The 72,089-nt window shown below is 32.7% G+C and overlaps 2 protein-coding genes and 1 pseudogene across 2 annotated transcripts; 2 read left to right on the forward strand and 1 right to left on the reverse strand.

Moving 5' to 3' along the window:
* Positions 1-10,003: 10,003 nt before the first annotated feature.
* Positions 10,004-27,480, forward strand: LOC112033165 (uncharacterized). The gene is made up of 11 exons (XM_065775833.1): positions 10,004-10,135; positions 12,155-12,403; positions 17,776-17,841; positions 18,963-19,092; positions 20,763-20,986; positions 21,082-21,174; positions 21,250-21,321; positions 23,005-23,037; positions 25,060-25,587; positions 27,011-27,106; positions 27,190-27,480. The coding sequence occupies exons 1-9, from the start codon at positions 10,004-10,006 to the stop codon at positions 25,210-25,212; spliced, it is 1,152 nt and encodes a 383-aa protein (XP_065631905.1). The 3' UTR covers positions 25,213-25,587; positions 27,011-27,106; positions 27,190-27,480.
* A 7,631-nt stretch (positions 27,481-35,111) lies between these two features.
* LOC112033159 (spermidine hydroxycinnamoyl transferase) lies at positions 35,112-36,461 on the reverse strand. The gene has a single exon (XM_024065940.2). It carries the CDS (start codon positions 36,459-36,461, stop codon positions 35,112-35,114), a length of 1,350 nt encoding a protein of 449 aa, XP_023921708.2.
* A 28,729-nt stretch (positions 36,462-65,190) lies between these two features.
* On the forward strand, positions 65,191-66,385 carry LOC112033164 (hydroxycinnamoyl-CoA:piscidic acid hydroxycinnamoyltransferase-like; annotated as a pseudogene).
* Positions 66,386-72,089: the final 5,704 nt, after the last annotated feature.

Consider the following 72,089-nt stretch of genomic DNA (forward strand, 5'->3'; position numbering starts at 1 on the left):
TTAAACTCAAAATAACGTTTTTTTTACATAAAAATACCAAAAACAATAAATTACAATAATTAAATAGTAAACTGTGTCTTACATCACCAAATCAGACCAGCATCAACAAAGAAAAGCAATAATAATATTTCACTTAACAAATACTACTTGATTAGAGATCTTTTAGAGCACTTGTAGCAGCAGAGCTAAAAAAGTATATAGATATTTTAACTCCACCAAAATACAAAAAAAACTATACAACAATAGAGCTAAACCTATTTTTTTTAGTTTCATTGCTACAGTGCACATCTATGAATGTGCACTATAGTTTAGAAATAAAAAAAAATCATTTTTTATTCTCTATTCGATTATATTTGTGGCGGTGATGGTTGTGTGTAGTGGATATATTATTTTATTATAGTAAATATTTTATTTTATTATAATATTTATATTATTTTATTATATTAAATATTAAAATAAATTTATTACCGTAATATATATATAAGTAAAATAAATAAAATAACTTTTTATGCTACCAAATCACTAAAATTTTGACTCGTAAATGCTCTAACGGAGCAGTCATTCCTTCCGCTTTATGTTCACGTGGGTAACCACTCGAAAGACAAAAGTTACGATACTGCCACGGGGTAAAGAGAAAGTGATATGACAGCGTCACTGTCACTGACCCCAGAGTAATTGATTATGCTTTTCCAAATTTGACTCTTCCGCGCAAATCAAATGGATGGATCCAATGTGACAGAGATGGTGGAGCAGTTGATTGACCCTTCAGAGAAATTATTGGGATATAAAGTAACGAAGGAGCAATCAAATGAGCAGGAGTAGATGTGGAATCCACTAATGGATGGTTTTAGTCAAAACCGTGTGGAGCCAGATTTGAAAATCCCTAATTAATGCTCGCTGAAGTGACAAGGGAAGATAGATGGAAAAATACGTAAGTTGTTTCTGTTTATTTATTTTATCTTTATTCAATTTATATTTTGTTCACACAAAAAAAAAAAAAAAAGAAATACTCTCTCTCTATATATATATATATATATATATATTCTTTCATCGGATAGATATTTAATTCTTTAAATTGATAAATATTTATGTTTATGTTTAACTTTACTTTAGGTTGATTTGATTTGATTATATTTTAATTTTTTATATTTTTAATTTTATTTTATTTGTATGTTGCATGTTATTCCATGAAATTATGTTTTTATTCAAAAGACTGAAGAAATTAACCTAAAGCCTAACTGAACTCAAAAATCAACCCATACAAGCACTATTGCCCAACCACCCCAGAGCCACCAAATCACCACTATGCATGCCAGCCTAACCACAAACTTAACGGCAAACCCAGGCAAAATCGCTACAACCACCCTATAATAATGTCATATTTGAGTGGATTAATAGCCAAAATAAGACAAACCAAGATGGAAGGGGAACATTGACATTGATTTCATATTTAAGGGTGTAAATTAAAAATTCTCAATGTCGATGGACAACCCCAAACTTACAGTGTAGATGGTATTTTAGATGTGATTGTATGTCCCCCACCATAAAGTAAACATCCTTTTTCAAGGGAAAAAAAAATGCATACTTCAATTGGCAATACATCATCCTAAAACATACTTAAATTTTCAATATTCTAGAAATTTATTAAGATCTAGCTATCTAGTATGAAATGAATCAAATACTTCAATTTTCAATATTCCAAAAATGTATTAAAATCTAGCTATCTAGTATGAAATGAACCAAATGACACTAGAGATATGAACTTGTAACTGGTAAGAGACAAAAATTAAACATTCAAAATCATAAATGATTGAGTTGGAAACTTGGAATTAACGCAAGATTTCTGTTTTTTTTTTTTTTCTTTTTTTCCTAGAGAGAGTAAAGCAAAGCAACATAGTAGGGGTTCAAGTGTTCAACAATTTTTGTAATTGTAAAAAATTTGAATGAGATAATGTTTGGTTTTATGGGTGAAGCAAATTTCCTTGACATGAATTTTTTGTAAAGGCAGAATTGTCATCCCTCCATGGGCATTTTCATCAGCTCAATACGTTGAGCTTCTCCGTGACCACCCCCCCCCCCCCCAAAATCCTAGGTGGGAGAAAACGTCTAGGTCCACCACCATTTTTTTTCTCTACCCCTCCCAATCAAACATCCACTAAAACTACTTTCTCTCCACTTTTCCGTTCTCAATTTTCTATTCTCCTGTTTTTCAAAAAAAAATTCTATTCTCCTTAAAATCCCTTCAAACAAACATGCCCTAAGGGAGAAACCAACTAAAGGTAGTCTTATATGTGATTATTTTTGGGTCTTATATCATCTCAAACATCTTGTTTCTATCTTTGGTCTCTTTGGATTTTTTTTTTTTTTTTTTTTTTGAGAGGATCTTTGGATTTTTCATTGTGAGCTACCCATTCGTTCCCATATAAAAATTAATTGTGACATTAGTCTAGGTCAACCAAGGTTGACTCAATCCCCACAATATTAATTTTAAAAATATTTTTTTTAAACTTTAGTACATGTTTATATTCTCAATATAAAAAAATAAAAATAAAAATAATGTAATACTGTCATATCCTTATAGTATTGTTATTTATACAATTTGTCACAGCTCTCTTTTTATTCCGTCTGAATTGCTTGGCTCTAAGATATGAGAAACAGAAACTTGATTCATCTAGCTGCGGAACTGCACTGCTGGTCTTGTCATGTACGTGTGTGTAGCATCGAACAGATGGAACTTGATCCTTAGATATATAAAGAGAGGGATAAGTAGCACTGATACGAACACTAGTCTTTAATTGTTAATAAAGGGGAATCTGTCAATACTTCTTTTATTAAAATATTTGTTACATGAGTATTTAAGATGACTACAAAGGGTACATGGATACTATCTATTAAATTTTATTTGGTACATCTGTCAAGCTATCTGTTTGTTTAGTCCAATCATATTGACTTATAAGCATAGTTCTATCTTTTATCTTGGATTCTTTTCCAGAAAGTAGTTGGACTATTTTTTGAATTATATGTTGGTGTCTATGTAGAATAGCAATAGGGAAATAAGAACAAATCTCTGCCTCTGGAAGAATCTCTGTCTCTATGTCTTGTTTATTTTGATTTTGTATTGTGCTTTATGCAATGATTATGGAGTGCCCCATGAGCATGAGCAGTATGAGGATAACACTGATCCGATAGATTATGATAACTATGCAGATACAGATTGAGAAGATAGACAGAAGAGTTTTCCCAGACAGACAAATATGACAAATCACTATTCACCAGAAACACAAGACAGATCACTATTCACTAGCATGCTTCCTGACAGATAGACAAATTTTACTATGCTCAAAAGTAGTTTAGAAAAAGACAAGGCAGATATTTTAAGTTACTGTTCAAGATTCTACCGACAGATTAACTTGAGTTCACTTTACTTAACTCAGGTTACTTTTGGAAACTTACCATGGTTCACTTCATCTATAAAAGGACAGACTCCGAAGACAGAAGACAGGTCTAGTTCTAAGGTCCAATTCCAAGGTCCAAGTTTTTAGAAAACCTTTTAGAAAGCCTTTGTAATAGCCATCCCTCTCAGAAAGACTTTTGTAACTTCCCTTTTTGTAATCTTGTAACCTTTCTCCTCAGATAGTTTTACTTTGTAATCTTGTTACTCTTCAGACAGTGTTTTATTTTCAAGCTTGTATCAAAGACAGTTTGTTTTCAAGTTTAATCAAAGACAGAAGTATTTTCAAGTAAGAGTTTATCAGTTTCAGTTTTTATATTCCATACTCTGTTTTAACTTATTTTTGAATATATCTGTTTTGCTATTTTCTTCTTTATCATCTATTTTATCATTGTTTATGCTTCTATATTACTGTTGTGCTCTCTCCTGGGTAGTTAATGCTCTGATACCATTAACTACCCAGGAGAGAGCACAACAGTAATATAGAAGCATAAACAATAATAAAATAGATGATAAAGAAGAAAATATCAAAACAGATATATTCAAAAATAAGTTAAAACAGAGTATGGAATATGAAAACTGAAACTGATAAAATCTTACTTGAAAATACTCCTGTCTTTGATTAAACTTGAAAACAAACTGTCTTTGATACAAGCTTGAAAATAAAACACTGTCTGAAGAGTTACAAGATTACAAAGTAAAACTATCTAAGGAGAAAGGTTACAAGATTACAAAAAGGAAAGTTACAAAAGTCTTTCTGAGAAGGATGGCTATTACAAAGGCTTTCTAAAAGGTTTTCTAAAAACTTGGACCTTGGAATTGGACCTTAGAACTGGACCTGTCTTCTGTCTTCGGAGTCTGTCCTTTTATAGATGAAGTGAACCATGGTAAGTTTCCAAAAGTAACCTGAGTTAAGTAAAATGAACAACTTGAAAGAATTTCCTAGACCCATGATAAAAACCTCTTTAATAGAAAAAGATAACTGCAATAGACAGAATTTCTTTAGTTTGATTAACAGAATAATCTTTCAAAACTGGCATACAGAAATCACTTTAGTAATTAATAAAGAATTTTCTTTGACAGAAATTGCTTTAATAGACTCAGGCTCTAACATGAATTGTACACAGAAAAAATTATTTCAGGACGCTACTAGATTAAGTAATCATAAATTACCCAATGAGATATGTGATCTTTCTACTTTAGTGTATGTCGTAGATCTTTCATCATTTTCTATAGATTCTAATTTTTTGTTAATCATGTCTAAGAAACTATTATTGTGTCTATTAGTCTGTCGGTTAATTTTATCTCCTGTTAATATACTCCAATTATTACTATAATTATAGTTATCCATATCACTGTCAGAATCAGAATCTGTTTCATAATCCATATTACTGTTTGACCAATTATTGTCTATATCTCTCATGCTATAACCTTCATCATAATCTATATCATCATAGTCCATGTTTCAAATTAGTGTGTGCCTACCCTAAGTGTGAACAAGCAAACAGATTATCAGCTGATAAATGTATTTATTCTCTTTCTAAGCAATTAATAATTACTGGCGGAACTTTATTACTAACCACTGATATCCTTGCTATCGGGACCACCTTCTCGGGAAACTCCATTGCGGGACCACCCAAACAACGCCAGTTCGTTGGCTAACAAAAACGGGCTGACCAACGCGAATGCTATGGTTTGCCAACGAGTGTAAGGCTGACCAACGCTATCAAGGAGCAAGTAGTGGCTATACTGTAATATGAGTTCCTAGTAACTTCTTAATTGCAAAGAAATAAAACTCATACACCTACCATCCATGGCTCTGATATCATTAACTACCCAGGAGAGAGCACAGCAGTAATATAGAAGCATAAACAATGATAAAATAGATGATAAAGAAGAAAATAGCAAAACAAATATATTCAAAATAAGTTAAAACAGAGTATGGAATATGAAAACTGAAACTGATAAAATCTTACTTGAAAATACTTCTGTCTTTGATTAAACTTGAAAACAAACTGTCTTTAATACAAGCTTGAAAATAAAACACTGTCTGAAGAGTTACAAGATTACAAAGTAAAACTATCTGAGGAGAAGGTTACAAGATTACAAAAAGGGAAGTTACAAAAGTCTTTCTGAGAGGGATGGCTATTACAAAGGCTTTCTAAAAGGTTTTCTAAAAACTTTGGACCTTGGAATTAGAACTTAGAACTGGACCTGTCTTCTGTCTTCGGAGTCTGTCCTTTTATAGATGAAGTGAACCATGGTAAGTTTCCAAAAGTAACCTGAGTTAAGTAAAGTGAACTCAAGTTAATCTGTCGGTAGAATCTTGAACAGTAACTTAAAATATCTGCCTTGTCTTTTTCTAAGCTACTTTTGAGCATAGTAAAATTTGTCTATCTGTCAGGAAGCATGCTGAGTTTGTTTTCAAGTTTAATCAAAAGACAGAAGTATTTTCAAGTAAGATTTTATCAGTTTCAGTTTACATATTCCATACTCTGTTTTAACTTATTTTTGAATATATTTGTTTTGCTATTTTCTTCTTTATCATCTATTTTATCATTGTTTATGCTTCTATATTTACTGCTGTGCTCTCTCCTAGGTAGTTAATGGTATCAGAGCCATGGATGGTAGGTGTATGAGTTTTATTTCTTTGCAATTAAGAAGTTACTAGGAACTCATATTACAGTATAGCCACTATTTGCTCCTTGATAGCGTTGGTCAGCCTTACACTCGTTGGCAAACCATAGCATTCGCGTTGGTCAGCCCGTTTTTGTTAGCCGACGAACTGGCGTTGTTTGGGTGGTCCCGCAATAGAGTTTCCCGAGAAAGTGGTCCCGATAGCAAGGATATCAGTGGTTAGAATATATATATATATATATATATATAGAGAGAGAGTATTTCTTTTTTTTTTTTTTTTGTGTGAACAAAATATAAATTGAATAAAGATAAAATAAATAAACAGAAACAACTTACGTATTTTTCCATCTATCTTCCCTTGTCACTTCAGCGAGCATTAATTAGGGATTTTCAAATCTGGCTCCACACGGTTTTGACTAAAACCATCCATTAGTGGATTCCACATCTACTCCTGCTCATTTGATTGCTCCTTCGTTACTTTATATCCCAATAATTTCTCTGAAGGGTCAATCAACTGCTCCACCATCTCTGTCACATTGGATCCATCCATTTGATTTGCGCGGAAGAGTCAAATTTGGAAAAGCATAATCAATTACTCTGGGGTCAGTGACAGTGACGCTGTCATATCACTTTCTCTTTACCCCGTGGCAGTATCGTAACTTTTGTCTTTCGAGTGGTTACCCACGTGAACATAAAGCGGAAGGAATGACTGCTCCGTTAGAGCATTTACGAGTCAAAATTTTAGTGATTTGGTAGCATAAAAAGTTATTTTATTTATTTTACTTATATATATATTACGGTAATAAATTTATTTTAATATTTAATATAATAAAATAATATAAATATTATAATAAAATAAAATATTTACTATAATAAAATAATATATCCACTACACACAACCATCACCGCCACAAATATAATCGAATAGAGAATAAAAAATGATTTTTTTTTATTTCTAAACTATAGTGCACATTCATAGATGTGCACTGTAGCAATGAAACTAAAAAAAATAGGTTTAGCTCTATTGTTGTATAGTTTTTTTTGTATTTTGGTGGAGTTAAAATATCTATATACTTTTTTAGCTCTGCTGCTACAAGTGCTCTAAAAGATCTCTAATCAAGTAGTATTTGTTAAGTGAAATATTATTATTGCTTTTCTTTGTTGATGCTGGTCTGATTTGGTGATGTAAGACACAGTTTACTATTTAATTATTGTAATTTATTGTTTTTGGTATTTTTATGTAAAAAAAACGTTATTTTGAGTTTAAGTGATTTATTTCCTTATTTTTAGATACATTTAATGCTTTTTAGGTCAAATTTGGTTCCTGTTATGGTTAAGTATTAATTATGAGTTATTTTAGATTTTATTTTCTTGTCTGTCAAGTTTTAAGGAGCCCTTAAATAGGCCCCTAAGTTTGTAATCGTTTTTCATAGTTTATTATCAATAAAAATTTAGACTTGTGTTTATTGTGTTTTCTGGTGGATTCCAGACTTATCACCTTGTGGATTCAAGGAACCCCTCGTGGATTCGAGGTTTACAACCTAGGAACTAACAGTTTAGTTTCTATTTCATCAAGAAAGCATCGTGTGTGCTTTTCTTTAAACTTCCGCGACATCAGTTGGTATTAGAGTCTTGACTTACCCTGGTCTGATTGCTAACCGGCAAGACGATAACCACCACTACAACAACGACAAATAACTTAGCAAGTATTACGTGACGTACAACAAGCACTCATAAATATCTATGCTAGGATGGCGCCGTTGAAGAATAGAACCAATAGAGATAACTGCAGTGGAGGCATAACTCACGGGCAACCTATTGGTAAACAAATTTCATATAGACCTTATAAGAGAATTGCAAGTTTTAATGGTTATTTTTTAAAAGAAGATTTTCTTGATTGGTTACTTGATCTAGAGGATTTGTTTGACTATGAGAATATTTGTTATGAGAGAAAAGTTGGACTTGCTTTGTATAAACTTAGTAAGTATGCCTTATGTTGGTGGGAACAAGTACAATCTGATAGAATCCAATAAGGTAAAGACAAAATTCGATCATGGCCAGAGATGAAAAAGATGCTCGCTATCAAATTTTATCCTTTGGATTGTGAAAAAATCTTGTCGTATACAATACAAGATTATTATTGGCCAAGAAGTTCATACTTAAATTATTTTGAAAAGCCAAATATTTCACCGTTAAAGGAAGAATTACATGTTGAAGAAAATATTGTTCTTGAAGATTATGGAGAAGTCAAAGAAGAAAATGTAGAGATTTCTAAGGAAATTAATGAAGGCCTTGTTATAGAAGAAGAACTTGAAATCAAGATTGTGGAGGAGATTAATGAGAACCCCATAATAGAGAAAGATCTTGAGGTTGAGATAGTAGAGACCATTAAAGAAGAAATTATAGACGAAGTTATCAACGATCTCGATGAAATCAAATTAGATGATTGCAACATTCAAACTCCTATTATTTTATTGGGAGACACCGAAACAAAGTTTATTGATTTTATTGGGGTGGAAAGATTTGATTTGATCATTGACTCTTATTTGGTGAATATTGTCAATTACATGAAGATCAAGGGAGAAGAAGTCCAAGTTGCCCAATTAATGACTTTCAAGTTTGACAAGAAGACAAAGAAGATGAAGTATTCAAAGTATTTGTTCTCTTGGCATGAGAGATTTCAGATTTCAAAGATGAACTCGAGGACGAGTTTGTTTCAAGTGGAGGTGTCTGATGTAGGACACAATTTATTATTTAATTATTGTAATTTATTATTTTTGGTATTTTTATGTAAAAAAAAAAAAAGTTATTTTGGGTTTAAGTGATTTATTTCCTTGTTTTTAGGTGCATTTGAGTCTCCTCTCCAATTGAGTTATGACTTGAAACAGCTTTGCTTCAAGCTTCTTGGTATTCTCAGCTAAAAAGTTGTTCTCAAACTTCAGTGCTCCAATAGTTTGATTCGCCTCATCAAACTTTGTGGACAACTCTTCACGATCAAGTTCTACTCCATTGAGCTTCTTGGTGGCCAGCCTATACAATTTCTCATGCTTCTTAGAAAGCTTGTAAAACTTCTCATAGGCTGAATGGATATCATCTTAATTATCCATCTTCTCGAATTTTGACTCCACCAGTTCTTCTTCTTCATCCACTTCTTTAACAATTCTTTCAGTAGGATTGACTGTGGCAGTGAAGGCATTTAAGATTCTGTCATCCTCATTGTCGAAATCATCTTCAGGCTCAGTGTTACTTAAGGTTGCCGCAAGTGCCTTACTCTTCCCAATACTCTTGAGATACGTAGGGCATTTATGCTTCATGTGACCAAAACCATGACATCTAAAACATTTTGGTCCTACCGAAACAGTGTACTGACCGCCATCCTTAGTATCCTTCTTCCCTTTGTCTTGACTCTTAAACTGAGAAGAATTGGACTGCCTGCAGTCCTTGTCGAAGTTCCTCCTATTGGCATTCTTCATAAACTTCTTGAACTGCTTTGTAATGTAGGACTTCATCTTGGAATTTTCATCATCGGAAGACTCATCTGTATCATTGTTCTTTGCCTTCAAGGCCATGCTCTTGCTTTTACCCGTTTTGCCAATTCTAGATAGTCCTAGCTCATAGGTCTGCAAGTTTCCAACCAGCTCAGTCAAAGAAATTTTGTCAATATTCTTTGATTCTTCTATTACCGTAATCTTGGCATGGAATTTCTCAGGTAGAGATTTGAGCACCTTCCTTACAACCTTGGGTTCAGGGATGGTTTTCCCAAAATTGAAGGCTGAGTTCACTATGTCCTTGAGCTTGGCATAGAACTCATCAAACGACTCATCCTCCTCCATTCTAGTCTCTTCAAAGCTTGTAGTGAGCCTCCGAAATTTTGAATCTTTGACAGCCTTCGTTCCTTCATAAGTTATCTAGAGGATGGTCCACGCCTCCTTAGCAGTTTTAGTTGAGGATATCTTCTTAAACTCCTCATTGGTGACCGCGCTAAATAAAGCATTTAACGCTCTGTTGTTGAAGTTTGCCGCCTTGATCTTGGCGTCATCCAAATCGGTCTGTTCTTCTTTTGGCTTGGTCCAACCAATCTTTACAGCTTGCCACACCTTATCGTCTAAAGACTGCAAAAAAGCTCTCATGCGTACTTTCCAGTATGCATAGTTAGTGCCATCAAATAAATGAGGTATGATTAATGACGGTCCTCTATCCATGACAAACAGGGGTCAATGAATCAACACAGCAAAGATTAAACCTAATCAGAATATGCCTGCTCTGATACCACTTGATAGGCCATAAACTGAATGACCCCTTGTGATTTTAACCAATTAATTAATTAGTCAAGTTGTTAATTAATCAATTAATCATGAAAACGTGTGGAAGCACAAAGAAATCACCAATAAACTAAATAAGTAGCGGAAAATAAATAACACGGTAATTTGTTTACGAGTGGGGAAAACCCTTACGGCAAAAACCCCAACGGGTGATTTTCAGGTCACCACTCCCGAAACTCCACTATTATCAAATCAAGCGGTTACAAGTAAAGAAATCTCAAGTACCTTACCAACTTACAGTTGAACCCTTACCCCAATACCCAATTGGATTTAATCTGTAGTGACAATTTCCACCTTTAATGCACGGCTCCCAAGTACGTGGCTAACCAATGCGCGGATCCTAGTATGCGACTTCAAACACCAACTTAGAAGGAGAGGTTGGCTGCAAAGTTCTTCAGTTCGTCCTACACGATGAAGATCAGGAAAATGCTTGGTCACAAAACCCTTTGGTGCAAAATACACAGCAACTTCTTCAGAGAAGATGAACTAGGTCAAGAACTTCGTCTTTGATCACAATTTGCTTGAACAGAGATTGCTCAATACTTTTGCAACTTGTATACAATTTGACGGTTCTTAAAACAATCCTTTTATATGTTTAGGGTTTGGAGAAAAGAATGCCCAAAAGCATATTCACATATCCCAAGAAATCAGATCAGAAAATCTGATTTAATAATTCTCGACAAATAGTAGGTGTCGAGGAGCTATCGAGCAAGTGTCGAGATTTAATGATTTTGCACTTCAGCTTGTTTTTCTTGGACAAACTTGATGACTTCAACACTTGATATTGAAACCTTATTTCTTGAAGTATTAAAAACACCTAGAACTACCCAATTACAAGTAGAATGTGTTTTGTCAAAAGATTAGCCAATTTACATAAATACGTGACATATGTTCTTAACAAGTGAAAACACATATGTCCTAACAAATACTCATATGTCCATTTGTTACCTATATAGAAAACTAATTTACTAGGTTTTAATCTTCTAGACCTAAAAAGTCAAATGTGAGTAAAGTAAAAAAAAAAAAAAAAACACTTAATGAGAGGGGAAAAAAAAAAGATAAACGTTTCATAGGTGAGTAGAGTAATGACAAAAAATGAGTTTAGAAATAACAAAATATTTGTTTTTACATTCTAGCCGAAAATTGTAATAACACTCAGAATTTAGTGGAATGGATCTGAGTGGGCTGAAATTTAGACCGAAGTGACGACGGTGGGTGATTCATATTGGTTATCTAAGAGTAATGGAACTTTCTAGCTGGAACGAAACAAAATTGACAATAATGTGAGGAATGAATAAATTCTCCTCCAACACTTGCTTATTTCATTCCCATGTTCTCTAGTATGTCATATTTACTTTTGATTGACGTTAGGTACACTACAAATTTTATTACATAAACTTTACAAACTTATATGTTACAATTACAAATTATTAAAAAAAAATTAATTCAAATATTCATTTATGGGTAAAACTTACCTTACGTGTAGTATATTAGATTCTCAAATTCCTCAATCAAATAATAATTACTTTATTAATTTTTAAATTAATAATTTTTTTGTATGGATAATTCGATAGTTAGATACCAACCAATTAAATTATAAGATTTTTGGCAATTTTAATATTAATCTAACACAATAAAAAGAGGGAATTTGAACCCTTAATGTCTTAGGCACGTTAAGAGATGCCAACAAATTGAGCAAAAAAGCTTTTGACGATTTCTCATACTAGTATTGACATTTTGTTAGGATCTACTTGCTGGAGGCGTAGATACCTCCGTAACAATTATGGAATGGGCAATGACCAAATTGTTAAAACAACCACCCCTCATCAAAAAGGCCACTAAAGAGCTGGATAGAGTAATTGGGAGAGAAAGATGGGTGGAAGAGAAGGACATTCCACAACTTCCTTATATTGAAGCAATTGTGAAAGAGACAATGAGGAAGCACCCTGTGGCTGGATTCCTTGTACCACGTTTAGCTCTTGAAGATTGTGATGTAAGTCTTCATAAACACATGGAGTATAGGGAGAGATCCTTCACTATGGGATGCACCTGAAGAGTTCTGCCCAGATAGGTTTTTAGGGAAGGCTATTGATGTGAAGGGGCAAAATTTTGAGCTTCTGCCATTTGGTTCAGGGAGGAGAATGTGCCCTGGCTACAACCATGGACTAAAGGTGGTTAGCACTACCTTGGCTAATATGTAGCATGGATTTTACTGTAAATTACCAGATAACATGAACTGTGAAGATTTAAGCATGGATGAAGTTTATGGATTTGCAACATCTCTCAAATTCCCACTTATTGCAATGATGGAGCCTCGGCTTCCGCTTCATCTTTATTAGTTGTGAATTTGACATGTAATACCTTCTCTTTGATGTACCTTTTTGTTATTATGACACATTGCTACCAAATAATTGTGTCTTAGTCGTGTATGATGTACCAAGTCTCTAGTTTCGTTGAAAATAAACTTTCGAAAAAGAAAAGTTTGGTTTGGGCTACATTTTGAAATATGGTGAACAAGATTGACAAATGTGTTTTAATAAACCAAATGTTTTACTTTTTTATTTTTTTTAAGTAAAATACAATTAACACCCTTGTGATTTTGGCTAATGTCAGTAAGGTTCAAAACTTTTCAAAACTGGCTAGCTTGGTTCTTGAACTAGTAAAGCCAACTTGGACCCTAAACAATTACTCTCTCTCTCTCTCTCTCTCTCTCTCTCTAAGTCTCTAGTTTCGTTGAAAATAAACTTTCGAAAAAGAAAAGTTTGGTTTGGGCTACATTTTGAAATATGGTGAACAAGATTGACAAATGTGTTTTAATAAACCAAATGTTTTACTTTTTTATTTTTTTTAAGTAAAATACAATTAACACCCTTGTGATTTTGGCTAATGTCAGTAAGGTTCAAAACTTTTCAAAACTGGCTAGCTTGGTTCTTGAACTAGTAAAGCCAACTTGGACCCTAAACAATTACTCTCTCTCTCTCTCTCTCTCTCTCTCTCATGGTGATTAGGGACCAAGTTGGTCACTTTTTAAAATTTTTGGACTTAGCTGACATTAACACAAATCTTATTGGCATTAACTGTATTTTACCCTTATTTTTATATTTTAATTATTTTTTTTTGAGTGTAAAGTATAACCCAAATGTTTTATGTGGTCACTCAAAACTGTTTAAACCAAAGTATTTGGGTCACAATTTATTTATAAGCGGGTTAAGACTCAATCTTACGGATTAGGCCCCAAACTTCCCTTGGTTCCTCTCAATTTCCTTGTGTTTCCCTGTTTTTCTCCTCTCTCTTGCTCTCTCCCTCCCTAGAATTTTCGAACCCCCTGCCTCTACCTTCTTCTCCTTTTTATAGTCTCTTATTAGTGGGGTCATAATCATTATCTTCCAACTTTCACACACATTCCTATGTTCATCAGAATCTCAAGGGATCCTCACGACTTTAGAAAATTCCCTTGGAACTTATTCCAGACGTCAAATAGTGTTCGGGGGTGGTTCCCTAATGGTACTATCAATTCTCAGCTACTAATCTTACTAGGTTCGTGTGTCACCCCGACTACCTTTGTTATCAGTCAGCGATTAGCCAACCACTTAAGAGCCTCTCAAGTTGTCGTCCCCTCGGCCACAGTCCCGATCTCAGGGTTGGGCCCATTGCGATAAGGCCCAAGGCCAATTCTCTCCTTGCGTACTAAGTTTAATTCATTTGATGGGCCTCGGGCTATATGTTGGGTTTTGATCAAGTGGGCAGACATGGATACTCGGGCCCAACTCACCCACATTTTACTAATTCAACTACTTTTAGAATTCTTGGACAACTTATCTTCTTTCAAATATAGATTCCAATAAAAAAAAATCAAGTTATTTATTTATTTATTTATAAAATTTATTGTGTGATTAGATACATATTCCAACGAAAACCTAGTATTTAATTTGAAGTTATTTGCATGTTAACTAAAAATAGTTAACATGTGATGTTGAACTTGACCATAAAAATAGAAACTTGACCTGTAAAAATAGAAACTTTCGTAAAGACCTTTTTTCATACGTGATGCTGAGCCCCCACCAGTTGTACAAATGTACAATAACCATGACAGCTTTTTAAAGTTTGAAAGTTATAGTTTTTAAAGTTTAAACCCCATTGGAAACCAAATGTACAATAACCATAAAGACCTCTTAATCTTTTTTTTTTTTTTTTTGATGAGAAAGACCTCTTAATCTTTGTTGAACTTGATCATATTAGGGTACCACCGAATGTTATGTTGGTATTATCTAATGTGACAATAGAATCATTAAATGTGTGAAAAAAAAAGGGAACTATTAAATGTGACAAAAATACAGTCACATGTGATGTTGGTACTACACAATGTGAGAATGAAACTGTCAAATTTGGATATTTTAGTTTTTTTTTTTTTTTTTGATAATAGGATATTTTGGTAACCTAGTATAGCAAGTTGCTTACTTATGGGTATAGTACCCTCCAATAAAAGGAGTATCGTAGAATTACCAAATATATATATATATGGGTTTTGAGATAATCACAATATATTGGTTTTGTTAAATATTTGCTATGATATATTTCATGTTGAATATGCTTGAATATATGTGAAAGAAAGAAGCATAAAATAGGAACACAAGAACACAAAACTTACGTGGTTCAGCCTTACGGCCTATGTCCACGGAGGAAACCCTTAAGTAAGCAAAGATTAAGATTACATCTTTATTATATACGAGTGTAGTACAAAACATGTATTACAATGAACCATAACATGGGTATATATAGTAGACTAAATCCTAAACTAATAGACTTCTAATACAAATAGGAGACTTGACTTACACACAAAGTAGAATTAGACTTGAGCCTATGCTAATGAGCTAATATGTCTTTAACACCCCCTCTCAAACTCAAGATAGAAGCTTAATGAAACCTTAAGATTTGACAAGAGTAAGAAGATCCCTTGAATGAATTTTGACTTTGTGACAGTGGTTTGAGGAAGACAATGGTCTTGTAGTGTTGATGCGACTTCTAATGGTGGCAAGATTATAAAAGAGTTTTAATGGTGGCTTAGGCCTATACTAATGGTCTAATATATCTCTAACAGTTTTAATATGCCAAACTAATACTTTAGCAAGTAGAGGGTAATGACCTGCCCATTGTGAGTACTTAAAATTCAAGCCCCTGGTTGCCTTTAACCAAATAAATTACACAATAATAAATCCATACCATTAATAATAAGATGCACTAAAATGACTCAATTTAACAATTTATGGTGATTAGTGATTACTATTCACTTTGGGTCTAACAAATGCTCACTAAAATAAACTTCAACTAATTCATGTTTTATTAAATACTTAAGACAATGACTATGTTAGCCCACAACATTAAAAAAAAGAAAAAAAAATTCACAATACAACACATCCACAACAAATGGTATTGACACTAACACCGAAAGTCACATGCTGGCATTTCGCCCAACTATAGGAGGTGGGATTCTCTTCTAAGTACAGTGGAAGTCAAGATGTTTTGCCAGCTTCTATACGCACAAAAACAAAGTTCTTGGCTTTTTTTTCTAATTGATTTGATGCTTGTCATCCTAATGATCTGGTGACCTCTAGGAAAAAATTAAGTGGCTCACTTTTTTCTAATTAATTTTACTTTATATACAATTATAACAATAAAATTATTAACTTTAAGCTAGCCATCCTTTAAAAAAAAAAAAAAATTATGCTAGCATTCAACCTACTGCAACCTTCATCATTTTCTCGAGTTGAGGATCAACTATGAACAAAATATTCGAAATGAGAAAACCTGCTCAAAGAAAGTGGTGGTTCTTATTGATGAAAAAAATTAAGAGAGAGCTGTTTGAGATGATTATTTTTAGAAGAAGGCAACTAATACACAAATAAGAAAATGTGAGTTGATATAAGTTGAGGGAACAAAATGAGGTAGAGGAAGACTAAAAATAATATTAGTGGAGTAGTAAAAAATGACATGTCATTTAAAAAAGTAACAGAGTGTATGATTTTGAATAAATTAGAATAAAGAAAAAAAAATACACATGATTGACCTTGATGAATTTGTTGAGGATCTATAATAGACCCCAAAAAAATTGGAAACTAAGGTTACATAATTGATGTGAAAAAATCGACTATTAAATTTTGTTTTTAAGTGAATATGTTTTTTACTTATGAAAATTAAGACTATTGGGTAATTCTATTGTTAGATTTTTTTTTATTAATAGGAAATAAAATTCAAATAAAAATTTGGAATAAAAAAAATCTCATTATTACCTTAAGCCTAAAATAGTAAAATTGCATCAAGCCCGTCCTTTCCATTAACGATTTTGTCTTTTAGCTTATTTCAGTTTGTGTTATTACAAAGTTGTGACTGTGGTTCCAAATGGTCTCATGATAAGTAAGTATATAACACAGTAGCACCAAAGGCCTATTAGTGTAGTTGGCACTTGGCACCTTTGGCCACTTCCTAAAAAAATGAATTGATCCACCAGCTTTTCATAATGTATGGGCTTTTTTTTTTAGTAAAATAGTGTATGCATTTCACATACCGGGAGGGAGGTGATGCATATAACATATTTGATATCTCCTCCACATGTGAGTAAACTTGAATTCTTCGGCCTAAAAAAAAGAAAAAGAAAAACTTCCTACAATACAATATGGTGAATCTTGCTTAAACAACTGAACCTACTTATTTCTAGAGCTAATTTGATTGTTTGAAAAAACAACATTTTTTTGCCTTCTTTTTAGCATACAAAAGTGATTCCCTTAATTTGAGATTTAAGATGAGTTTGGGATGAGCTTATTTTCTTCTGCTTATTTAGTTTTTAACCTACTATTTATGGGTCTCATTATACTATTCAGCTAATTTTTAACTTTTTTTTTTACACTTTTAGTAAAAAAATTTTAGTTTCAGTTAAATAAATTGTTCTTAAATAGACCCATAAAGTGTGTTTGGGATTTGCTTATTTGCTTTAACTTATTTAAGTTTTTAGCTTCTTTTTTTTTTTACTATTTACGGGTCCTATTACACTTTTTGGTATTATTTATGAGTTCTATTATACTATTTAATTAATTTTTAATTTTTTTTCTTCTATATTTTCAGCAAAATTTTTTTCAATTTTACCTAATTAAGTTGTTGCAAAATAGACCCTGCTCCGGTAATAAAACTATAAGATTTTTTTTTTATTCTCCCTTTTTGTTATATATATAAACCACTAAAATGAACCTAAAATTTAGCCCCTTTTTTTTTTGGTCTAGATTTGTGAAGAGTGTGAAGTTAATTAACAATAAGTTATTTTCAAAAGAGCTGGAAGATTGGCACCAGGAATGATCTTTCTCATGTAAATGGCAGCAACAGGTAATTGTTCGTAGGTGGGATCAACTACAGGAAAGATTGGTCAAAGTATTGGAAGAAGAGGTTTGTAACCATTTTAGTTGCACTTACCATTTTATTTATTTCTTTTGGTATGTGATGCATATAGCTACTAATATGGGAATAGAGTCAGACTTGTGGCCTCAAGTCTTGACATTAGTTTGGGAACTTGTGCCCTTTTAGGTTTTGGCAAAACAGAACTTGCTAACCTGCTGCATTTTGGAAGCGCTACCAAGCAAGAAAAATCAATCAAGCATCCATTTTAGGAAAACGTGATTCTTTTCCCCTCTTTGCAATCAAATACTTATAAAGCTTTGGAATCATGTAAGGAAATCAAAAGATGGTTTTATTTAAAAACATTTGAGCATTTGACCAAGTATGTCAGATGAATTATAAAGTTGACTTAAGAGTTAGTTGTCAACTAATTTTCCAATAGGGGTAGAGACAGGATGGTTACATCTGAAAACCAGACTAACCTGATGTCAATTGATTGCTTAATGCAATTGCACTATTGGTTTTCTTCTTGTCTTATTTCCTTAAATTGGGTTTTAATATGTTTTCTAAATCAGAGTTAACTTGAGAATTGACTGCCCAAAAACATATTATAGCAAGTGTACAGTTAACAATGCGAGTTACATTTGGTGGTGTTTCTGACATTTCTGCATCATGTCATTTTATTGGAACGTATTAGGTTATATATCTTAATATGAATTCGAATATTTTTCTGACCTACTCTAACCATACAAAAGTTGTGGAGTGCCAAGAGCCTTGTAACTCAACTAGCTCTTCTTGGTGATTCCAACAGAGACATTTAGAGTTCAAATCCCCCCTTCCCCATTGTAACTGTCGAAAATGCAAAAATTGTGTAGTATAGTGAGAATTCCAACTTGACGTATACTTTCACATGGTTATGTTCCCCTACTTAGTAGATCCTATTGTTCAAATTTATACAAGTGGATGTTCAACCCTCGTAATATATTCTGCTAGGAGATCACTTACAAGATTTATAGCTATTATGCCACTCAGTTTCACCAAGCTACATGCTTTGAAGCTTGAAACTTTGCTTTTGTGAAGAATGCTGCTAAGTCTCTAAGGTCTAAATTTGAAAATCTTATTGATCTGTAACTGTGTTTGTTTTTTCTCTCTCTCACTTTTCCTATTTTAAGGAAGAGAGATATTGTCAAGCAGTTAAAAGTTTGGAGTTTGACAGACAACTTGGTCCTTACAATCTAAGCCAGTATGGAGATTGGAAGCATTTGTCAAATTACATTACAAAGAGCATTATTGAATGGATTGGTAAATTCCATCTAACTACACCTGAGGCTCTTAATACTGCAATCTATTATGAGTTTCTTTACAATTGTCGCTTGTGTTTGATTTATTATCTATTTTCCATCTGCATATATGTTTCTTTTTCAATCAATTTTAGTTTTTTTTCTCTTTTCATGCTGTGCGATATTTAGATGCTTCTTGCTCACTGATTTTCTGTTCTAGTTATGTTTCTTATGAAAAATAGATTAAACAGATTTGAGACTAGACTTTGAAGTTGGAAAATGGTAGGACTTTGAGATGGACTAGCACTAGGCAAATGGTGGAAATTAAGCTCATAATTATCTAACTAAAATTGGGAAACCATGTAATAGTAGAAAGCTTCAACAATTCAAAGTAGTGTCATGCTATGGGATACATGTTATATGTCTATAGATGTGTGCAATTTTCTCATCGATTTCATATTGTGTGGGGGAATTATCATCTAAGAAGAGATAATTAACCATTTCTTAGAAGGATTTCTGTTTTCCAATACGGTTTATTGTAGATACCCTAGAGAGTGAGAGATAAAGGTATTCTGTCTTTGTGTTCAAGATCAGGGTGGAGGATGAGATTGGTTCCAAACTCACTAGGTGTGTGTGCAAGAATGAAGAAATATGAGGTTGTGGTCATTTTTGGTGAGTTGATATCTTGGTGGTTTCACAATTGAGAGGCACATGTAGTAGTTAAAGTTGAATGGAAACTTTTGGTCTATTGCCGGGAAAAAATATACTGGGGCTATGGTCCCCGAGCTCCTCAAAGATTACATTTAAGCAGTACAATTTGGTTCTATTCTAATTTTGCCCTTTAAAAATAATATCCTGGCTTACTAAGCTTTATGCAATTTATCTATACCATCATATGTTTAAACATTTCTACTCCTTCTGTAGGTCCCCTCGAAAGGTTTCCATTGTCATCCCTCTGATTGTATCTAAGGTACAAATGTGTCTAGAATTTGTCATTTAACCATTATTCTAGTATGCATAAACTTTCAACTTTGTCCAATGTAACTCTTACGTGATATGAACTTTGACACTGATCACTCAAAATATACATTGATTCTTTTTACAGCCTAGGATTTGGTGCTGTGGGAAAAAATTTATTGTGTGTTGGTGTTACATGGGTTTGAGGGATGGAGAAGTATTCTTGAACTGCCCACTTAAAAAGTGATTTGATCCTTTGATTTTTCCTTATTTGGTATTTATTGGTTTTTGCCTAAATTTTTGGGTAGAACTTACTGTGGCTTGTTGGGAATGAAGGCTTGGGGGGGGAAGGTTTATTATGGCTTGGACACCAGCTTCTTGTTTGATATATTACATTTGCAAGACGTGTAAAGAAAGGGCATTTGATTAGGTGGAGTGTTGCTTTAGTAAGATAAATGGTTTGTGCCACTCAGAAACTTCAATAATGTTATCTATTGTTTATACTGCACCTAATGTCTACCATTATATCATTGTTTTAATTGGTTTAGATCATGAATTCTATTTTATTTTTTATACCAGTTATCTTCAGTTATCTTGATTCTTTGTTTACTGTGAATCTTTGGTTTAAATTATGAGACTAAGGCTTAGTTTTTGTTGTTTGAATTTATGGTTTGTGTCTTCTGATTGTCAATTCTGCATAAACTTTTAAATTTAAATGATTCATTCAATATGCAGAACCCATTGGAGGAGAGATCACTGTTGCATGTGAATCAGGGATAGTTACAAACACTCCTAAAACAGCAATGGAGAAAGCACTAGATGAGCAGATGAAGTCTAGTAAGTTCTTAACATCATTGGACTATTCTCAAAGCAGAAGATGTTACTATACATCAATTCCCCATGTTATCAAACAAAAAGGAATACATGGGCAAGAACTTATTTCCTTGAATATTGACAAGGTAAGAGATCTTAGAGCCTTAGACATGACCTCGGCAGATTTTTCTACCATCTAGCATTTGCTGATTTAGGTTTTAAATTCCACTGATCTGTTCAGACACAATTGTTAGAAAGTTTGCTGATAAAGGATTATGGAGGTTCTGAAGATGTACTTCTTGGAGAGCTGCAATTTGCATTTATTGCATTTTTGGTATGTGTAGACCTTTATAAAACTTCTTTATGTTGAAATTGCTGTTAGGTTTTATGACATCTGAATATTCGGCAGATGGGACAATCACTTGAAGGATTTCTACAGTGGAAAGCTTTGGTTAACCTTCTATTTGGATGTATTGAGGCTGTAAGTATTCATTTGGCTAATAGTTTTCCATTGATTTGTTGAACACTTTTGTGAGATTGAATTTGTTCTGTCCGTCCTAATGTTGTGAGTAAACTTGAAAGGTGTAGGCATATTGGGTCCTTTTGTGCCACATGTCATCTTCTGCTTTCATAGCTTTGGTTTAAAGAAAGATGCAGAAGATGATGTGATGATTCTCTTCAGTCCCAAAAACTTGACTTAATATTTTGGTATAATTCAAAACATTGATACACACAATTGTCATTGTTTTCATTGATCTCAAAGCTTCATTTTCAAAAACATGTGTGGAATATTAATTGATTTAAAAATACCTCAAATCCATGTAGTTTCTTGTTACTTTGTGTAGGAATTCTAAGGCACTTTATGCTCTAGGGCCAAAGTTGTGGTTTTGATGGTGCAAATTGCCAGATTTCCTCAACTTTTGTCATTTAGTTGAACAAATGTGGTTGGAACGCAAGCCTTTTCTTTTAAATGATCTATCATACAAAAGACTTTTCTTAAAAGTTTCAGAACATCATTTTCTTTTGGTATTTGGACTTTAGGTCACTTCAGTGCTTTTATATCATGGGATATCAATCTGTTTGTAGGTTTTACGATGCAGGAGCACAACCAGAGATTAATTCAATATTTACTTTTGGATTTTCATTGTATTACTTCATATTCTAAGTTTTCATTTATTTAGTTTGAGTTATGATAGAGATTAAATTCCATATTCTTAGGTAGGGATCAGTTTAGCATTTGGATTGGTATTTGAGTTGGGTTAGGATTCATTTCATGGATGTTTGTCTTTATCTCTTATTTTTCTGGAAGCTCTATAAAAGCTGTAGATGATTTACTTCCTCCATCCCAGTTTGTTTGTCCTCTATTCCGTTTTGGAATGTCTCAAAATATTGTCCTGTATCTAAAAATAAAAGTTATTAATTTACTAATGTTCCTATTATACATCTACTTTATTTTCAAAAATATTTGAAAAGAAAACTAATAAATATTTAAAAAATCAATCTAATTGGAGCACATTTTTAGTTGCCTCATTAAGAATAACTTTTTTTTTAAAAAAAGCTGATAAATTTATTTGAGGGTAGTTTTGTAAACTTACACATCTTTATAAGGCAGACAAGACAATAAATGACGTTACTTTAAAAAGTTTGACTTTTCAAACAGGATAAACAAAGTGGGACAGAGGAAGCATTTTGTAGGCAGACTATTGAGACTTGATTAATGATATTTATTCGTGCAAATTGCATCTGTTTTCGGTCTATGATTCCAAACAACCTTTAGGTGGTGAAGCATAGGTTGTCTTGCATAATTTTGCTATTTGATATTGCAAACAGCATTATTGTAATTGCGGCATTGGTCATTGAATAGTGATACCATCATCGTTAGAATTAGAAAGGCATAATCTTTGTTGGAGGTGACTCAAACATATTTGTTGATGCTATGTTGTGGAAGTTTTTAATATCTATTTATTGTAGAAAATTTTACTTGTTTTTGAAATAATTCATGGGTGATAGCATGGTTGTATGTAGCTATATAGTTAACATATTATTATGATATTGCTTGGAGTCCTATGTGGTTTATATTTAATAATTTTATTTTAATTTTTTAAATGTTGGGAGGATTTTATTTTTGTTAAGATGTATGTCTGAAAGTTTATATTTTTTGTAGCCTTTTCGTACAAGGACTCAACTATTCACAAAGGTAATGCTCTTTTCTTATTTATTTATTTAAAAAAAATTATTATTATTATTTTTGGTAAATAAAAGGAAAATTGGTTAAATTGTTATTATTATTATTTTGGTAAATAAAAGGAAAATTCATTTTTTTTTTAAATTTTTTGATAATTCGATAGTTACGATGGGAGAAGGGGATTTGAACTTGGATGTATTCATTTAAAATACCAAGAGGTGTTAGCTGAGTTACAAGACTTTTGGCTATTTTACTATCTGATTAAATATGCGGAGTAGTGGTAGCTTGGGCAGAGGCGGTTCTACATGTTCAGGGGGTATTGGGAAGAAAAATTATTTATATAAAATATTTTTTTACTAGTTTAATTTAATCTTAAAATACTTTTGCACATCTTGACTTAAATCTTGTACACCCTGAACACCCTGATCACATATTAGCCCAATCCAAAACCAAACAACAACACAGATTTGACCATCCCCAAACCAAACAACATAGATCATGGATCTCTCTCTCTTTGATCTAATTTGATCTTTGAACTTAGTCTCATGAATCTTATCTCATCTTATCTTTGTTCTCTATTTGTCTATCTCAATCTCTCTGTCTCCAAGAGTAAAGAGTGAGTGTTTGTGAGTATCTCTCTTTTTATTATAAATTTGTATTATATATGTGTGAGTGTGTTTGATATTGATTGTGTGCATTATTTTTCAAATTCTTTTTTTATTGTTATAATGTTTCTCATGTGAATTGTGGTGAGTGAATGTGTAGGTGTATAGTATAAATATAATATAACTTTTTTTAATTTAATAATTAGGAAATGCTGAGTGTTTGTTACATGTGTGTGTATGTATTGTTGTCAGTATGATGTAATAATAACTTTTTATTATAAAGTTACATTCAAGAAAAAAAATGGTAGAGTTAGTGATTGATTAATTGTTCAAGCATTTGATTGGTCAAGTAGACACTTAGTGTATTATATATGTGTGGATGAGTGTGCTTGTGTGGGTCAACAACTAATAAAGTGCCAATGGGTTGAGTTTTGTCATTTAGTTAAAAATATTTTTATAAAAACAATGACAAATAGTTAATGACAACTACGTACAAATAAAAACATTATACAAACTTGTCACACCCTACCCACATTGACAATAGATAATGACAATTGATTGTAAAGCCCGTAGAAGAAAATTGTAAAACTTAATGTGCGAGTTTATTTATTTATTTTTGTGTGTGTTGATAATTCGATATATTCAAGTTCTCTTTTTATAAAATTTTGTTTTCAATTTAAATTTTTTAATGACGCCCTAAAAAAAAATTCCTGGAGCGCTTAGGATGTTATTATTAAGGCATATCCAAGATGCAAGTCAACCCTACAAAGCCACTGGCCCTTTGCCAACTATCTTCTTTTTGTGATTTTGTTTTTCATTTCATCATTGTGCTCAGTGTGGGGCCATTTTGTTTGATAGACTATAGGACCTTGTTTCCTCGTTAATAATAACATCGATACACTAAATAAGAAAGGATAAGGTTGTTTGATAGTTTGTCCTAATTTTCAAAAGCCTTATCAGTTTCAGTTGGCCTTTTGTTATATGTTTGGGTTATTGAAAGTTCTTATTTTAGTTACTTCTTTGAAGTCCTCTTCTTGCTGAAGGTTTTATTTCTTATGTAGTCCCTTATAATTTGAAGTATTTAACTATGATATTGGGCAAGAAATAAGCTTCATTGGTTTATCAGGTTGTGACTATATTTGCAACATCTGTAGTTAACTTGCATAGAATTTCCTAGTATGTTTGATTTACCAAATTAAAATTTTTGATGCATTGATATTTGGGAGTATGGTGATTTGAACACTAGATGTCTCGGTTGGAAACATTAAGGAGTGCCAACTAATTAGCTACATGGCTCTTGGCAATTCGCCATATTAAAATTGCATTTTCTTTCTTCATTTAATATTGATTAACACTCAATAAATGTAATTGTCCTATTTTTGCTGTTAGTTTTATATAGAGCTCTGACAACTTATAGAATTCTATGCAGTTCATTAAGGTTATCTACTATCAACTAAAATTTGGGCTTGAGAAAGATCGTACAGATACCAGTGGTGCAGCAACCGGGCTATCCGCACTATTGGATGATTCGTGGTTATCTACTGATAGCTTTTTGCACCATCTTTGCGAGGCACCTCTCTGAGGTTACTAATTCATTGTTTAAATGTATGATTATGCTACCATGCTTAACGGACATTTTTGCAAATTTACAATTTCCCTTGTTGATATAACTTTTATTGGCAAGTCAGATTTCAAGGCTTTCATTGATTGGGTAAACTGTTACCTACTCACCAACATTTATTGGTCAATTTGAGCAACTTGCTTAAGAACCAATAAAAATCGTTGCTTAGTCAGTTTTAATCACATTGATTGAATTATGTTTCCAATGAACATTTTTACTTGTTAAAGAAGAAATGGAAGTTCATCACAGGTTGTTGACTAATTGCTGAATGGAATTGCAGGACCTCTTTTCATTGATGCTAGATGCCTCATCTGTTGATGGACATCTGCTATTGTGGTATGAACACTAATCTTGCTTCTTCATGTTTGATTCTTTGTTGGTTTGGAGGTTGGGGCTTGGGGCAACTTGCCAGGCTTTCATTTTCTCGTCATACACTTTTCTTTTAGGCATTAGCAATTGATTCTCTGTTTTGGTCTGCGTAAGATTATGGATTTCTACTCTGCAAATTAGACGTTGTATATTTATTACTTTAACTGGTTTCATAGAGATACAGAAATCTCTCGTTAATTCCAACTCAATCATTTATGATTTTAATTATGAATGCTTAATTTTTGTCTTTTACTAGTTACAAGTTCATATCTCTAGTGTCATTTGATTCATTTCATACTGAATAGCTAGATCTTAATACATTTATGGAATATTGAAAATTTAAGTATGTTTTAGGATGATATCATGCAAGTTGAAGTATGCATTTTTTGATTTCCTTGAATAAGGTGTTTACTTTCTTATTTTTAATAGATAGAGACAACTCTATATTTTTCTAAGATTGAATCAATAACCTCAGCCTCTATATGCTTTATAGTGGGAGACATACAATCAAGGCTAAACTACCATCTACACTTTGTAAGTTTGGGGTTGCTGTCCATTGACAATGAGAATTTGTAATTTACACCCTCAAGTATGAAATCAATGTCAATGTGCCCCTTCTATCATGGTCTGTCTCATTTCAGCTATTAATCCACTCAAATATGACATCATTACAGGGTGGTTGCAGTGATTTACCCTGGGTTAGCCTTTAAGTTTGTGGTTAGGCTCTGAGGTCTTTGGGCAATGGTGCTTAGATGGGTTGATTTTTGGATTCGGGTTAATTTCTTCTCTTTTTATTCGAAAGGACGTAATTTTTTGGTGGATTAGCGGCAAGAATGAAAAGACGTTGAGGGACAAAATGATAGCGACCCCAAACTTAAAGGGTGTAAATCATATTTTAGTCTAGAGTCAAATTTTGGTGGTTACCTTGGAAAATAGTTGATTTGTCTTGGTTTCAGGTGACCGACAGCCCGATATGAATTTGTGATATCAGTGGCATACCTGTAATGGCTAGTAATGGCTTAAATGCATGACATAAAGGCCAATAGTGGTCAATATTTGCCATATGGTATAAAGGCCAATAGTTGTCAATATTTGATATTTTTCAACAGCCTAGTAACTGCAGCTGGTTCTAGTAAAATTTTGTGTCTGTGACTCCCAATGTTATGTAAGGGCCAATACACTCGATTTGATGCACATTACTTTTAATGCATTTTAACACTTCGGTTGAAGTCATTTGGTCCATAGGCCATAGGAAAGGAGTTTGTTGAGCCTTCATTTGAGTGAAACTTCCCATAAGAGAATGTTAAGCTTTCACTTCATTGCAATTTGCAAGTAGTTGTTTTCTGCTGATTAAGACAAATTGTAATGTCCTCTGTTTTTATTATTATAGACGAGGAAACTTAAAGAGTTGCTTGAGAACAATCTCGGGTGGGAGTTTCAGCTGAACAATGCAGTTGATGGAATATACTTTGCAGAAGATGACGAGGTTAGTGTGTATCTATATTAAAAATTTGATCTATGAACTTTCTCACTCATGATCTCATCTTTGCTCATTGTTCAACTTTGCAGTTTGCTCCAGTAGTAGAGATGTTGGATGATCCAAGTTGTAATTAACTTCGGCAATTAAAGATAGGGATTGTGGTCCTCCATCCCATTACTGTAAACACATTTTAGTGATACCTAACTTGGTTTACAATATTTCAATTTCTTGCCAATTTTAAGGCAAATTCTTTTCAGTTTTCACTGGTGCAAAAGATACAAATATTTTTGTATATTATGAAAAAAGACTTGGTATTTATATGTAAGATGTAATAGACTTCTTAGAATAATGGTTATGTTAAATTCTTCCATTAGTTATCAGCTTAAGATTTTGGCATAAATTGGTAATTGATTATGGTATTAATCACTTATTAAGGGAAAGTCTAGGCTCACACATAAGGAGGTGATAGAATAATGTTAGATTATTAAGTTTTCTATTTCCTTTTCATTTTAAAGATGTACAATGTTCAAGCTTTTGGGGGTGATTTTGCATTGCTAATGATCAAGATTTTCTTGTGACTTGATTTCATAATGATTTTTATTTGCCAAGAACCTTATAGCTCAATTAACATATTCTAGTATTTTTAATAAAAATATTTAGGGCTTAAATTCCTCCTCTTCATTGTAATTATTGAATTTTCAAAAGTGAATTAGTTATTATTTATTTGGTAATGTAGAGCTTTTTTAGAAGAGCGGGAATGTTTGTACAAGAATTAAAAATAATAAAAGAAAAAGAAAATAATTGTTATCTTAAGTAATAGCTCAATTTTTATGGCATTCTTTTGTGCTCCGGACATGTGGCTTGAATATTATTTTTCATACTCTTACTATTTATCATCTAAACAAAAAATGTATAGAAAAAATTAGTATAACTGAACTAATGACAAGGTTGACTTATATGGTTTTTGGGCCCATTTTATCCTCTATATATGGGTGGAAAACGTTGCTTTTAATTATGCATCTCAAGTTTGATTTTGTGGTGTTGGTTAAGAGGCTTGTTGCTTTGCTAAGAGAGCTGCAACTCTTTTTTGCTTGCTTTGCATGTTTTTTTTTATTTTTTTATTTTGGCTAGTTTATGAGCTACTTGACTTGTTTGTAATTGTGTTTTGTTTTGGGAAATTTTCTTGCTCAGTTTAGAAAAAAAAAAAAAAAATTCTATTCTTTTCTTGTTTTGAGGAAAAAAAAAAAATACAGCAGTGGAACATGTTGGATTGTCCATAGCAATTTTAAAATACAAGAAATATACAAATAGTAATGAAAAGTGTGTCACGAAATTGAGTTGAACCTTTTTTTGGGAGAAAAAGAGAAGAAAATCTAAACTCTGACAGCAAGCAAAGATAGAAGGTAATGTACCATTGCTGTTCTACATGTCGTTCAAGAGGTATTGGCAAAAAATTTATCAATATATAAAATATTTTTTTACTAGTTTAATTTTATCTTAGAAATACTTTTGCACACCCTGATTTAAATCTTGCACACCTTAATCACATATTAGCCCAACCTAAAATCAAGCAACAACACAGATTTGCCCATTCCAAAACCAAACAACACAGGTCATAGATCTCTCTCTCTCTCTCTCTCTCTGATCTTAGTATCATGAATCTTATCTAATCTTATCTCTCTTCTCTATTTGACTATCTCGGAATCTCTGGCTCTAAGAGTAAAGAGTAAGTATTTATGAGTTGTATTTCTTTTTTTATTATAAATTTATACTCCACTTGTCCCAATTTGTTTGTCCTGTTTGAAAAGTCAAACTTTTTGAAGAAACATCATTTATTGTTTTGTCCGCTTTATAAAAATGTATAAGTTTACAAAACTAACCTTAAATAAATTTATCAATTTTTTTTTTAAAAATAAAATAGTTATTCTTAATGAGGCAACTAAAAAAGTGACCCAATTAGATTGATTTTTTAAAATATTTGTTAGTTTTCTTTTCAAATAGTTTTGAAAATAAGGTAGGGGTATAATAAGAATATTAGTAAATTAATTACTTTTATTTTTAGAAACGGAACAATATTTTTGGATATTCCAAAATGGAATAGAAGACAAACAAACTGGGACGGAGGGAGTATTATATATGTATGAGTGTGTTTAATACTGATTGTGATATTGATAGCGTGCATTATTTTTCAATTTTTTTTAATAATATTATTTGTGTGAATTGTGGTAAGTGTGAATGTGTGCGTTTATAGTAGAAATATAATATAACTTTATATAATTTAATAATTAGGAAATACAGAGTGTTCATTACATGTGTGTATGTATTGTTATTATTCTTATGTTATAATAACATTTTATTATAAAGTTAGATTCATGAAAAAGAATAATAAAGTTAGTGATTGATTGATTGTTTAAGCATTTGATTAGTTAAGTAAAGACTTAGTATATTATTTATGTATGGATGAGTGTGGCTATGTGGGTCAACAAAAAATAGAGTGCTTGTCATTTAGTTTAAAATATTTTTATAAAAACAATGAAAAATAAATAATGACAATTGCATAAAATAAAAACATTATACAAACTTACCACACCTACCCACATTAGCAATAGATAATGGCAATTGAGATTGGACAAACAGAAAATCTCTAAGAACTCAAGCAAAAAAAAAAAAAAAAACTCACACATAAGTTCTACCTTAGTTGGTTTCTCCGTTAGGGTATGTTTGTTTGAAGGTGAAAGCTCGAAAATGAATTAAAAACATAAGAGCTATTTAGACCCTCTAATTAAATATTACGGCTCGATTGATTTTACTCTAACTTATACTAAGTGCATAATAGAGAAAATATGAGCGAATAAACAAAATAATTACTCTAAGCCATATTCGTAAAGCACAGCAGTAAAATGAAAGCTAAAAGAGTAGGGAAGAAGAATGCAAATACAAGAAAACATGCCGATGTGTTATCGAAGAGGAAACCGAAGTACTCAGCGTAAACCTCTTTGCCGCCATCCAAGCGATAAATCGATCCACTAGACAATTAGTTGGGATATATGAATAGTAAAAGACCTTCCAAGCCTAATCTACCCGAAACACCTAAGCCCTCTAAGTTTCTACTCCAACAAGGCTTCTCGGAACTATGTCTTGTCTAGTTTTCTGGATCCCGCAATATGCCTGATTGTATTCGCCAAAGCTTGGCTTCTTCCAATGCTTCCCAGTAGCACCAAAACCTCACTTGACACTTAGTATGGGTGTGGTAAGTGTTTGGGCTATCAACCTTTCAAAGATATAGAAATGGAGAGGTAGGAGTTGAGGAAAAACCACAATGGATTGTGTAGAGAATTGGAGGTATAACAATCTCTAACTCTCAAGGATTGTGGCTAGGGTTTTCTCTCAGAAGCACTCCTTAACATCTGTGGATAATGTGGGTATATATAGTGTGGGTAGAGATACTATGTATCAAATATGACAGATTGGCAAAACAGAATATTTTGTGGGTATCTCATGGGAAGGCCTTACCCGCGAGACACTTGCGAAAACCAGCTGTCACCAACCTGTCCCGACTCTTCGCATTCTAGTCATGTGTTGGACACATGCTTCACCTCGCGGGAAGCCTTCTTGCGAGCTACCGCGAAAACTTCTTGCTCTTCACTTTGCCTTGAGTCTTCACACACTCTCTTTCACACAACCCTTACAAGAAACCCCACATAAAATACAGGGTACAAAAGATTAAACAAAATTACAATTAAATTTGGTACTGAATTAAAGCCAACATAAAATAGTTGTAAATTACAACTTCACAGAAATGATTTTAAGGAGGATAGAAAATTAAGAAGAGAAAAGTGGAGAGTGGATGTTTGATTGAGAGGGGGAAAAAAAAGGTGGTGGGCATGGGTGTTTTCTCCCCCACCTAGGGGGGGGTGGGGGAGAGAAGCTCAACGTATTGAGCTGATGAAAATGCCCATGTAGGGATGACAATATTGCATATACAAAAAAATTCATGTCAAGGAAATTTGCTTCATCCATAAAACCAAACACTATCTCATTCACATTTTTTACAATTACAAAAATTGTTGAACCCCTACTATCTTGCTTTGCTTTACTCTCTCTAGGAAAAAAAGAACAGAGAAAGAAATCTAATGTTAATTCTAAGTTTCCAACTCAATCATTTATGATTTTGATTTTGAATGTTTTAATATTGAAAATTGAAGTATTTTATTCATTTCATATTGGATAGCTAGATCTTAATAAATTTCTGGAATATTGAAAATTTAAGTAGGTTTTAGCCTTTTAGGATGATATCTTGCAAATTGAAGTATGCAATTTTTTTCATTTCCTTGAATAAGGATGTTTATCTTCTTATTTTTAATAGTTAGAAACAACTCACGTATTTTTACAAGATTGAACCAATGACCTCAGCTTCTATGCTTTATGGTGGGGGACATACAATCATGGCTAAAATACCATCTACACTATATGTTTGGGGTTGCTGTCCATCAACAATGAGAATTTGTAATTTACACCCTCAAGTAAGAAATCAATGTCAATGTGCCCCTTCCATTGTGGTCTGTCTCATTTTGGCTATTAGTCCACTCAAATATGACATCATTATAGGGTGGTTGCAGTGATTTCCCCTTGGTTTGCCTTTAAGTTTGTGGTTAGGCTGGCCATACACAGTGGTGATTTGGTGGCTCTGAGGTGGTTGGGCAATGGTGCTTGATTGGGTTGATTTGTGGGTTCGGTTAGGGTTTGGGTTAATTTCTTCTCTTTTTATTCAAAAGGACGTAATTTTTTGGTGGGTTAGCGGCAAGAATGAAAAGACATCGAGGGACAAAATGATAGCAACCCCAAACATAAAAGGTGTAAATAATATTTTAGTCTAGAGTTAAATTTTGGTGATTACCTTAGAAAATGGTTGATTTGTCTTGGTTTTAGGAGACCGATAGCCCGATATAAATTTGTGGTATCAATGCCATACCTGTAATGGCTAGTGATGGCTGAAATGCATGACATAAAGGTCAATAGTGGTCAATATTTGCCAAATGGTAATGGCTGAAATGTGTGATGACATAAAGGCCAATAGTTGTCAATATTTGATATTTTTCAACAGTCTATGGTAGCTTTAGCTGGTTCTGATAAAAAATTTTGCGTCTGACTCCCAATGTTATGTAAGGGCCATTACACTCTATTTGAGCCATAATGCATTTTAATACTTTGGTTGAAGTCATTTGGTCCAAAGGCTCGAGGAACGAAGTTTGTTAAGCTTTCATTTGAGTGAAATTTCCCATAAGGGAGGGAATGTTAAGCTTTCACTTCATTGCAAGTAGTTGCTTTATGCTGAGTAAGAAAAATTGGAATGTCCTCTCTTTTTATTATTACTTGTTGCAGACCCGCACATTGCGCGTGACAATATTATTATTTTAATTATTATTTATTAACAGTTAGTTTTTCATTATCTTTTAAGTTAATAAAAACCATACATATACTTTTTCTTAAACCTTTATATATATATATATATATATATGTATGTATGTATGTATAAAATTTATTTATTTAATGTGAATCTTTACATATATAAACTCTATATATTCCATTTCTTTATATACATAAAACCATAGAATCAAACATAATAATGTATTTTTACGTTCTTTATGAAAAACTCTTACTTAACTCAAAAAAATGCTTATTTACGTTCACTTGTTTAGCAGACAAGCCAAGCTCAAGCATAAGTTTAATCTCTAGTACTATTAAACAAGCTAAGTCAAACATAATAATGTATTTTTGAATAAGTTATGAATATGAGGTTTTATTTACCTATATAATATTATCTTTTTATATGTAAATTTGTCTAACAATGTATTTATATAGACTTGACTTTGGATTGTGTAAATCTAAAAATTGGTCATATGATATTAAACTATGATTTGTATTTTTTTTGATAAAATAAACTATCCATTCATAGTAAAAAAATTATAAATTTGTGAAGGGTTAAAATTTTTCTCATGTTTAACTCTATATGGGAAAATAATATGTTAATCAAATTAATATTCCCTTTGTCCCAAATTATTGTTTATGAATTTCATTTTGGGATGTTCCAAAATGTTTCCCTCTTTGAAAAGATAATAAATTAATTTTCTCACATACCTTTTACTCTCTTTTTTTTTTCAATAAAAGCAATATCATTATTTCTCTTCAATTTAAATTAGTGGGGTAGTTTCAAAAACTTGGACTTTTTTAACCAAAAGACAAACCATTAAATAATGTTAACTTAAAATGTTTGATTTTCTAAATAGGACCAAAAATATGGGACAAAGTTAGCAGCTTGCAAACAAGTTTGAGCTTATTTGACAAAAAAATAAACTAAGTTTAAACTTGTAATCCTGTTTGGTATGTAATAAACACAATTTTGGCTCTCATATGAATTAAAACTAAATGAACAAATGCGATCCTTGAATACTCGTCTCAACTCTTTTGATAGCCTAATTTTAATCACAAATAATATTCTTGAAATGTATTAGACCGTGATTTTTTTTTTGTTAAAATAAATAAATAATACACATTAGTGTAAAATAATAATAATAATAATAATAATAATGTTGGAAAACAAAATATGTGTTTTAAATCAATTATTGTTAAATAAATTAAATAATAAATGTTCTTTTATATGCCTTAATATGCACAATATAAGATAAGAAATATAATAATAGCAATACTAAGTGAAAATATTTTTTTTTATTTTTTTTTATTTATGGATATGAATGCAACATAGTGGGGGATGCAAATGTAACAAATAAGTCCATGCCCTCTCAAAATATTTTTCATTTTATAAGATACAAAATAAACCATGTTATAGTTTTCTTTTATTTAAGGGGAAAAAAAACTCAATACATTTGTATCCCTAACCTAGCTCTCTAAATATAAAATGAAAAAGAGTTTGTTTTTAGGGAAAAAAAGAAAAGAAAAGAAGAGATTTTGATAGAAAGATACTGAAATATATGGTTTAAATGCATCTATTGTTAATGAGTTATATATGACGAAACAAAGTTTAAATATTAAGAGAAATAAAATGAGATATTATACTTTAAATAGGTATTTGTATTTTTTTTTCTTAAGTATGAATGGCCTATTAATTTAAATTTGCACTCTATTAAAAAAAGTTGTTAAGAAACTATAGGTGGAGCCGTGGAGAGGGAGAAATTCTTAAAGCCAAGCCCTTCTCCCCTCCGCCCTTGATGTGAGTGCATATATAAATGGATTCATGAGTATTTTTACTGAAGGAGGCCCTTATATTCGATGTCCATTATTCTTCTTTTGCTGATCTGACATTTCAAATCGGTGGAAATAGATATATAGAGATCAAAATTGGCGTACGAAGACTAGATCGACAAATGCTAATCTCAATATTACAAATGTAAAATGTTTCTCAATGTTTATAGGCTTACCCTAAATTTTAAAAAGAAAAAAAGAAAAAGAAAAGGCTATAAAAAAGGGGAAAATTTAATGATTTTTTTAAAATATTATATTTTTTTTAGTTAACTTTTTGTTGTGACAGTTTAATTAATAGAAATTTTATTCAATGTTCAAATTTCAACAACAAGAAAAAAAAAGTAAAAATTAGGTACAATAACTTAGATTAAAAATATTAAGTTTTGTAATTAAATTCAAAAACTTTGTTGCGTTGATTATCAAATACTAACATTTGTTATCTTTTACATAGATTATTAAATATGATCCAACTATGCAATTGAATTTAATTTATAAGATGACTAAACTATTCTTTCTCAAAAAAAAAAAAAAAAGATGACTCAACTACATGCCAAGAAATACTTAATTGGAAATCAATTACTTGTTTATTCAAGCATGAAAATAATAAACACTGAACATCAACCACATATAGACTTAAAAAAGCTAAGCACTTTCTTACTACTTATTCTTTCTTTTCTTGCTACTCCTTGTTTTTATTCAAATCCATGACCATTCCATAAAATATATCCTTTCTTTTCTTTTCATTTTCCCACTAAATATCTTCATAGAAGTGCTTCTTAAAATCATCCATATGAGCCACTTGCAGACACAAAGCCACAATCAATGCTCCATCTCCATCATGACTCGGAAGGACAAGCGAGTCTCCATCAAAATCATGTGTTCCTGGCCCCATATAAATCTCCTTCCCCCATCCAAAATCAAGGCCATAGATTGGTATAGTCAACCAGCTCACAACCCCAAGATTTGGATTTCCATAGAAAGGCCCTTGGGTGCTCCCCACGGAATGAAAGTCTTGAAACGGTGTCAAGTCCGGTTGATTCTTCAAAAAATCAATACCCGAATTCACAAACTCATCATTCACTTTCTTGATAGCCTCTCTTATCCTACTTGAAGCATAGCTTAATGGTTTGGACATCAAATCCCCGGCACGACTCGTAGCAACCACATCCAAAGTTGCATTGCCAAAGTACCCAATTGGCAATGGTGTACTCATGCGCCTTCTTGAGTCAACACAAACACCTAATGCCGTAGGTTGTTCATTTCCATGTTTACGAGCTTTGCATGCACATCTCCAAATGTGCCCCGCCAAAGTCTCATACCGTGTGTAACCACACTCTAAATCGCTACTCTGATCCTCATTTGCCATCTTCTTTAGCTTTTCAACTTGGGTTTTTGTAAGCTTTAACATGGCCACCGTAGTCTTCTTCTTTCGCTCTTCAAGACTATCCAATTTCCCGAGCAAGAGTGGGGGTTGAATAAACCCCTCGTGGTCAATGCATGGACTAGCTCTTGGGGGATCCCCAGCTCTTAAAACCCTTCGATCATGAAATGGTGATGTCTCTAATGGCTCACCTCGGGCAATCCTAGACCACTCTGAAAAGAAGTGTAGTGCACTTGGTCCATCAACCACAGCATGTGATACCAATAGGCTAAGACTAATGCCTCCACACTTGAACTTAGTGAGTTGCACCAATAATAATGGCATTTCATGAATTGGGACACTGTAATCTACACTTGGGATCAAGTACTCATACTCTGGACAGGGAGAGAAGTCACCAAAATCTTCTAATTTGGACTCAGATTCAGCTTCAAAGAATTGAACCCCTTCAGCATTGCAATTAATTTGAAGACGGCCTTTGCCTATCCAACGCAAACGACCAGCTATTGGATAGAAAGGCACCAATGCTTTGCTTAATGACTCTTTAAGAGTATTGGTAATGGTGTCTGGTGGTGAAAGCCAGTTTTGTGTTGGACGGTAGAAATAGATTGTGGAAACATGAGTTGTGGTACCAACTTGATCTAATTCTGATAAGGGTTGGGGGCCATTCCATGTTGGCTCTGCTGGCTTTACTGTGCAGCAATTCTTTAAGCTTACTACCATTATTTCTTTTAGAGAATGATTGTAAGAGATGAGAAAATGTTAGAATAATAATGGTACATTTTTATTGTATAGCTATAGGTTTTTATAGGCCAAATCGAGGTGGTTGTTTCTTCACACTTCTTTGTTCACCAACAAACTTGAGAATTGAAAAAGGATTAATTGCACTTATCTCCCCAAATTATGGGGTCAGTTGTAATGTCCCCAAAAATATACAATTGATAAATGTTGCTAAATTTTTATTGTATAGCTATTGGGTTTATTAGGCCAAATTGGGATGGTTGTGATTCATACTTATAATTTGTTCACCGTTGCTCGGAAATATTTGTAGAATTATGAAAATGCAATTATTTTTTTCATTTTATATATTTTTGGTTGAACTTAAATACAGTATTTTAAATGAAGTATATTAAAATTTTCAATTAAACTCAAATGCCAGCTGGTTGTATTGACTATTAAATCCTAATACTTATCTTTTTCGAGGATGATGAAATTCAATACAACTATATTTCTATTTTATTTTAAAAAAACAAAAAATTACAATTTCATGTATTGTACTCAAGTTTTTTCTTCAAAAAATTTATAATTTTCTGTGTTAACTTTTTTTTTTATTATTATTTAAATTTAGCAATTCTTTTGGGGCAATTTCCCTACTACCCATGCATCATGGATTCAATGCTCAATTTTGTACTTAAAAAAAGACAAGAAAATTCCAACTGAACCCATAATTTGAGGGAAGAGTGAAATTAACCCATCAAGAAAAGAAAGATGCTTCATTCAACTATTCCAAATGACATATCCAATTGAGTCCAAATCTTCTGTCTTATTTTTCTTATTCCACTCCATGCTCCACAAATGAAAATTTTCCAAGTGTCCACCTACTTAATTAAATGCTAATTTTTTGCCTTCTCTATTTCAATTTCCTAAAATAAATAAATCAAAAACCAAAACATCCCACCGATCACTGCCACTAGTCCAGCACCACCAACTAGAGCCGATGCCACTACAATGGCCATCAACCAACTCCTTGTTATTTTCAAATCCATGACTAGGTACATGAATAGAGAAATCGCATTGTCCTTTCATCAACTAGCATCTATTAATCGAATACACCAACCTATGGTCTATTTTGGATTTTGTAGATTGATAAAGTATATTAGAAAACAAAAAAAAAAAAAACTAAGCTCTTTGTGGCTGTGATTTTTTTGGTATTTCACTTAAATTGTGTTAGGTATATACTTTGATATTATTGTCTTAGGAATTTAGGATCCTACATATGCTTTTGAAATAGAAGGGGACTATTTCATGATATGGGAGTACACATGGGTCCATTTGGTTTGATTTTAAAAATAATTTCATAATAAAACAAACATTGTCAGCTTGAGAAAACTTTGGTTGAATGAACATCTAACATATTTGAAAAATTGTACGATATCAGAACACAAACATAACTGGTAGTGGATATTCGTCGATGGCACCGGTGCTAGTTGTTGGTGGTGGCTAGTGGGGCTGTACTGGTTTTTATTTTATTTATTTTAGGAAACTAAATTAAAAGAAGTAGAAAATTATAATTTGATTAAGTAGGTGGACACTTAGCAATTTTTTATTTGTGGAGTACAAAATGAGATGTGAAAAGTGGGATAGAAGATTTGGACTCTATGTAGTTTGCCAAAATGAGAATTTCATGAGTGCTATGGCTTTGAGGCTAACTACACGAAACCTCATGTGTACGTGTTCAGCCTACAGGTACCACATTCAAGCTCTTTAATAAGCCTTCATTATCAGCAACCAACAGAACCCGCCAAGTCCCCTATTCTGTTTGAAATTGGAGAATGTAAGAGATGTGAGTGGAAGAGAAAAGAACCTGTGTGTGGGTGCGATGACTAATGAGTAATGTTATAAGACTAAGACAAGATTATATGTATAATATAGCTACAGATTTTAGCAATTTTTTTTTTTTTTTAATTTTAGCAATTTCACCCAATAAAATTATATTTGGTTCCCCTTAACAATATCATTGATCTTTTTAAAAGCTATAAATTATAAATAAACTTACAGATATAAAATCCTCTAATGCATTTTGTGTGTTCCAATTTAAGCTTTACCAATCACAACTTGACACATATCATTTTTCTTTTTTTTGTAAATAAACAAAATTAAAAAAAAATAAGTAAAAAAAAAAAAAAAAAAAATCAACCAACAGAACCCGCCAAGTCCCCTATTCTGTTTGAAATTGGAGAATGTAAGAGATGTGAGTGGAAGAGAAAAGAACCTGTGTGTGGGTGCGATGACTAATGAGTAATGTTATAAGACTAAGACAAGATTATATGTATAATATAGCTACAGATTTTAGCAATTTTTTTTTTTTTTTTAATTTTAGCAATTTCACCCAATAAAATTATATTTGGTTCCCCTTAACAATATCATTGATCTTTTTAAAAGCTATAAATTATAAATAAACTTACAGATATAAAATCCTCTAATGCATTTTGTGTGTTCCAATTTAAGCTTTACCAATCACAACTTGACACATATCATTTTTCTTTTCCTTTTTTGTAAATAAACAAAATTTTAAAAAAAAAATTAAAAAAAAAAAACTGTGGCAAATGATATACCAATTGGTGGAGACAGAATTTTATTCCTCAAAAACTCATAAACTTTTATATTTGCATGTTCAACTCAAAATATTTTAATGAATTTTCTCTCAGACATCAATCTTGAAATGAGAGGCCTCATTTTTGGTCAGTCACTGCAGCTCTAGTTAAAATAGATTTCGAACTCAACGGGTAAATATCTTGCTAGGCTAAGCAATGGTATTCACTTGCTTTACCCTCCTGATATTTTTCTAGCTACTAGAATTCCCTGCATCTCCCTTTTTTGCTGCTTTTAGGTTTGCATTTCTTGTGATGAATGATAATTGCCCATATGATATGAGCAGAATTTGATGGATTTGTTTCAACACAATGTAACACAAACTATTTTTCCTAACCCGTCCTTATAACATGTATATCTGATATAAAATCATACAATTCTTATGTGTAGTTCTATCCATGTTGCTTCTGCTAATGAATTCGTATCTGCTTGCCAAAGGAGTATTATTGCATAATATTTTTCTTCCTCCCCTGGGGGTTTGTGATTAGTTTTGACCATCACCTAATAATTGTTCTTACTTCTCCAAAGCTATGAGTCAAAATTTATTCAACACATTGTGGAAGTGATATCACAAAAAAATGAGTTTAAGGTCCTCAAGTAGTGATAAAGGCTTGGTAGGAATAGAGGTTTCAGTTGATAACTTGATCCCCTCGTACTTAAAGCTTTGGGAAAAAAAAATTTCATAATAGGGATTTCTAGTACGGGGGGATTGGGAAAAACAACTCTTAGTAGAACTAACTATTTATAACAGGTTCTCTAGTCATTTTGAAGGTGCTTGCTTTATTGCAAATGTTAGGGAATCTTAAGAAAAAAATGGTTTGCCTAAATTACAAAAGCATCTGCTCTCTTAAATTTTGAAGGAGAGAAAATTTGTTATATTCGATGTTTATGATGGAGTTAAGATGATCAAAACTAGTTCGCATGATAAAAAATAAAAAAAAAATAAAAAAGTTCTACTTGTATTAGATGATGGTAATAAAGTGGAGCAATTAAAAATTTTGGCTAAGGAGCATTGTTGTTTTGGATTGGGGAGCTGGATCATCATTACAACAAGAGATGAACATTTGTTGGTCCAATATGGAGTGCATAAAATACATAAGCATAATGTACTAAACCCTGATGATGCCTTAAAACGTTTTTGCTTGAATGCCTTCAAAAATAAGCAACCCAAAGAAGGTTATATGCAACTCTCTAAGGATGTAGTCTACTATGCTAAAGGCCTTCCCTTAGTTCTAGTTGTTTTGGGCTCCTTTTTTGTTGGAACAACAATGGATGAATGGAAAAGGGCATTGGATGGTTTTCAAAAAATTCCTAAAAGTGAAATTCTTTATATACTTAAAGTAAGTTATGATGGCCTAGAGGAAAGGTCGAAGGTGATACTCTTGGATATTGAATATTTCTTTAGAGGAGAGATGAAAGATCGTGTATTAGAAATATTAGAGTATTGTGGTTTTGATGCAAAAACTGGAATAAGAAATCTTGTGAATAAATCTCTCCTAACCATAGGAGAAAAAAATCCCCCCCCCCCCCCCAACAAATGCAATATTAAGAGATTTTGATGATTATCTAATGGATGATGCGGGTCAAGTGGCTACTAACTATGACAATAATGTTGTTTATAATGATCAATTGTACTATTACGGTAACCTATCACAACAAAAATTTTGTTTCGACAAATTGTAGCAACAATATTTTTTATTGCAATAAATTATTTTTAATAATAATAACTCTATTGCAATGAAACTCTATTGCAACAAATTTTTTGTTGCAATAGTCTATTGCCACAAACCTTATCACAACAGTGGGCAACAAATTTTTTTTCGTTGCAATAGAAGTTTATTGCAACAATTTGAAGTTAATTACAACAAAAAAATTTGTTGCAATAAGGTTTTTTTCTTTTAGTGATTTTTAATTTGGTACATTATTTGTAATTTCACTAATTTGTATCAAAATTACTTTTTTTTTCAATGTTTCTTTAATATATATTATGAGTTATAATTATGGGTATTTTTAGTTTTTTTTTTTTTAATTGGAAAGTAGGATCTTACGATTCTCGTACCTATCCTGTGATCTGATCTCTGAACCCTCTCATCGATCCCCTTGATCCTGATAACCTTGGAAGTATTGACCAATTTTTCAAATCCTCTAACTAGTTAAAGTTGGATTTACACAGAATAACACATTGTGTGGGTGCAAACACAATAATAATTGAAATAATACAAAGAGAAACTAAATAATACTTCTGAATATTATTAATTTGAAGATAAAAATACACAACATTATTTGGACTGAGGCGCAGCACTCACCCTCTTTAAGGAGATTCAAGCCCTTGGTTGGTTGAACTTTGTAACCGGTGTAAACCTTCTCTAACTTGTCTCCTTCAGAATACAATAGCCCAACAAATGCTGTATGGCTAGAACAACCTATACACAAAGTGTTCAAGCTCAAAACTCTACCAGAAAGAACACCTTTCCTTGCCTAGTACCTCTCTATTTTTTAATATAAGAATGCTTGTAATTGCTTGATTTTTTTTGAACAGTTTTAGACCCCTTAAACCAACCAGATTAACCTAGTTAATTAGCCAAGTTATTACTTAGTCAAATTATGCAATTCTAGTTTATCACAAACATACAATCATATCAAAAGTATAAAGCAATGGAATAAAAAATAACACAAGATATGATCACTTAAGAAAACAAAACCGGTAAAAAACCTGGGGAGGATTTGACCTAGCTATCCTCAATGTAAACCTGAATCCACCATGAAAGAATCGAAGTTCATACAAAAGGACTTACAAACTCCCTGCTTGACTTCCTAATGCTATCCACCGATAGAACTTACTGACACGACCACGTGCAAGCTCCAAATCTACAGACTCTTTCTTTCTTAGATTCTCCAATAAACTACAAGCACCCACGCTTGTTATTCTTTAAACTCCAATAGCAGCAACCGAGTTGATCATCAAGGTTTTGAAGGAATATCTACCTAGAAAACCCTAAGCTTTGTGTAAAGGAAAGCTCCTCTAGATCTCACAAGAGATTTACACAAAACAGAAAAATATGAACAACAATACAACATGAGCAACTTTAAAAACGTGGCTAGGGTTTTTCTTTATATACCTAGGGTAAAAACAGAAAACCCAAAACGTTTAATGAGTTGGGGTTGAGCTGGAACATTCTGCAGAAAAACATTCTGCCCGAGATTCGATCGATCGAGTCTTTCTTTCGATCGATCGAGCCAGGCCGAAATGCACCAATGCATCTACAGCCTCTCGATTCCAACTTTACATAAAAGACCCAACTTTGAGCAAGCCTAAACAAGACTTAAACATATTGTTTTGATCATGGTTTGCCAACATTACACATTAGAGTTCTAAATACATAAAATCCTAAATCTTTAGAACCTAACATTTTTGATGTAACACTTGTATTGGATATAAGTGAAACTAATTATAGGCTCAATGGGCCTTACGAAATTACTACCCAAATTAATCTGACTAATTAGATCCATAATCTTGATGTAGAGGGTGTTATAAGATTAATTGCAAGGCATAAATCTGATGCGTTGGAGTTACACAATTAAATGGATCAGATAAGGAGTTTCTAAAGAATAAATAGGTCCAATAGCTAATCCATTAAGTGGGTGAATGACTCGTCATTTTCCATCATAAAAAAGACATTTACTCACCAATAAAGAAGGAAATTATTTCTGAATGTATCTTAACCAATATTTGCTCCAATAAATACTAGACCATTAATCACCACAATTTAAAAAAAAAAAATCTCTCTCCTTTTCAATGTAGGATTAAACATTCCATGAAAGAGGATTCTGTCTAGTGGCTAGTTCCACTAGATACGCTAAGATACGGACACGTGTCCAAAACTGGACACGTGTTTCCATCTCAACATGTCTAGTAAAATCGACCACTAGACACAAGCCCAACCTACATTCCATTAATTCTTTATCTTTCATATTAACTCCCACGCCATTATAATTATACTACATATATTATCATATTTACTCATTTTAATTAAATAATATTAAAATGCTCCAACACATTATTTTAACTTTTAATTACCTCATTTATTACCATAGTTATTATTCCATTTCCATTTTTTGAAACAACAAAGGTAAATTTACTCATCCGTACATATTTACTAATTTTAATTAAATAATAATAAAATGTTCCAACACATTGTTTTAACTTTTAATTAAGTCATTCATTACTGTAGTTATTATACCATTTCCATTTTTTGAAACCAGAAAGGCAAATTTACTCCCGCATACATATTTACTCCTTTTACTTAAATACTATTAAAAATGTTCCAACAAATTGTTTTAACTTTTAAGTAAGCCATTTATTATTGTAGTTATTATTATTCCATTTCCATTTTTTGAAATAGGAAGGCAAATTTACTCCCCCAAATAATTCTTGGTATTGACTAGTAGATCACAAATTCCACCCTAATTTTTTCATTCTTTAAATATCAATGCATAGCAATCACTATGAACACACCAAAAAAAAAAAAACACACACACACACACACACACACACACAATAATTTGAAATCCTGTGAAGATGGGCAAGCTCTCGCCAGCTTATTGTATTCTCACCCTTCTTGCCTTTGCTTCAGGTACAATTCTCTTCTATACTCTATTTATGTTGATCTGCACATCAAGTATCATTTCGTTTTCACTTGGTTTTCCAAAAAAGAAAATTTTAATTTACAATAATTCATATAAAACATAATGGGTTAGATAAGAATCAACACTTGATTATTCAATAATTAATAATAATAATATCACGTCCCAAGCTTGATTTAAAGAACCTTTTTTTTATATCAAGTTATAAATTTATCCATTTATATATCAATGGCATCTATTAATATTAATACTTCTCTATTTCTTGTCGTAACCTAGTATGTGAACTGTTGTCAATGGTGGATGGCAAGCGATGCACTGAAGAATTTGATCGTTCTGATGCTGACTGCAAATCGAAGAGTGTATCCAACAATCCAAATAATTATAAAATATGCTATGAGGACATGGGAAATCCCAGTCCCAACTGCAATCCGTTCTCGTGTAATACCAACTGTGTAGCAAAATACGGTGTAAGTCGGGGAAGTAGTGCACTTTGTATTAAAGTCGGACCAGCAAGTCCTATTCAAAATTATGTTTGTCATTGCACCTATAATTGCTAGGCATGTAAAACGACATATATCAAATAATAAAACTAAACAAAGTTAGATCTCGATAATTATGGTTGTCTCATGTGGTTATCTTCTACTGCAAATCGATACACTACACAAGTTAGAACTTGAAAATTATTTTTGCCTCAAGTGGCTATCTTCACTTACAGAAAATGTTATTTCATAAAATATGAGCTTCGAACTGTCATTTTCATCATCACAAGGTATCACCCTACATAAGTCTAAGGACATAGCAAAATCTCATAACATTTTAACAACACCATTGCTTTGAAATTGGGTAGGTCCCAAAATGATCCATTTTTATTTGTTTCATTTTATTTTAATCCACAATGGGTTGATATCTCATTTGTTGTGAAATTATTGTAAGATTTTATTGCAGCCATAGAAAAATTCTTTGGCATTTAAATTTCACGATGCAGCTTAGTATTGAGGTTAATATATATTACCAATTAATTTTGAGAATACTAAAAATTTTACAATATAAAACTAACAAGCTCACATCCCGGCATCTATTTATGATGTTGTTGAAAGAAAACCAAGCAGGCAATCACATTATTGCCACATTAGTATATAAGTATTTTTTAAAAAAAAAAATTGTAGTACCTTTAGCATTTTTCTAATCAATTTTACAATAAAATATTTAAAAACTGTAATTAAAATGAATGAACTTGATATCACAAATAACATAATATATAAATTTTATAATTAATTATTTTGTATATAAAAACTTTCATATCAATTTATAAGATTTATATAGAAAAATTTGTAGTATCACTTGTTACTCGTACAAGAATGATCTCTAGTACTCAAAAGTCAACTGTGACCTATAATTAGTTGGTACTTTAGAAGTAATGTTTCTTACTCTCAAATAATAAGGACAAAATTTAGCTACAAAATCGATTGTAGCATTAGGCTACAAACTCACTCAATATCTTTTTATTGAAGGTGAATTTTGACAAATCCACCATTGGATTACATCTTCTTCTTATATTATCCATGTTTGCAAAATTTCAAGTAAATTAAAGATCAATAGTTATGTCATCAATAAATTTTTAAATTACAAGTTTTTGTAATTTAAAATTATGCATAAAATATAAGATTATAGATTATATAGTAAATAATATCCGATTGACACAAAAATTGTCATATGTATTAAGAGTGTAAAGAACATATAATTCAACGGTTAGATTTTCAAAATATGCAGTAATATTTATTTTATTGAGTGAGTTTGTAGCCTAAGGCTACAACCAATTTTGTAGCTAAACTTTGTGCAAATAATAATGAGTTCTTATAATTTAAATTGGAAAAGTTAACGAATTCCCTAAGGCTTATATTAGTAAATCATTTTAGGAAAATTTTTATGGAAAAAAAAAAAAAACAATTAATATTTTGACAACTTTTTCATTTTCTCATAAAAGTGGCATAAAAATTTTCTTAGAGTGACTTATTAACAATTGCCCTAAGGGTACTCATTAATAGGACCCTAATTAAATTTATGACGAGACATAGCATTTATGTCAAAGAATGAAAAGTTAGTATGAAAGTATTGAATTATGACTAATAAATGCCCAAAGTATAGGGGATAGGATGTATTTAATATGTCATTAAATAATGTTTTATACTTAGCATTTTTCTTATCAATTTACTATAAAATATTTAAAAACTGGAATAACAATGAGTATGAATATAATTGACATTGCAAATAACATAATATATATGATTTTTCTAATTAATTATTTTGTATGTGAAAAATTGCATATTAATTTATAAGATTTATATAGAAAAATTTGTAGTGTTTTTAGTATCCCTCGTACAAGTATGACCTCAGTACTCACAAAGTCAATTGTGGCTTGATGCAACTTTAATTACTTCTAGTGAATAGAAATGTTAAGGTTTCTTTATTAAAACAAAACAAAATATTAAAAAAAAAAAAATTGGAATAACAATGAGTATGAATATAATTGACATTGCAAATAACATAATATATATGATTTTTCTAATTAATTATTTTGTATGTGAAAAATTGCATATTAATTTATAAGATTTATATAGAAAAATTTGTAGTGTTTTTAGTATCCCTCGTACAAGTATGACCTCAGTACTCACAAAGTCAATTGTGGCTTGATGCAACTTTAATTACTTCTAGTGAATAGAAATGTTAAGGTTTCTTTATTAAAACAAAACAAAATATTAAAAAAAAAAAAAAAAAATCAACATTTCACTTATTCCTCTCACATTATGGTGGGTCCCATTAATTATATTAAGATGGGATCCACACCTACCATTCATGTGAAAGAGCAAAATACCACATAATTGTACTTTGAGAATGCTTAATAGTTTTTCTTCTCTTGATTATACCACTTAAATCTCAATCCATGTAAAATGATCAAAACAACTTTCTACACTCAAATGTCACACTCTTTCTTGATCATACAATAAAAATTACATCTTGTTGTTGTATAGCTGTTGGTTTTTATAGGCCAAATTGGGATGGTTGTGATTCATACCTTCTTCTTTTTTTATTTTATGAAATTGTGATTCATACTTATTTGTTGACCGTTGCTCGGAAATATTTGTAGAATTATGAATATGCAGTTTTTTTTTTTTCATTTTATATTTTTTTGCTGAACTTAAATACATTATTTTAAATGAAGTACATTAAGTTTTTCAATTAAATTTAAATACCCAGTTGTATTGACTACTAAATCCTAACACATATCTTTTTTAAGGATAATGAAATTCAATACAACTATATTTCTATATTTTATTTTCAAAAAACAAAAAATCACAATTTCATATATTGTACTCAAGTTTTATCTTCAAGAAATTAATAATTTTCCTTGTTAAATTTTATTATTATTATTTAAATTTAGCAACTCTTTTGGGGCAATTTGCCTATTACCCATGATTCATGGATTCAATGCTCAATTTTGTACTAAAAAAGAAAATTCCAACTGAACCCATAATTTGAGAGAAGAGTGCAATTAAACCATCAAGAAAAGAAAGACGCTTCATTCAGCTGCAATAAGGTTTTTTTCTTTTAGTGATTTTTAATTTGGTACTTTATTTGTAATTTCACTAATTTGTATCAAAATTACTTTTTTTTTTCAATGTTTCTTTAATATATATTATGAGTTATAATTATGGGTATTTTTAGTTTTTTTTTTTTTTAATTGAAAAGTAGGATCTTACGATTCTCGTACCTATCCTATGATATGATCTCTGAACCCTCTCATCGATCCCCTCGATCCTGATAACCTTGGAAGTATTGACTAATTTTTCAAATCCTCTAACTAGTTAAAGTTGGATTTACACAGAACAACACATTGTGTGGGTGCAAACACAATAATAATTGAAATAACACAAAGAAAAACTAAATAATACTTCTGAATATTATTAATTTGAAGATAAAAATACACAACACTATTTGGACTGAGGTGCGGCACTCAGTCTCTTTAAGGAGATTCAAGCCCTTGGTTGGTTGAACTTTGTAACCGGTGCAGACCTTCTCTAACTTGTCTCATCCAGAATACAATAGCCCTAAAAATGTGGAATGGCTAGAACAACCTATGCACAAAGTGTTCAAGCTCAAAGCTTCACCAGAAAGAACACACTTCCTTGCCTAGTACCTCTCTATTTTTTAGTATATAAGAATGCTTGTAATTGCTTGATTTTTTTTTTTATGTAACACTGTAACTTGTATTGGATATAAGTGAAACTAATTATAGGCTCAATGGGCCTCACGAAATTATTACCCAAATTAATCTGATTAATTAGATCCATAATCTTAATGTAGAGGGTGTTATAAGATTAATTGCAAGACATAAATCTAATGCGTTGGAGTTACACAATTAAATGGATCAGATAAGGAGTTTCTAAAGAATAAATAGGCCCAATAGCTAATCCATTAAGTGGGTGAATGACTCTTCATTTTCCATCATAAAAATGACATTTACTCACCAATGAATAAGGAAATTATTTCTAAATGTATCTAGACCAATATTTGCTCCAATAAATAGCAGACCATTAATCACCGCAATTAAAAAAAAAAATTAAAAATCTCTCTCCTTTTCAATGTAGGATTAAACATTCCATGAAAGAGACTTCTGTCTAGTGGCTAGTTCCGTTGGATATGTTAAGATACGGACACGTGTCCAAAACTAGACACGTGTTTGCATCTTAACATGTCCAGTGAAACTGACCACTGGACACAAGCCCAACCTACATTCCATTAACTCTTTATCTTTCATATTAACTCCCACATCATTATAATTATACTACATATATTATCATATTTACTCATTTTAATTAAATAATATTAAAATGCTCCAACACATTATTTTAACTTTTAATTACCTCATTTATTACCATAGTTATTATTCCATTTCCATTTTTTGAAACAACAAAGGTAAATTTACTCATCCATACATATTTACTAATTTTAATTAAATAATAATAAAATGTTCCAACACATTGTTTTAACTTTTAATTAACTCATTCATTACTGTAGTTATTATACCATTTCCATTTTTTGAAACCAGAAAGGCAAATTTACTCCCCCATACATATTTACTCATTTTACTTAAATACTATTAAACATATTCCAACAAATTGTTTTAACTTTTAAGTAAGCCATTTATTATTGTAGTTATTATTATTCTATTTCCATTTTTTGAAATAGGAAAGGCAAATTTACTCCCCCAACTAACGTCAAAAGGTAGTATTTTTCCGTATATTCTTGTGTGTTGAATACAATCGTATATAGATACAAAGCAAAGGAACTTATTCTAGCCTATACATATCTTGCGGCAAAAAATAAGGGCATCCCTTGAAGTATGGGATTTACATAAGCAGATTTCTATACTTATCTCATTAGACAACTCACGCCAACACTCCCCCTCAAGTTGGTGCATAGATATCTTTTATGCCCAACTTGTCCGGTGAGTTGTAGAAGTTCCTTGCAGACACTGCTTTTGTGAGTACATCAACCAACTGGTCTTCTGATTTAACAAATGGAAGCTGAATAATCTTTTCTTCAAGGTTCTGTTTGATGAAGTTCCGATCCACCTCAACGTGCTTAGTGCGATTATGTTGAACCGGATTGCGGGAGGTAGAATTGGTCGCCTTGTTATCATAGAACAAGTTCATTTATGAACTAGGAGCAACACCGATCTCAGCTAGCAGCTTTTTCAGCCAAAGGAGCTCATATATTCCCTTGACCATTCCCCAAAATTCAACTTCAGCACTAGACAAGGAAACTACCTTCTGTTTCTTGCTCCTCCATGTAACCAAGTTGCCTCCCACAAAAGTAAAGTACCCAGCAATAGATTTCCTGTCCGTGATGTTCCCTGCCCAGTCCGCATTTGTGTAGCCAGTAACCTTCAAATGACCATTCTTTGAGAACATAAGCCCTTTCCCAAGAGAGGACTTCAAATAACAAAGGATTCACATTACGGCATCCATATGGTCTTCACTCGGGCAGTGCATGAACTGACTCACTACGCTTACAGCATAAGCAATATCTGGCCGAGTATGAGATAAATAGATGAGTTTACCCACTAACCGTTGATACCTCTGTTTGTCCACTGGTACCTGGTCTACATATTCTCCAAGTTTATGATTTTGGACAATTGGAATATCAGCAGGCTTACACTCTAGTAATTCCACCTCTACCAGCAAGTCTAGTATATATTTCCTTTGGGAAAGAAATATTCCTTGTCTTGACCTTGCCACTTCAATGCCCAAAAAATATTTAAGCCCTCCTAAGTTCTTCATCTCAAACTCAGTTGACAATTGCTCTTGAAGCCTGGATATTTCTTCTACATCATCCCCTGTAATTATCATGTCATCTACATAGACTATAAGGGCCGTTATTTTTCCTAATCGATGTTTTAGGAAAAGAGTGTGGTCAGAATTGCTTTGTTGAAATCCATATTTCCTCATTGCTAAACTCAACCTGCCAAACCATGCTTGAGGTGATTGCTTTAGTCCATACAATGCTCGTTGTAACCTACATGCGATCTTTGCCTCTAATGTAGCAGTATAGCCTGGTGGAATATCCATGTAAATCTCCTCTTCAAGATCACCATGGAGGAAGGCATTTTTTACATCAAGTTGGTGCAATGGCCAATCTAAGTTTGCTGCAAGAGATAACAGAACTCTAACAGTTTTTAGTTTGGCTACAGGTGAGAAAGTTTCCTGATAATCTATACCATGTTTCTGTGTATAACCTTTTGCTACCAACCTCACCTTGTATCGATCAATCGACCCATCTGCTTTATATTTAATGGAGAAAATCCACTTGCGCCCCACTGTCTTCCTCCCTTTAGGCAACACACTCAAAACCCGTGTTATTTTTTTGCAATGCCTCCAATTCCTCTTTTATAGCTTGAGCCCATTTTGGATCCGATAAAGCTTCTTCAACACTACTCGAAATCTGACATGGGGAGAGTGTATGTGCAAAAGCCCTGAGAGATTCCGATAATCTTTGAGTAGACACATAATTGGCTATTGGATACTTGGATTGCCATTCTTCTATGTCTAGGGAGTATCGATTTGGAGGCTTGCCTTGATTGTGTCTGAAAGGTAGAACATAACCTGCAGATGTATCTATAGCATTAGTTTGTAAAGGTGTGGTAGGAGAGCTTACTTCAGGAATATTCTTAGTAGGAGGGTCGTCGGGTACCAAAGAGTGAGGGAATTCATCAGATTCTGCATCTTCCGATGATTCAGGCACTGGTTTAGCTTCAGTTCTTAGAGGTTTAGGTATAGGTTCAGGTTCAGACCTAGGTACATGTTCAACCATGTCGTTGTCATCATTCGGATATGCTAGATTGTCACCAACGTCTAACACTTCAACATTAGACCAATTTTGTTCTTCACCATAGATCTCCCCCTGAAGAGGGGGATTGGATACTAGTGATGCGAAAAATTTTTCAGATTCTAGGAAGGTGACATCCATGGTAATGTAGGTTCTTTTAACAATAGGATCGTAGCATCTATATCCCTTTTTGTGTACTCCATACCCCAAGAATAAACACCGGAAAGCATATGGGTCCAACTTAGTTCGTTGATTTTTATGGAGGTGAACAAAAGCAACACAACCAAAAATTTGGGGAGGAATCATCAAAACAGTAGGTAAGGAGACATGATTAGAAAGCACCTTTAATGGAGTCTGAAATTGTAAGACTTTGGTGGGCATACGGTTCAGTAGATGCACGGCTGTGGCAAAAGCATCACTCCAGTATCTATTCGGCACAAGTGCATTGATCAATAGAGCACGGGCAGTTTCTAAGATATGCCTATTCTTCCTTTCAGCAGTACCATTTTGTTGTGGGGTTTGTGAACATGAGGTTTCATGGAGAATACCATGGCTGTTAAAGTATGTCTGGAATTGTTGATTAACATGTTCCCCTCCATTGTCAGAACGAAAGATCTTAATTTTTGCTGAGAATTGTGTCTAAACCATGGTATGAAATGATTGAAAAATAGCAAATACTTCATCTTTGTGTTTTAGGAGGTAAAGCCATGTCATTCGTGTGCAATCATCAACAAAAATTACAAACCAACGATGACCAAAAGACGTAGTTACTGGGGAAGGTCCCCAAACATCGGAATGTATTAAATCAAAAGGAATCATACTTTTATTCATGCTAATGGGATAAGAAGCCCTATGACTTTTGGCTAAGATACAAGTATCACATTTAAAATCTAAGTGTGTTACATTGGAAAATAACCCAGGTAGTAAGTGCTTCAAATACCCAAATGATGGATGCCCAAGTCGATGATGCCATAACCAAATCTGCCTCTCCTTGTTACCAACTGTGTGGTGCATGTGATTTGCTCTTCCCCAACTGAAGTCATCCACGTAGTATAACCCCCTCCCCCTTAGTACCACGCCTAATTATCTTCTTGGTGAGAATATCCTGAAGAAGGCAAAAAGTAGAATACATCAATACCACACAATTAAGATCTGAAGTAACTTGACTTACAGACATCAATCTATTTGAAAGAGAGGGTACAAGTAATGTATTAGATAATGAAAGGGAAGGAGATAAAGTCACTGTTCCAGCCCCTGTAACTGGATAAGTGACCCCATTGGCATTTGCAACACAGCTCCGTCTCAGCTGAGTTGTATTAGAGAAATCCTTTGAATCAAATGTCATATGGTTTATAGCCCCAGAGTTGAGAATCCAGTCCTCATCATCATTGTGAGTAGAGATATGAAATGCCTTACTCGAAGTACCTGCATCATGTGAAGATTTGGCTTGAGGGATGAGGGATAACGAAGCATCACAGGTAACCACAGCAGCTCTCCCAGTGTGGTCATCATTAGCAATGGTTTCCTATTTTTTTTTGTGCTTGAAGGTCATTCCACCAATCTGGATATCCATGTAGTTTGAAGCAGGTGTCACGGGTGTGTTTGGAGTTGCCGCAATGGGTACACTTCATGCCGTCAGATGGTGGTTTTGTTTTGGATGAGGAGTTGGATTTCCCGCTGCTCAGGGAAAGAGCTCCTGGTTTCGGTGGCATCTAGTAAGGGTGTGCATGGGTCGGGTTGGGTCGGGTTGAGAGGATTTTTTGACCCAACCCACCATGGTAGGTCAAAGAAAAATTCAACCCAACCCAACCCATTACATAAGTCCAACCCAACCCACATGGGTCGGGTTGAACCCATAGATTTGACAAATTTTTATTATTATTATTATTAAATTTATTAAATATATTATTATTAGTATATTATATATATTAAATTTACAGTTGATTTAAAAAAATTATTAAATATATAATATATTTTAAATATATATTAAATATGGTGGGTCGGGTCGGGTTTGGCGGGTTTGTAATTTTATGACCCACACCCAACCCGACCCGCTATAAAAAAATTTTTTGTGACCCAACCCAACCTACCAAGCCTTAAAAACCGACCCAACCCAGCGAGTCAGGTTGGGTCGGGTCAAGTTTGGCGAGTCGGTGGGTTTTCTGCACACCCCTAGCATCTGGTGATGGCTTCCCTTAATCCCTTTGGAAGCCATAACTGCTCCTGGAATAGTATTTGCACCCGATATCATCACAGTCTGCCTGACCTCTTCCCTACGGACAAATGCATAGGCTTGTTCCATCGTAGGGAATGGTTTAATTTGGAGCACATCACTCCGCGTTTTATCCAATCTGTTATCTAGTCCATCAAGGAAAGTATAAACTCAATCTTCCTGTAGAATGGAGTTGTATTTCTGTATGTCAATAGCACACTCCATCGGGTTAGGACAACGAAAATCGATTTCTCGCCACAACCCTTAAAGGTCATTGTAGTATTTTTCAATGGATCCACCCTTCTGCTTCATACGAGTAACACAACTTCGGAGATCATAAACTTGAGACGTGTCTGTCCCATCAAAATAGGTTGTAGCAGCAGAATCCTAAACCTGTTTTGCAGTTGGGAATCGAATAAAATTGGCAATCAAGGAAGGGTCCATCAAATTGATCAACCATCCCTTGACAATGACGTTTTTAGTTCGCCATCTCCTAAATGAAGGATCGGTTTCTGGAGGCTAAGGAGAATCTCCATTGATATATCCCAGCTTGTCCTTGCCAGAGATATACATCTCGACAACCTAGGACCATAAGGCATAGTTGGATCCTTCCAACTTGATACCGATCGGAGTAGTTGAAGAATCGCCAAGTAGAGGTTGAGGGGAGGTCTGGGCTCTAGTCAAAACCTTCGTCATTCTTGTAGTTAGATCGTTAAGGATGGAATCGGTCTGGGAATTGGTCTGGGGAATAAGAGGTTGTGTTATGTCTCTAGATTCTGCCATGGAGTCTATCGGGTCTGGTTTTTCCTGGTCACACGGTGGTTTGAGCAGAGGCCCTAAGGACATGCTCTGATACCATGTCAAAACATAGTATTTTTCTGTATATTCTTGTGTGTTGAATACAATCGTATATAGAAACAAAGCAAAGGAACCTATTCTAGGGTTTTCAAACCCGGACTATTCATTGAATTGTAAAAGGGAGAGGTTCAAGGTTTTTAAGGTCGAACTGAGGTCGAACCGGAGTCGAACTGTGATGACGTCATAATTAATTTAATAATTATTTAATAAATAAATAAATGTTTTAAATTAGAAATAATAGAAAATTTGACTAAAATAAGAAAATATTTAGTACCAAAAACGTAATTTTATAAAAATAAATTTTATATATATTTTTATGAAACCTACGTCTAAATTAAGCCCATGCCCACAAATTAAACAAAGCCTATTTGAACGGTCAACTATCCAATGAAATTTAATAGTGAAAAACAAAAAAGATAAAGACTTAAAAAGAAGAAGCTAGAAGTCTACTCATTAAATAATAGCCTTAATACAAAACAAAACCCAAGAATAAAGTGGTTGGTCAGTGAGTAGATGACAACCAAGCATTATTACTTCACCATCTCCATCGTCTGCAAAGCAACTCCAGAATTCTCAGTCCAGACACAGAAACTGAAACGGCAAAAAGGCAAAAAAACACAGAAAAATTAGAGGGAAAGCGCGAGTGAAACAGGAAAGAAGAAGAGAGGCGATGCGATCTAAAGGTCTAACAGCATCACATGGCATTTTGAAGCATCAACAATGGTGGTAAGTTCCAAAAATAAAATTCAGATCTGAATCGCAAGAACCGTCAACGGTTTTCAAACCCAGGAGGTTTAACCGTGGTTTGCACAGTTCACTGCTTTTCTTGTATAGGCCGATTCTTGAGAGTTAAAAACCCATATTGATGAACAGTGTCCGGTTAATCCGGTTGGACCATACGATCCGGTCCGGGTTTCACAACCCATTTCTAGCCTATACATATCTTGCAGCAAAAAATAAGGGCATCCCTTGAAGTATGGGATTTACATAAACATATTTCTATACTTATCTCATTAGACAGCTCACGCCAACAAATAATTCTTGGTATTGACTAGTCAATCACAAATTCCACCCTAATTTTTCCATTCTTTAAATATCAATGCATAGCAATCATTATGAGCACATCAAAAAAAAAAACACACACACATTAATTTGAAATCTTGTGAAGATGGGCAAGCTCTCGCCAGCTTATTGTATTCTCACCCTTCTTGCCTTTGCTTCGGGTACAATTCTCTTCTATACTCTATTTATGTTGATCTGCACATCAAGTATCATTTTGTTTTCACTTGGTTTTCCAAAAAAGAAAATTTTAATTTACAATAATTCATATAAAACATAATGGGGTTAGATAAGAATCAACACTTGATTGTTCAATGGGCCTGTTTGGACAGGCTGTTCATAAAAGTGCGTTTTAAAAACGAGCGTTTTTAAAACGTGCGTTTTGAAAACATCATTTTAAAAACCACAGATAAACGTTTGGTAAAAATGTAAAAATATGCGTTTTTTTATTTTTAAAGCTACATTAAGCGTTTGGATAAGCTGTTTTAAAAATGGCTGTTTGGAGTGTAAATTCCAAAAAAGGACTTAACTATTTTGTTAAGGTTATTTTGTCATTTTTCCTTTAATCAGTTTTTTTAAAAAAATTATTATCGAAGATATGTAATTAAGCCTAACAGTTATTTTAATAATAATAACAATAATGATGTTGTCATTGTTGGAATCATGGAGAGAAATTTATATAATTTAAAATTGAAAAAAAAAAAACCATCAAGAGGAAGATATTAAAATGATTAGGAAAATAATTATATTAAAATAATTACTAAAAAAAATAAGCAAAGCTAATTGGTATAACTCAAGGGAATCAAACAAGTATTAAAGTAATTAAATTTAAGATCATGAAATAAGTAGAGCTCATCAAAGTCATTGACAAAGAGTTGAGACTTGAGAGTGGAGGTAGATAATGTTGTCATTAAAAGTCATCCATTTTTTTTAAGATAAACAAGTTTTGGCCCCAAAGAAGAGGAACAGTAGTGATCTCCACTTCATGAGGCAAAGGGCCCTAACTAATTATGGTGCTCCCTTCGGGTTGTTATTAAGTCATCCATATAGTTTTAAAAAAGTGAGTATTCAAGGTTGTCATTTTTTTTATCAACCTCATCAAAGAATCTATACTTCTACCAACAATGGTAAAGTTTTTTTCCCAAAATCTCTTAGTAGCAATGAGCCAATAACGATCATTGTTGACAAATATCTGATACTATTTAACTAATGTACAGAATATATAGTTTATTATAGTATATATATTTTTGATAATCAGTATATATATATATATACTATTGTACTTTTTTTTTTTGAGTTAAAGAGTAGTATTATAAGAGCATCTCCAAGAGCATTGGCATCCACATATATTAGCTAAAATTTGGAGAATATGGGCTGTGTTAGTGCTCCAGCAGCTTAGGCAAAGTCAGTTTTTTTTTTTTGGCTCATGAACAGTAGCCCATCAAGTCTGATGGGCTACTGTTCATTCTTCAAATTCTTATTTTGTATTATAATAATTAGGTGTTGAGTAAAAAAATGTTGGAAGATGTGTAGTTGTTAAAAAAAGAATAAATAATGAAAGAAAAAATAATATTTAAATGAAATAGAGAATGAGATAGAGAATCTGTTGGAATGTGTATTTAAAAAAGTAGGTAGATAAAGGTAAAAATCACTATTCATTCTCCAAATAGTACAAAAATTTGATGAATCTGCTGGAGATACTCTAACACAGTTAAAGGGAATAAAAAATACACCATCTATAGGCCACGTGAGTGACATGACCATTTGGATGGGTAAAAAGTGAACTTGAAGACTTGTCTTTCTCACGTCCCATCACTGACCACAAGTTTCAAAATTTTGCATTGAGATTCACAGCCGGATAAAACAAAGAAAAAGAAAAGGTGGGGGAGAAGGAACTTGCTAGAAGTAAAAGAAGGAGAAGAAGTTAATGAGGTAGCATCAAGGAAATGAGAAGAAGCAGCAGCTTGATTGATTTGCAACGACAGGTGAAATTTTTTTTTTTTAAGATTCACAAAAGCCTCAACTGCTTCTTCGATTTTTATTCTTCTTCAAAGACCTTCAATTTCTTAGAAATCCGGTATCCAAAATTCGATATTCTCTCCGATATTGCCGGAATGATTCCTATACCGGCCAAGGTTCTGTTACGGTATACATGAGGAAGGGATAAAGTTGGTATTTCTTATCGTATTTGCGCTATTTTTATTTTCTGAAGAAAAGAATAGCGGTTAGCCCCGTCTCTGAAAAAGCAAAGTTTTGCAGTGTTTTGTAAACGTGAAAAATCTAAATTTTGAAAACGCAAACGTGCTGGTTTTGTGAAGCCAAACGATTTGACAAATCACGTTTTGTCTAAAACGCGCATTAAGATTTTGTAAACAGCCTATCCAAATGGGCTCAATAATTAATAATAATAATATCACGTCCCAAGCTTGATTTAAAGAACCGTTTTTATATCAAGTTATAAATTTATCCATTTATATATCAATAGCATCTATTAATATTAATACTTCTCTATTTCTTGTCGTAACCTAGTATGTGAACTATTGTCAATGGTGGATGGCAAGCTATGCTCTGAAGAATTTGGTCGTTCTGATGCTGACTGCAAATCGAAGAGTGCATCCAACAATCCAAATAATTATAAAATATGCTATAAGGACATGGGACATCCCAGTCCCAACTGCAATCCGTTCTCGTGTAATACCAACTGTGTAGCAAAATACGGTGTAAGTCGGGGAAGTAGTGCACTTTGTATTAAAGTCGGACCAGAAAGTCCTATTCAAAATTATGTTTGTCATTGCACCTATAATTGCTAGGCATGTAAAACGACATATATCAAATAATAAAATTAAACAAAGTTAGATCTCGATAATTATGGTTGTCTCATGTGGTTATCTTCTACTGCAAATCGATACACTATACAAGTTAGAACTTGAAAATTATTTTTGCCTCAAGTGGCTATCTTCACTTACAGAAAATGTTATTTCATTAAATATGAGCTTCGAACTGTCATTTTCATCATCACAAGGTATCACCATACATAAGTCTAAGGACATAGCAAAATCTCATAACATTTTAACAACACCATTGCTTTGAAATTGGGTAGGTCCCAAAATGATCCATTTTTATTTGTTTCATTTTATTTTAATCCACAGAGGGTAGATATCTCATTTGTTGTGAAATTATTGTGAGATTTTATTGCGGCCATAGAAAAATTCTTTGGCATTTCACGATGCAGCTTAGTATTAAGGCTAATATATATTACCAATTAATTTTGGGAATACTAAAAATTTTACAATATAAAACTGACAAGCTCACATCCCGGCATCTATTTATGATGTTGTTGAAAGAAAACCAAGCAGGCAATCACATTATTGCCACATTAGTATATAAGTATTTTTTTTTTTTTTAAATTGTAGTACCTTTAGCATTTTTCTAATCAATTTTACAATAAAATATTTAAAAACTGTAATTAAAATGAATGAACTTGATATCGCAAATAACATAATATATGAATTTTAAAATTAATTATTTTGTATGTAAAAACTTTCATATCAATTTATAAGATTTATATAGAAAAATTTATAATATCACTTGTTACTCGTACAAGAATGATCTATAGCACTCAAAAGTCAACTGTGGCCTATAATTATTTGGTACTTTAGAAGTAATGTTTCTTACTCTTAAATAATAATGAGTTCTTATAATTTAAATTGGAAAAGATAACGAATTCCCTAAGGCTTATATTAGTAAATCATTTTAGGAAAATTTTTATGAAAAAAAAGAGCAATTAATATTTTGACAACTTTTCATTTTCCCATAAAAGTGGCATAAAAATTTTCTTAAAGTGGCTTATTAACAATTGCCCTAAGGGTACTCATTAATAGGACCCTAATTAAATTTATGACAAGACATAGCATTTATGTCAAAGAATGAAAACTTAGTATGAAAGTATTGAATAATGACTAATAAAAGCCCAAAGTCTTCTTTGAACACTTCAAAATGTGGCTAGGGTTTCCCTTTTATACGTGGAGAAGTTTAGATGAAACCCTAAACGTTTTCGCGGGCTTGGGCCTGTTTAAAATTCTGAAGAAAAAACTGGACCTGCAATTTTTGATCAGTTGAGCCTAATTCTCGATCAATCGAACAAGGCAGAACCACACTCTCTTTTTCTACATTCAGTTGGACTTATACCTTGAAACAACCACTTTTAAGCATTGCCTAAAAACCTAGACTAGACAGGTTTTGTTATCGGTTTGCCAACACAATACAAATGTGATTCTAAATATTTAAATCTAAATCTTTAGAACCTAACAATCTCCCCCTTTGGCAATCTGTGACAAAATACATAAACAATGAAATGCTTAAATTTAAATAACAACCCAAATACAAGTTATTGCCCTAATACGATCCTTATACAACTACTAACTATTAGTTGCTAGTATAGATAGCAGTTGTAGAAAGAATTAACCCGTAAATTCTTGAAACACTGAAAACAAACCATAATCGCATGTGTGGAAAATACAGTACCATAATCTAAATAAAAATCTAATCTTTAATTCACAACACATATAAAGAGATAGTAATATGATAATGAATAACCTCATCATCAATAATCACATCAATGTTTGTGAAACAAGAACAGAACACTAACAAATATAAACAATGACATATGTAGATAAAAGGAAATATAAACATCAAAACCAAAGAAAATACATCAAAACTCAACTCCACCTAAACACAATACATCTACTCCCTCTACATACAAAAAATCCTCAAACTCTGCTCCCCATTTTTGTTACGAATTGCCAAAGGCAAAATCAGTCCTCAAAGGGTGGAGGTGGTGGAAAAGCACTCCTATTCTCTGCAAAATATACTCGCAAAGATGCAACCTCTGTCAACAAGTCATCCAAAAGCTGTCCATAAGCAGCCTGTGTAGTCATGAAGGACTCCATCATGGCACGGAGTGATAAAGGAGGAGCAACTGTAGGATCAACATCCTCAGCACCACCAGAAGGATCTATAGCAACAGTCGGATCCACAAAAGTCTCCTCAGCAACAGGCATAGCACCAAAGGCAGGAGCTGTAGTGGTAGCTTCTCCTCATGATCTCTTAGACAACCTAGTGCTTGGCTCAGCACTCTTCATCTGTGTCTGTCGCTGTTTAAAATAGGTGGCTCTTATGGGGACAATGATATGTACTAACTCTAAGGGAGGAAACTCTGACAACTCTAAAAACCTCAAAATCCTAAAAATAATCATGGGTAAAAACTACTTCTGACTCTTACTCTTACTTGTATAGATATCAACAATGGTTTGAATAAACATGGAAGGAAAACACATAGAACCATCAGTAATAAAAACATAAAGAAAAGCACATCTATCTATAGAAACAGTATGAACATGTGAAATTGGATAGATGTTATGACAAGTAATCCTTAAATATAAAGAATTAATCTCAGTGAATTCACAAAAATTAATTCTTGGTTTAGGACCCCAAGAAACAGGATGACCACAAAAAAGTGACATCATGTCATCAACAGCAAGAAACTCAGTGTATGGGTATATGGGTTTACGAACTATGGGTACACCTAAAGCTTCAAATATAGTTTGTTTAGAGATTATAAACTCTTGACCTCTAATCCAAGAAGTCAAGTAATGACTACCTATCACCTCAGAATATATAGAGAGGTTAGAGTAAAATTCTCTAATCAAAGCTGCAAGAGGAGCAGACACCTCGCATAAGGAAACCCAGTTCCTAGACACAAAGTTCCTACGAATGGAAGGATCTAACTCACTCAAAACTATTTCCCTCTCACCCCAAATAGACCTATACTTAATTAAGGTCTCATACATTTCCTCACATTTGGCAAACAAAAAACACTCTCCATCACCTTGGGCTGAACCAGATGAGGAAGAACCAGGCTTCCTATTGGCTCTAGTTTTAAACTTCCTACCAACCTTAAGAGCCATAAGTAAAGACAGAAATAAACAAAACACAATACAAACCAAGGGCAGACTACATTGAGAAGGGTTAGAGACAAGATAACATGCAATTTGAAAAACTATATGATGCATGACATTGAAACACATATGTTGCATGCTCTAATGCTCTAAAAACAGTGTAATTTTATCAAAATGTTGAAAATTGACAAAGGAAATTTAGAATTTTAGAAAATCCCCAATTTCAAAAAACCTAATTTTCAAAAAAACAAAAAATGACAAGCATAAAACATGTTATAATCACTCAATCTATCAATAACACAAGTCAATTTCTTTCAATTTTGCCCAATTTCACAAAATCCCCAATTTCTCAAGAACTTAGAACCCTAGTATCGAAATTCTTAATCAACCACAAAAATTTTGAAATTAAAGCATGTGACTCATGTTTATATGATGCATGAACAAAAACCCATGGTTCAAATTTGATCAAAAATATCAAAAACATCAAAAACCCCCCAAAATTTGAATAGTGCGAAAAACCAAAAAAAAAAAAAAAAGCATTAAAAATGCATGAAACCATGTAATTTGATGAAAAAGAAAGGGCAGAAGTGTCTTACCCTAGAGTTGTGAAGAAAAACTTTGAAGCTTTGACCAAGAAAATGATAAAAAAAAAAAATTGTAAGAAGGGATCGAGAGAGGAATCGGAGAGAAAGACAAAGAGCTTTCGCTTGCTCACTCCCAAGTGCAGGAGATCATAGTAATATAATTCTCGAAGTACCGAGGTCGAACCATAAGGAGTAAGGTAAATTCAAAGACAATATAATTAAACAATAATTTGGGTGAAGAAAAAAAATACTTTTGCTTGGTGATTGTTAACAAGAATAATAATAAAATCTAATTCAAATCAATAATGTAAATACTAGAGCATCGGGGTGTTTCCCTATATCGATATGAAATTCTTTGTGATCTAAGAAATTATATATTTCATAATTGATTGTTCTTATACAATAAATACTTATGATTCGGTTGAACTGAGACAATTCAAAAACGCATGATAACCTAGATTAATAATGCGATTAGAAAAGTAAATTTACCCATTTATATATCAATGGCATCTATTAATATTAATACTTCTCTACTTCTTGTCATAACCTAGTATGTGAACTGTTGTCAATGGTGGATGGCAAGCTATGCTCTGAAGAATTTGATCGATCTGATGCTAATTGCAAATCGAAGAGTGTATCCAACAATTTAAATAATTATAAAATATGCTCTGTGGACATAGTAAACCCCAGTCTCGACTGCAATCCATTATTGTGTGATACCAAGTGTGTAGCAACATACGGTGTAAGTCGGGGAAGTAATGCACTTTGTATTAAAGTCGGACCAGTAAGTCCTATTCAAAATTATGTTTGTCATTGCAACTATAATTGCTACTAGGCATGTAAAATGATACACTATACAAGTTAGAACTTGAAAATTATTTTTGCCTTAAGTGGCTATCTTCACTTATAGAAAATGTTATTTCATTAAATATGAGCTTTGAACTGTCATTTTCATCGTCACAAGGTATCACCCTGCATAAGTCTAAGGACATAGCAAAATTTCATAACATTTTACCAACATCATTGCTTTGAAATTGGGTAGGTCCCAAAATGCTCCATTTTTATTTGTTTCATTTTATTTTAATCGATAGTGGGTTGATATCTCATTTGTTGTGAAAATGTTGTGAGATTTTATTGTGGCCATAGAAAAATTCTTTGGCATTTAAATTTCATGATGCAGCTTAGTATTAAGGCTAATATATATTACCAATTAATACTGGGAATATTAAAAAATTTACAATATAAAACTAACAAGCTCACATCCCGGCAATCTCAAAAGGAAAAAAAATTCTATTTATGATGTTGTTGAAAGAAAACCAAGCAGGCAATCACACTATTATCACATTAGTATATAAGTATTTTTTTTTTAAATAAAATAAAATTTGTAGTAACTATAACATTTTTCTAATCGATTTTACAATAAAATATTTAAAAACTATAATAACAATGAATGAAATTGATATCGCAAATAACATAATATATGAATTTTCTAATTAATTATTCTATATGTCAAAACTTGCTTATCAATTTATAAGATTTATATAGAAAAATTTGTAGTATTTGTAGTATCACTTGTTACTCGTACAAGAATGATCTCTAGTTCTCACAAAGTCAATTCTGACCTATAATTAGTTGGTACTTTAGAAGTAATGTTTCTTACTCTCAAATAATAATGGGTTCTTATAATTTAAATTGGAAAAGTTAACGGATTCCCTAAGGGTATATATTAGTAAACCATTTTAGGAAAAATTTTATGGGAAATGAAAAAAAAAAAAACAATTAATATTTTGACAATTTTTTCAATTTCTCATAAAAGTAATATAAATTTGTCTTAAAGTGGTTCATTAACAATTGCTTTAAGGGCATTTATTAACATGACCCTAATTAAGTTTATGACGAGACATATCATTTATGTCAAAAAATGAAGGGTTTGGCTTACCTTTAATACTTTTTAAAATGGAGGTCTCTTTTTATTTTAAATACATAATGACAAGTGGTAGTGGATTTTAATATCCACATTTTATTTAGTTAGTGGATGATGTGACAATTTCTCATTAAAATAAAAGGAGATTCCAGTTAAAAAAATATTAGAGGTAAGCCAAACCCAAGAATGAAAAATTAGTCTAAATGTATTAAATAATGACTAATAAACGCCCAAAGTATATGGGATAGGATGTATTTTATTAAACGTGGCAAAATGGGCAGGTTGGGTCGAGTTCGAGTCGAATTAATCAAGTTTGCAGGTTAATCGGTTCATGGGTCAAAACGGGTCATTTTTAAATGAGTCAATCGAGTTGCGGGTCGAGTCAGGTTGACCCGTATTTTTAAACAAGATTTTTTTTTTTTCATTTATAAAAACAAATTAATAACAACCTGTTTAGAGAGAATAAATAAAATCAATTAAGGAAATAAATTGCACTTAATGCCACTTGTTAATGTCCTTTCAATTCTGAGTAATTCACACACATGATAGCAAACTTGTAAAAAGTATATTTTAAGCTTACGTCACTAATAATATCATTCCTACAAAAGAAAAAAAAAAATACGGGTGTGTTTGGATTAGACATGGCAAAACGGGTCAAAATTTGCGGACCCGACCTGACTTGACCCGACAAGAAAAATACCTGACTTGAACTCGATTTTTTTGACTTGAAGCAAAAAACGGGTTGACCCTTGACTCGACTCAATTTTTTACAGGTCAACCCGACCCGACCCGACCCGAATAACCCATAACCCGACCCATTAAAAAAATTCGCTAAAAAAATATTTAGACTATGTCCAAATACCATAAAGCATAAAGCACCAGAACAATAGTCAATAGATTATAGGCTATATATATATATATAGACAAGTAGACAACACACAAGACAAGATAATAGCTTCACATTCAATTTGACTATTTGAGCTTCACAAGCCAATAAGAGCTTCTAACATGAGAGTATGAGAGAAGAAAAGTTTAGACAAGACAACCATTAAAAAAAAAAAAAATCTCATTCAATTTGAGTCATTTGACTAGTTGACTAGTTATATTCCAATTCCAAAGGCACAAAAGTGAAATGTGCCAACCACAAAGGCCAAAGCATCTGTTCACACTTTCACACATTTGACATTTCACACTTTTTTAGTTTTACACAAAGCTTGCGTTTCTACCATTTCACTTTCAACTTTTCACACATAGGTACTATTTACAGACCCACAAAAGTCAACAAATAAGTTTGGGTTCCATAGAACTATTCACACATTTAAAAATTATTTTGCTACAGTGTTTTTAGCAATAAATTTTCAGTTTTTAGCAAATAAGCGATATCCAATGACCAAAGCAATTTTTATGGCAAGGTGAAGGGTTTCCAAAACAAGTTTTTAAAGGAAGTTAGGGGTTATAACCTTAATCTGCAGAACAAAATGATAAACATTAGCATCAAGTCTAATTCCATGGTCATTCCAAGCAAGCCTACTCCAAATGGCCTATTGCAGTTATCTGAGATTGATCAAGCAGCACAGTGGACTCATGCACCAGTCATACACATTTACAAACCCAACAACAACATCCCATCTTCATTCGAGAAGACCAAAAATGCTGTAAGTCGTGAATTGGTTCACTTCTACCCCCTAGTTGGCCGGCTACGCTAGAAAGAAGGCGGCCGGCTAGAACTTGATTGCAATGCAATGCGAGTGCAAGTATTGGAAGCTTATGTTGACGCAAATTTGGATGATATTGGTGATTTTGAGCCTACTGGTGTAGTCAAAGATGTTGTCCCCAAGATTGATTATACCACAGCTAAATCTTGTCAATTGTGCCAGGAACAAAGGCCGGCCTTTGTTCCTGGCACAACTGACAAGATTTAGCTGTGGTGGCATTTGTGTTGGAATAGCCATATCTCATACCATGGTTGATGGATGATTTGCAACTAACTTCATCAGCTCATGGGCAAAGTTGGCTCAAAGATGCGATTTGGAGAACAATGAGATACCATTTCTTGATCGAACTGTGTTGAAATCAAGTGAACCGCTTATGAAGCCACGCTTTGATCACATAGCATACACCACAAAGTCACCATTCGTGATCAGGAGCCTGGATGCGAAAGAAGGGCAAAAGAAGGAAACCAGTATGACCTTATTAAAACTTACAAGAGAGCAAGTTGAGGGACTAAAGAACAAAGCCAATAATGAAACCCCATATCAAGAAAATGGGGTGTCGACATAAGGCCCTATTCTAGATACAAGGCTATTTCTGGCCACATGTGGAGGTGTGCTTGTAAGGCACGTCGTGCACTTGATTGCGACAATCAACCTACAAGAGTTCGCATTGTAGTTGACGTTCGTAACCGGTTAAATTCACCTCTCCCTCAACAATATTTTGGAAACTCAATTTGTACTATAGTGACATCAAAATGTCTTTATGGCGACCTCTTGTCCAAGCCACTGAGTTATTCTACTAGAAAACTAAGGGAAGCCATTGAGACTGTGACAGATGAGTATACAAGGTCTAATCTTGATTTTATAGCAAGTCAGAAGCATGTTGATGGTCTGAGGTTCAGCTTTCGCATTTCTTCAGGAAATATGCTTCTGTACTGAGTCCTCGAATGTGAAAGTTGAACCTCAGACCATCAACATGCTTCTGACTTGCTATAAAATCAAGATTAGACCTTATATACTCATCTGTCACGATCTCAATGGCTTCCCTTAGTTTTCCAACAGAATAACTCAGTGGCTTGGACAAGAGCTCGCCATAGAGACATGTTGATGTCATTGTAGTACAAATTGCGTTTCCAAAATAATGTTGAGGGAGCGGTGGATTTAACCGGTTGCGAACGTCAAGTACAATGCAAATGTGCTATCCAAACTCACACTACATGTGTGAAAAGCTGAAAGTGAAATGGTTGAGATGCAAGCTTTGTGTGAAACTTAAAAAAGTGTGAACAAAAGCTTTGGCCTTTGTGGTTGGCATGTTTCACTTTTGTGCCTTTGGAATTGGACTACAGCTAGTCAGCTAGTCAAATGACTCAAATTGAATAAGAATTTTTTTTTTTAATGGTTATCTTGTCTAATCTTTTTTTCTCTCATACTCTTATGTCAGAAGCTCTTATTGGCTTGTGAAGCTCAAATAGTCAAATTAAATGTAAAGCAATTGTCTTGTCTTGTCTTGTCTATTGTCTACTTGTCTATACATATAGACTATAATCTATTGACTATTGTTCTGGTGCTTTGTGCTTTATGCACCTAGAATCAGGACGTAGTATAAATATTTTTTAGTGAATTTTTTTTAATGGGTTGGGTCACAGGTTATTCGGGTTGAGTTGGGTTGACCCGTAAAAATCGGGTCAAGTCACGTAAAAATCGGGTTGAGTTGGGTTGACCTAACTCGAACTCTTTTTTTGACCCAAAGCAAAAAACGAGTTGACCCGTGACTTGACCCGATTTTTACGGGTCAACTCGTTTTTTGCTTTGGGTCAAAAAAAGGGTTCGAGTTAGGTCAAGTCTACAAATTCTGACCTGTTTTGCCACTATATTTAATGCTTCATTAAATAATTTTTTATATTAAATCCTAACACATATCTTTTTTAAGGATGATGAAATTCAATGCAAATATATTACTATATTTTATTTTCAAAAAACAAAAAATTCACAATTTTATATATTGTACTCAAGTTTTATCTTCAAGAAATTAATAATTTTCCGTGTTAAATTTTATTATTATTATTTAAATTTAGCAACTCTTTTGGGGCAATTTTCCTATTACCCATGATTTATGGATTCAATGCTCAATTTTGTACTAAAAAAGAAAATTCGAACTGAACCCATAATTTGAGAGGAGTGCAATTAAACCATCAAGAAAAGAAAGACGTTTCATCCAGCTGGCCGCAAATGATGTAGTATGCAGTTTGCCAAAATGAGAATTTCATGAGTGCTATGGCGTTGAGGCTAGCTACACGAAACCTCATGTGGTACCATATTCAAGCTCTTTAATAAGAGCATCCACACTAGATGTGGGATATGTGCCAAATGTTAAATATTTGGCACATATCCCACACCAAACCCAATATTAGCCTATTTAGTAGATGTGGCATATATTATTTTTTTTGCAACATTGAACAGTACCGTGGCAAATTTGCCACGGTACGGAATGCATGTGGCAAATTTTTTTTTCTTTTAATGTGTAGATTGTGTTGATGAGTTGTAATAAATATTATTTTAATGTGTAGTAAATATTATTTTAATGTATAGAATTGAATTATAAAACATCTGATAAATGTCATTGACAAAGAGTTGAGACTTGAGAGTGGAGGTAGATAATGTTGTCATTAAAAGTCATCCATTTTTTTTAAGATAAACAAGTTTTGGCCCCAAAGAAGAGGAACAGTAGTGATCTCCACTTCATGAGGCAAAGGGCCCTAACTAATTATGCTACTCCCTTCGGGTTGTTATTAAGTCATCCATATAGTTTTAAAAAAGTGAGTATTCAAGGTTGTCATTTTTTTATCAACCTCATCAAAGAATCTATACTTCTACCAACAATGGTAAAGTTTTTTTCCCAAAATCTCTTAGTAGCAATGAGCCAATAACGATCATTGTTGACAAATATCTGATACTATTTAACTAATGTACAGAATATATAGTTTATTATAGTATATATATTTTTGATAATCAGTATATATATATACTATTGTACTTTTTTCTTTTTTTTTTAGTTAAAGAGTGTATTATAAGAGCATCTCCAAGAGCATTGGCATCCACATATATTAGCTAAAATTTGGAGAATATGGGCTGTGTTAGTGCTCCAGCAGCTTAGGCAAAGTCAGTTTTTTTTTTTTGGCTCATGAACAGTAGCCCATCAAGTCTGATGGGCTACTGTTCATTCTTCAAATTCTTATTTTGTATTATAATAGTTAGGTGTTGAGTAAAAAAATGTTGGAAGATGTGTAGTTGTTAAAAAAAGAATAAATAATGAAATAAAAAATAATATTTAAATGAAATAGAGAATGAGATAGAGAATCTGTTAGAAGGTGTATTTAAAAAAGTAGGTAGATAAAGGTAAAAGTCACTATTCATTCTCCAAATAGTACAAAAATTTGATGAATCTACTGGAGATACTCTAACACAGTTAAAGGGAATAAAAAATACACCATCTATAGGCCACGTGAGTGACATGACCATTTGGATGGGTAAAAAGTGAACTTGAAGACTTGTCTTTCTCACTTCCGATCACTGACCACAAGTTTCAAAATTTTGCATTGAGATTCACAGCCGGATAAAACAAAGAAAAAGAAAAGGTGGGGGAGAAGGAACTTGCTAGAAGTAAAAGAAGGAGAAGAAGTTCATGAGGTAGCATCAAGGAAATGAGAAGAAGCAGCAGCTTGATTGAAATTTTTTTTTTTTCAGATTCACAAAAGCCTCAATTGCTTCTTCGATTTTTATTCTTCTTCAAAGACCTTCAATTTCTTAGAAATCCGGTATCCAAAATTCGATATTCTCTCCGATATTGCCGAAATGATTCCTGTACCGGCCAAGGTTCTGTTACAGTATACATGAGGAAGGGATAAAGTTGGTATTTCTTATCGTATTTGCGCTATTTTTATTTTCTGAAGAAAAGAATAGTGGTTAGCCCGGTCTCTGAAAAAGCAAAGTTTTGCAGTGTTTTGTAAACGTGAAAAATCTAAAATTTGAAAACGCAAACGTGCTGGTTTTGTGAAGCCAAACGATTTGACAAATCACGTTTTGTCTAAAACGCGCATTAAGATTTTGTAAACAGCCTATCCAAATGGGCTCAATAATTAATAATAATAATATCACGTCCCAAGCTTGATTTAAAGAACCGTTTTTATATCAAGTTATAAATTTATCCATTTATATATCAATAGCATCTATTAATATTAATACTTCTCTATTTCTTGTCGTAACCTAGTATGTGAACTGTTGTCAATGGTGGATGGCAAGCTATGCTCTGAAGAATTTGGTCGTTCTGATGCTGACTGCAAATCGAAGAGTGCATCCAACAATCCAAATAATTATAAAATATGCTATAAGGACATGGGACATCCCAGTCCCAACTGCAATCCGTTCTCGTGTAATACCAACTGTGTAGCAAAATACGGTGTAAGTCGGGGAAGTAGTGCACTTTGTATTAAAGTCGAACCAGAAAGTCCTATTCAAAATTATGTTTGTCATTGCACCTATAATTGCTAGGCATGTAAAACGACATATATCAAATAATAAAATTAAACAAAGTTAGATCTCGATAATTATGGTTGTCTCATGTGGTAATCTTCTACTGCAAATCGATACACTATACAAGTTAGAACTTGAAAATTATTTTTGCCTCAAGTGGCTATCTTCACTTACAGAAAATGTTATTTCATTAAATATGAGCTTCGAACTGTCATTTTCATCATCACAAGGTATCACCATACATAAGTCTAAGGACATAGCAAAATCTCATAACATTTTAACAACACCATTGCTTTGAAATTGGGTAGGTCCCAAAATGATCCATTTTTATTTGTTTCATTTTATTTTAATCCACAGAGGGTAGATATCTCATTTGTTGTGAAATTATTGTGAGATTTTATTGCGGCCATAGAAAAATTCTTTGGCATTTCACGATGCAGCTTAGTATTAAGGCTAATATATATTACCAATTAATTTTGGGAATACTAAAAATTTTACAATATAAAACTGACAAGCTCACATCTCGGCATCTATTTATGATGTTGTTGAAAGAAAACCAAGCAGGCAATCACATTATTGCCACATTAGTATATAAGTATTTTTTTTTTTTTTAAATTGTAGTACCTTTAGCATTTTTCTAATCAATTTTACAATAAAATATTTAAAAACTGTAATTAAAATGAATGAACTTGATATCGCAAATAACATAATATATGAATTTTAAAATTAATTATTTTGTATGTAAAAACTTTCATATCAATTTATAAGATTTATATAGAAAAATTTGTAATATCACTTGTTACTCGTACAAGAATGATCTATAGCACTCAAAAGTCAACTGTGGCCTATAATTATTTGGTACTTTAGAAGTAATGTTTCTTACTCTTAAATAATAATGAGTTCTTATAATTTAAATTGGAAAAGATAACGAATTCCCTAAGGCTTATATTAGTAAATCATTTTAGGAAAATTTTTATGAAAAAAAAGAGCAATTAATATTTTGACAACTTTTCATTTTCCCATAAAAGTGGCATAAAATTTTTCTTAAAGTGGCTTATTAACAATTGCCCTAAGGGTACTCATTAATAGGACCCTAATTAAATTTATGACAAGACATAGCATTTATGTCAAAGAATGAAAAGTTAGTATGAAAGTATTGAATAATGACTAATAAAAGCCCAAAGTCTTCTTTGAACACTTCAAAATGTGGCTAGGGTTTCCCTTTTATATGTGGAGAAGTTTAGATGAAACCCTAAACGTTTTCGCGGGCTTGGGCCTGTTTAAAATTCTGAAGAAAAAACTGGACCTGCAATTTTTGATCAGTTGAGCCTAATTCTCGATCAATCGAACAAGGCAGAACCACACTCTCTTTTTCTACATTCAGTTGGACTTATACCTTGAAACAACCACTTTTAAGCATTGCCTAAAAACCTAGACTAGACAGGTTTTGTTATCGGTTTGCCAACACAATACAAATGTGATTCTAAATATTTAAATCTAAATCTTTAGAACCTAACAATCTCCCCCTTTGGCAATCTGTGACAAAATACATAAACAATGAAATGCTTAAATTTAAATAACAGCCCAAATACAAGTTATTGCCCTAATACGATCCTTATACAACTACTAACTATTAGTTGCTAGTATAGATAGCAGTTGTAGAAAGAATTAACCCGTAAATTCTTGAAACACTGAAAACAAACCATAATCGCATGTGTGGAAAATACAGTACCATAATCTAAATAAAAATCTAATCTTTAATTCACAACACCTATAAAGAGATAGTAATATGATAATGAATAACCTCATCATCAATAATCACATCAATGTTTGTGAAACAAGAACAGAACACTAACAAATATAAACAATGACATATGTAGATAAAAGGAAATATAAACATCAAAACCAAAGAAAATACATCAAAACTCAACTCCACCTAAACACAATACATCTACTCCCTCTACATACAAAAAGTCCTCAAACTCTGCTCCCCATTTTTGTTACGAATTGCCAAAGGCAAAATCAGTCCTCAAAGGGTGGAGGTGGTGGAAAAGCACTCCTATTCTCTGCAAAATATACTCGCAAAGATGCAACCTCTGTCAACAAGTCATCC

Source organism: Quercus suber, unplaced genomic scaffold (genome assembly GCF_002906115.3).
Source record: "Quercus suber isolate HL8 unplaced genomic scaffold, Cork oak 2.0 scaffold_120, whole genome shotgun sequence".
NCBI lineage: Eukaryota > Viridiplantae > Streptophyta > Magnoliopsida > Fagales > Fagaceae > Quercus > Quercus suber.

Excerpts from the sequence above, each read along its gene's own strand:
- LOC112033165 (XM_065775833.1), top strand. The coding sequence starts at position 10,004 with ATGGTCCACGCCTCCTTAGCAGTTTTAGTTGAGGATATCTTCTTAAAC. Across the intron at positions 17,842-18,962 it reads TCAAAGTATTGGAAGAAGAG|GAAGAGAGATATTGTCAAGC; the intron begins GTTTGTAACCAT and ends TCCTATTTTAAG. Across the intron at positions 21,322-23,004 it reads TATTTGGATGTATTGAGGCT|CCTTTTCGTACAAGGACTCA; the intron begins GTAAGTATTCAT and ends TATTTTTTGTAG.
- LOC112033159 (XM_024065940.2), bottom strand. The coding sequence starts at position 36,461 with ATGGTAGTAAGCTTAAAGAATTGCTGCACAGTAAAGCCAGCAGAGCCA.